Genomic DNA, 72,089 nt, shown 5'->3' with positions numbered 1-72,089 from the left:
TCCAGGATCATAGCGCCGGTGAAATACGGAATGAATACGGAACCGGAAATTTGCGACTTATCCACCAAGCTCGCCTTGACCCCCGTGAGAGAAAGAAATAGCGTGACGATGGAAAATACGGCTGCATTCAGCGTCGCCGCCGTAGAGTGTTTCAGGCAGATGAGCAGAGCTTGTAGAGCGTTGCATTCCGAGGGTGACACCAGTGCAGCGAGCACGTGCAGTACCTGCGCACAAGGGTGCCGTCATTGAACAGATAAAAAATATTATAGGCAAGTGAAACAATTTATTGACACCCACTACATAAACTGGCAGATCCCACACAATGTGGCAATCGATTTCGTACGAAGCGGTCAGTTCGTAACTGCTGGATTTCTTGCTTCCGGCCAAAGGTTACGAGGTTTATGAACGTAATTGTGTAAATTTTCTAGTTGTGCGCTTTTCGTGCGTGTACCAGGCACGTCAGCTACATTGGGGACTAATGGGTTGCTTAGGGTGCGACGTAACTTCGGCGCTGACCACACCGGAGACGTCAAACGTCAATTACGTGAGAATCATCGAAGGCATCAGACGTGCGATGATGCAGTTCTCAAGCAATGAATGTTGCTGAAACTAACGCTTTGACAATAGGACATCTACTTGACATGATGACAAGTATATACCCTCATCGAAACGCTGCTGCCAACGACATTCCTTCTTCGCCAGCGTCACTTTAAACCTCCATCTTGGCCTGAATGTTAGTCTTATTTATTCATGAAAGTCTGCTATTGAGGGGTATGGCAGGAGTGCCAAACACGCGGCCCGCGCATCTTTCGACAGCGGCCCGGCCCGCACTTCACTGTCTTCGTCCCACTTTTTTTTCGTAATAAGTTTGTTGATGACCTACACAGAGCTGACATATAGGCCCAAGCGTTTCTTTCGTGAGGCACCGCATGCGGTGACCATGTGTTAAAACATAACCATGGAGCGAAAACTATATTTCAGAATCAGCGTATAGATTTCCAGAGTTTAGTCGTTCTCGATATCCGTATCTATATGCTTCTCAAACCCTGACACCCAATCTCCTTCAGAAATGGCCCATTTATGAGATATGAAAGAGGCCTGCTGTCAAATGGCAACGTTAGATGACATAACTTTGTGCAAACTCCCCCTTCCCCTCCCCCGCTTTAAGCTTCTTCACCAAACCGGCACATTGGGCGACTAAATTTAGTGAATGCGGCCCGCTAGCTGAGCTGAGCTTGAGACCCCTGGTGTATGACGAGCATACATATCTTTCAGGCCCATAGCCAGGGGGGGGGGAGCTTTAGGGGCACGCCCCCCCCCCCCCCGCCCAGAACTTTTAGTGACGTAGGTGTTTTTACCAAAAATAAATAATAAAAATAGGTGTTTTTCTCGAATAGTCAAGGTTTTCCGCAAGTGTCCCCCCCCCCCTCCTCGAAAAAATTCCTGGCTACGGGCCTGCTATCTTACAGACGCTGCCGAGTCGAGTAATTGTCAAACTATAGTGTTTCGACTCACCATATACACGGCGAGGGCAGCGACGAAGACGTATACACGCTTGTCCTCCCAGAAGACGTTGCGTACAAAAGCGTCGTTCCACGCAGAGCGACACCACCATAAAATCTTTTGCGTGTCTTGGGCATTCTCCAGTCGCTCAGCCGCATTCCGAAGGATTTCCCTCACGCCACTAGCGTCGTACGAGCCAGAGCGACACCACCGTAACAACTTTTCCCGGTCATGAGCGCTCAGCTGTCGTCCTTCAGCTACATTCGAAGTGCTTTCCTTCTCGCCTCTCGCGTCGCCATCTTGCTCCTCGAGTAACTGTTCCTTCACTGCATCGCCGTCGTGTTGCACGAAGACCCATTGCACGTCGTCGACCTCACGCGGTGCGGTCTGTGTCTGTTGGAGGCCTGACGAGGCCATCACCTCCACTTCCCGTCTCTCTGGAGGACTGCGGGACTGGTTGCCTGTGCTGCTTTGTCCCTCCTGCAAGGGACCGGGGTTCTCTGGTGCGTCCGCTTCCCTTACAGAGCCACGCCCATGTTAGACGCTGTTCGGCCTGCGTGCACGCCGTATAATGATGATAAATGCTGATGATGGTTGTGGTGGCACCCACCATATGAAAGGGATTACCCTTGTATCGGGGAAATATAAGCGTGAATTTTGTAAATGTCTATTTATTTTAAGTAAGTGAAGTAAATTGGAACGCGCAACGGATTCTTACACAATTTTACTCTGATAAATATTCTCATCGCGTTGTTCAGTTACGATGACGATAATTTCATCTTTAAAGGGTATGGGAGGCTGATGGTCGGGTAATGATGGCGTCAGTAGGCTGCTTGCTTGCTTGCTTCTCAGTGTGGCCAATCCCCCTCGTGGGTATGGGCCAGTCTCCTTGGGGCAAACAAACAAACAAGCTTGCTTGCTTGCTTGACCCTTAATTATTGGCTCTTACCCACTATGGGGGATTGACCATGATACCGGCGGTTAATATAAGTGGGAAAATTTAGAATTTAGACGTAGGAAAAGGAACTAATCGGCTGGCTAGGGTATATGGAAAAATTGAAGAATTATTAGTTTATGTACCAACAAAAATAGGAATTGGCCAATCATAAATAAAATGAATTAGCGCGAAGAAACCCCATGTACAAAATCTTGATTGAGAATAATTAACAAGAAATATTTCTTGTGTCCCAATTCGCATACGGCTAAGCACACATTCCTGTTGCTGTGGCCCAGAGAAGATGCCCCAAGGGAAAGAATGTTTTCTGAGTTAACAGTAATTCTTAATTTTCTGAATAACATTTCAAAATGTTTTTTCCTGAGGCTAGTCAAACGACGGCAAGTAAGAAGTGAATGATGTTTTCAGGTTCTTGACAGTAAAAGCATAGATGAATGGCACCAGACCAGACCTGTATAAATAAATATTAAGAGGCGGTGAGCGGCATCGAAGTTTTGCAAAAGTTACTTCCAATATATGCGCGTGGGACGCCATTTATTACACCAAGCAAAAGAAAGATGACCATATTCTTGAACTGGTAATTTAGTGTTCATAGAATCTTGAAGTAAGGAATATTTGCGGAATCTGGATTTAGTAATAAAAGCCGTATCAGGCACAATGGTCATTACAGGACCACCTACAGACCACAGCGCGAGAGCATCAGCCGTTTAAAAATTGGCCGCGTATCTGCGTGCTTCGCTGCAAATGTCGTCTAAAGACGATAGAAGAGGCGCTGCGTGAGATATGGACGCCATCTGGCAATACGTCGGGAAACATGAGTGCTGTGTTGCGGGCTTGTAGTCCCGGCGCAGCGGCAGGCGAAGACCGGCGGTGACCAACGCGACCGGTGGGGACGCCGGCCAGCCCGAACACACTGTTTGGCGCTATGCGCCGAAGGAGAAGAAACGTCCGCACTCAACGAGTACTCTCCATAAACTCTCTTATTTACACGTCGCCTGGGTAAAACAGGAATGCCAGAGCGGCGCCCCCTGTCATTCGTACAATGCAATACTGAACCGAAACCGAAACACAACATGAGCTTGTGCAGAGGGCACGGAGGAAGACAAGTTTCAGCGCAGTCGCATTTTCAGCGCAGCTTAAGAAACTAGGGTCTTTAAAATTACGTATCTATGTATTTTCTATTAAAGGAACACACCACCTAATACTTACCTAATGATGTTGCGCCTCAGATATGCGTAATATTTACTTTTTGATCGACAACGTTCACAAGTATGAACAGCCGCACCAGTTCAAGATGGGTGGGCGGTAAGCAAGTGGTTCAACTTTGGCCGGGTGGCTGAATCGGGTGACGTGCCGACAAACAGAAAGACAGACCAAAATTTCTGCGTTTAAGTTCCCCAAGAAAGACTATCGTCTTTAAAAAGACTATCGTCTTTAAAATATGCCACGATGACCTGGTACCCATACCAACCGCACTGTACACAAGTTTTTAGTCTGCACCAGCTCACATCTTCTTTTTCTTCTTGTTCATACCGTTGGATTCACCCGTTCCCAGATGAAGCCCGCTGGGCGAGTGCTAGGTGAAATTGATTAAGACACACAACATGAACCAACTGAGTCAGGCTTGACCAACGGCCAGCTGGCGTCAAACGTGCCGCCACGTACGTCACATCGCTCAAGCGGTCGACACTGATGAATGCGCCTGCGTACTGGGGTAAAAGCTTTTCGCATAAGCTACGTTTAAGCAGAAGAACTGATGCCTGGGCAAGTTGGAATTGGTTATGCATGTTCGAAACGGGCGGCGCAAAAACAAGGGACAAAGGAAAGACCACAGAGCGCCTTCTCACAACTAACTTTATTAGAAAGAACATACACTGTTTAAACCTATGTAAGAGCACGTGGTACTTGGTGAAGGTTTAAATAGTGTATGTTCTTTCTAATAAAGTTAGTTGTGAGAACGCGCTCTGGGGTGTGTAGTCTTTCCTTTGTCCCTTGTTTTTGCGCCGCCCGTTTCGAACATGCATAACAGCTACGTTTAAGTGGCGGAGTCGACAAACACACAAAGTATCCTTTGCAGTGCGAGCATAGGCGTGCGCAGAGTTCCCCATTGGGGGGGGGGGGGGGGGGGCAAAGATTCGTCGCAGCGCCCCCCCACCCTACCAAGTCAATGAATGGGGCAGATTTTGCGCCCCCCCCCTCTTAGGTGGCTAGAAGGGTCAATGTACGGGGCAGATTTTGCGCCCCCCTTCTTAGGGGATTAGGGGGGGGGGCGTGCGAGACAGAGCGATGTCCATTGTCAAAACGTTATTTCGATCGATGCGGCGATGCCGCAGTACGAGGACGGGCAACACGCCGGGTTCCTTCGACAAGACACAGCGTCTTGGCGACAGAGTAACCGCTATGAAAATCAAACGGCAGTATTGTGTCGATGCAGCTTAGCGGTGGACGTGCGTAAAGGAGATGAAAAAAGAATGCGGCTTCTCCGCAAGAGCGAAGCAATAAATGCGATAGCAACAAATTGTAATGTTATTCGAAGTAAAGCTGGCAGCTAGCACTTTTAGATCCAGTCTCACGGAAGTTTACAAAGCGCTGGTGTAAGAAATTACGGCCGCTCCAGGGAAAGAAGCGGCTTTCGCACAGTGTCTTTGCGTTGAGAGCGCGCCACGTAGAAGGGTACACAAGCCGTTCGCTGATGCCTGCCGAGAAGGCGCGCGCGCCAGCCATAGCGACCGCGCCTTTATACCGTATATACAACATTCCCAGTCGCTGCTCGAGCGACGATCCCCGCGTCCCTGCATGCTCCTTCAAGACGGGTGGGGCGTTTCCTATCTTCCTGAGCAGCATTCGACGGCAGACCTCGCACGCGGATTGATGTTATCGCACGCGCCCTCCGAGCGACGGAGATGGGCCGTTTCCTTTGATCTTTGCTTCAGCCGTTCTCGTCGCCCCCGCGCGTTTAGCCGCGGATAGATCCTACGATCCACACTCTTCTCCGTAAGCTGCGCAACGTTTTCTACTTTAAAATTGGGGGACCCTTAAGCTTCGGCTTTAAGAGTTCAACGCGATAGCGAAATCCGGCCCCCAGCGCGCACTTCAACCACTAAGTGCATACTTAATAATGTGTGTTGTTACACACATACGCACACAGACACACACGCGCGCGCGCTATGTATCTATAGTAATGGTACAGGCACTGGTATAGGTTTTCGATCTAAGGCACTTCCCTGTGCTAGAGTCGAGACATATTTCTCACAATGGCCTCACAGATGGCCGCACATTATCTAACGTTTGCTGTTTGCTTGATCAACGCCTCCTCTGGAAAGGATCATGACCTCCGAGATGGCGGTGACGCCACGCGCTCGCCATCTCGGAGGCCATAAAATATGGCTTGATATGTTTTCCGCTAGATGGACATAGTTGTTCATTTTTTGAGCTGTTTGCAAGTTCGTGTGTGTTTTCAGCGGTGATAGGTGCACTATCCCGGCTTTTTTCGAAGCATGGCGTCGCGCAAGAAACGTAGTTTGATGGCCTTGCCAATGCGCATACAAATCGCCGAATGGGCTCATTTTCGTCGGGACACCTGCCGAACAAAATGCTTTAAAGAGACTCCTTCCACTACACGGCATTTATGTACTGTTCTTTCCCGAAACAGTTGCAAGTGACATCGTGGCCTTGTGGTAGGACACCTGCTTGCCACGCAAACGGCCCAGGTTCGATCCTCAATGAGACCGAAGATTTTTATTGTTCATTTTATTGGCATCTTTCTCAATTTTTCGGTCACGGACGATTTTTCGCTCACAAGCGACGTAGCGACGCCGACACCGACGGCGGCATTTCTGTGGAACGAGCTCTCTAACGCTATCGCGTTAATATAATATTAATTGGTGGAGTTTTAGGCCCCTAAACCACGATATGATTATGAGAGACGCCGCAGTGGAGGGCTCCGTAATTTTTCAAGCAGACATCACGCGCCAGTGACAACCTTGTAGGCTGAAACTTAGTGGAATATTTTACGCCATTCGCCAAAACATACGTTTGTGTTAAAACCGAGTTCACTATACCTCCAGCAATAGACGTGCGATAGGACAGCGCACAGATAGTTTTATGTTATCTCGGCTTGTCCAACCCATAAATGCGCTCTCGCTCTACTGCGCGGTAGAAAACAAGGACGACAAGCAGACGGGGACAAGCACAGTTGTATCAACAGAAGGTTTATTCTACACAAACGATATACACCCGACTTATAACAGGAAACGACAAAGAAGATAACTTGGCGGTTTAAAAAAAAACATAAAACTGGGACACCCAATGCACGGGGCAAATGGGATGGGGCGAAAGGGACACAAAAAAAAACGTGCATTGGGTGTCCAAGTATTATGGATTTTTTAAAACCGCTAACCTATCATGTACTGTGTCACTTCTTCTTATAAGTCTTGTATGTATGATTTGTGAAAAATAATAATTGTTGGGTTTTAACCGTCGCAAAATCACGATAATGAGAAACCCCATTGTGGAGGGCTCCGGAATGATCAACCATCTGGGGTTCCATAATGTCCACCTAAATCTAAGCAAACAGGCCTCAAGTATTTTCACCTCCATCGAAAATGCGGCCGCCGCGGCCGGTATTCAATCCCGCGACCTGCGGGTCATCAGTGGAGCACCATAATCACTAGACTACCGTCGCGGGTGGTTTTATGAAGAATAAACCTTCAGTTGATAGGCACGTGCATTGGGTGTCCAGCTTTTATGGCTTTTCCAACCGCTAACTTATCTTGTTGTGTGTCGCTTCCTGTTACGAGTCATGTATATATGGTTTGTGAAGAATAAACCTTCAATTGATAGAACTGCGTCTGTCCCCACCTGGTTGTCCTTTTTTTCTTCCTCCACGCAGTCTACCTAGACCATGAGCCACCAATTCGCCCAATTGTCCCCTTTAAACCCGCTCCTGATAAGTCGCACGAAGATCTAGCGTAGCCGCCACTGTCGCGCTAGTTCGAGGAGGACACGTGCGCTCAAGTGCCTGTCCTCAAACCTACCCGCCATACTTACCGTCTAACGCCAACGCCGCCTTTCCCTCGTTGCTCTTACAGTGGCTAGCGTGACGACGGTGCGTATCAAGCCACCATTTTCGGAAATCACAAAGGTTTACCTACTACTGGTAACAAAAACCCAATCTGTGACCAGCCTTTCCTATAGTACAATATACACGGGTTCTTAAGAAAAAGAACTATTTATTGTACAATTCATAATTACAATTTCTCGTGAAAGCGCTTCGTGCGAGATGTATTCGCGTGCGGAGCCAATGCGAAAGCGGTCGGCTCTACAGCCCCAATAATTTGGCAATTACTTTACAATCTTGAACAGGAAGTCCCCGCAGCCTAGTGCTTTTGGACCTCCTCCTGTATATTTATCCTGTACGATGTTCTGTTCTGTACTGATATCTGAAATAAAATCTGAAATAAATGCTTGCAATGTCGATCGCTGTGGATTCGCTCTTTACTAAAATTTCACATATCTGCAAGTCCAGGTGGAAAATCGAATTAATCGTGGGCAGCGCTGTAGCTACAAGTTTCACAATGTGTGTCGGTTCCAATTTTGGATATTGCAGATGGATGGGAGAACTTGGCATGTGCTGAGGAATTTGGGAAAGGCATGGCTGAGGATCACGACATTCTTGTCGAAGTCGGCACTGTCTCAGTCATCATTTCGAATATCCTTGTCTCCAATAGGCTCCGGATCTGAGTGCTAGGGCCATGTCCCCAGTCCTAGATGTCACCGGTCGCTGCAAGAGCGGCATGACCCGGGTGAGCTGCGCACACGAATAAACGAAACGTTAGGCCCCGTGCAAAATATAACAGCTTAAACACACTTATAGACGAGATCTATATCGATGTGTGGCAATGTTCATCGATTGTTCTGGGCCACCGCCACGGATGATTTGGGCCTCCCCCAAATCACCTGAAGGGGCGCCAATTCTGCACCATACGTTTTCTCAGTCGGACCTTTCACGCCATATTTTAATGCGCAGGGTTATATTTTCACGCCATATTTTAATGCGCAGGGTTTCCACAATAACGGCAAGCGAGGACCCCTGATGTCGCATTCAAATAACTGCTTACTTCTCACATTTAGCCCTTTAAAGCCACGGACAAATGTCACGCCGTTGTGAGGAGCGTGTCATCGCTAAAATTTCACGTTTGCATCCATGGCGGCGCTTCTTTTCATTCGGACTTGACCAATGGGTGCGTGTGTGAGTGGGGTGACAGGGGAGGGGGGGGGGGGGGCTTCGGTGAAACTTGGCTCTCCCCTAACGGAGAAACCCCCGTTGGTCGATTGGCACGCCGTCCTCAAAGACCAGCGCAAACGACTTAACCTGCTAATATACAGGACTGCGTAGAATGAGTGGCCAACTAGCAAAAAGCACTGTCTGGGTGGTCCATTTATGCTTTGCAGGCTATTCTGGCTCGGCGAGGTCACTCTACCAGCTGCGAACTTGCATAATAATAAGGGCGCGGTCAAGAACGCTTGCGCGTGCGCTATTACGGCGGCCGACATCAGCAAACGGCTCATATACCTTTCTACGTGCTGTGCTCTCACAGCTTCGCGTCGAGACGACAGACTGCACGAAGTCAACTTCTCTCCCTGGAGCAGCCGTACTTTTACCCCAGCGTTTTGTTGAGTTACGTGATATCGGACGCAAATGTGTTGTAGCTGCTATAGCCGTACTTGGCTCAACATTACAATTTAGTTCTACCGTGGTCATTGCTTCGCCATTGCGGCGAAACTGTTTTTTGTTTCAAGTTCCACTAACAGGTATCAGCACTTCACGCTTGAAAATCCCTGAAATACTAGAGACGCCATTCCAAAGTCACTCGCCGCTTCAAAAGCAACGTGGAGTCGTCGTTGGTCCATGTCCCACGATATGCCAGTAACTTGACGGCTGTTTTGTGCCGTTGGTCGTTTCCGCGCTTTGCGTTTTCTTTATACATTTGACAGGAAGTAGACGATGCAGTATATGCAATGCAAGTTTACTGAATTGGCGTACTTGATCTGACAGAGTACTGTTGTCGGAAGTCTACGCGATTTGGAACCAAATGTTCACGTTTGGCGCCATGTGTTCATACGTGTCGGTTATCCTGAGCCAGCCACCGTTTATGCTCAAAAATACTAAATCAACCTCAATCGGCAAATTATTACTGCGTGTTCTAAAGCATAACCGTCTACGTATGGTTCCTGCTGCACTCGAGCTCCGCCTCTCACAGTTCCTCGTGTTTCGTTCGCAATGACTTCCCATTTGCACTTCTCCGTTTCGTTCCGTGAAATGCGAAATATTTCACATTCATTTCGATAAAAGTTCAAGAACACAATCGCTAGACAACCGGTAACAAACGCGTCTCAGAAGGGGCCGAAAATGCTTAAGGCCCGTGTGCACGATAAAGGTGCACGATAAAGAACCACAGGTGGTCTATCTTTCCGCAGTACTCCACTATGGCGTCCCTCATTATCATATTGTGGTTTTAGCAAGTTGAACCCCAACAAATTTGCATTCGATTACCTTCGCACCGATTATACGGCGTGGGGGCATTGCAGTGTGTGGCTTATTTCACCATAGGAAACATACGAAAGTTGACGGTGCAGCAGCTTCTGATTGTTATAACCGATTTATTGTTAAAACCGGTGTCGTTACAAGGGGATAGAACTGTATTTCGGAAATGCGTACCAGACGATTGAGAGAAAACCAGGAACAGAATGTCCACGTAAATGGAAAGCATCATTCCAAGAGGGACGACGAAGATTGCGGCGATCAGATAGGGCGATGGTTTCCAGTCCGCCCGTCCCTTCACCCTCCCGCTAGCCACGAGTTTTCTGTACTCCATCATTATTCGGTAGTGGAGGGAGGTGGCCCGCAACGTGACCTTGACGTCGGTGCCCATTAGGAACACCAGTGCCGCAGACGGCACAACTGCTGCTGTGAGCACGTACACCCTCGCCATGTCCGCGAGCAGTTGAGGGAACCACCCGAAAGTATCCTCTCGCCACGACTCTTGGAAAACCTGCGAACGAGCAATCGAGCGCGTGGACTCTTAAACGTGAGGACGTTGGGATTTGTTTACTAGCGGTAATATGGCGAAGCTGTTAGCCTCTAATTCGTTGGTATTATTCGAGAAAAAAAAATGAGCGTGAGCTGCTTTCGGAAATGGTGCAATCGCGTAATACCGGAACGATGCGCGTAATAATAATAATAATAATAATAATAATAATAATAATAATAATAATAATAATAATAATAATAATAATAATAATAATAATAATAATCTTTACTGTGACCTTCAGTAATACATTGCAGATAACAGGCCTGACTAAGCCAAAAGGTGGCCTGCAGGATTTGGTCTCCATATCGGCAAACAAGAAATTATAAACGTCAGTGTATTTTGAAAAGACAATTACTTATCATAAGCAAACGAAAAAAAAATAAGACAATCATTTAACTTATTTGCACTCGGTCTAAACGCAATAACAAAGGAGAATCGGACCAACAAAAGCAAAACGATTATTCTAACGGCGGAATGCAAAACAAGGATACATTTGAACAGTTTGTACCTGCTATTGAACAAAATCTAAAGAAAATGGCAGAAGCGGTGCAGCATTACAGCTGCCTTAGCATATTCCGTAAAGTACGTGTTGTGGCTGCAGAAAACACACTGCCGGGGAGCTATGTAATATTAATGGGAACATAGGCTTTACCAATAGCTTTGCCATATCTCGTTTTGAAAAATGGTACCGCTAAGGGAGAAGTTTTTCATAATATGCGGGGGGCAATGCATTCTTCTTGTAACTGAGAGTTCCAGAAGTGCCGTAACACAACAGTTTATTTGAATAATGCCTTGAAAGGCGGCATGCCAAGTAGAGAAACTAAATTTGCGTTCTGAGTAGAAGGATGGTGTAGATTTCAGCACTCTTTTTTAGACATTCTCAACACGACAATTCCATCGAGAAGAACAGAAAGCAAATAATATGATGACATATCGCAGGATACTGTACGCAAGAGCGTGCATCATAGTGATTTTACTCTAAGTCGGTGCATTTGATCTAAAATTTAAAAGTAACAACGAGATCTTTCGCAGTCTGCCACAAATGTAGGCAAAATGATCATTCCAGGCGACATCGTCATTAAAAACACACCGAGTACTTTTAACGAATTAACATATTCAACGGGAGTACACTTATAGGAGGCGCAACCACGAGCATGCAGATGTAGGAGTGATTTGGTCGTCACCACTGATTTCAACAGATTTTTAAAGCAAATTAGTGCTGTCTTTTTCTGATTAATCAACAAGCAGAATTGGGTGATTCCACGTAAGATCGAACAAATGATGGCTGGTCGAACACCTAAATTTATTTCAAAATTTTATATATTATTGCCTGATGAGTGGAAAGAAGAGATCCGCAATTTGTTTTGCCGCCAAAAATTTTTCCGAAGCACAGGAAATCAATAATGACGAAGAGGTGGAGTGAAGCGCTCATCCGCTCTGTTGCTTTTTCCAAATTTCGCTATGAATTGCACAAAATAATAAAGTTGGGTAGCTGAAATTTCTTTAACTAAATATATGCATGTTTTTGCTTCTGCTCAGGTATTCTTAGTTTTTATGTGTAGTGTAGATGGTTTTATAAAAAAAACCTCGAAATTGGCCCAGGAAATATTTTCTTTACTTTGAAGGTCTTTATCTCAAAAAAGCCTTGTAACAGAGCGACAAAAATTCCGCATTCCTCGCCAATTATCTACCGAAGTGCCGAATCTTATATTTATATAACTCCTCAGTAAAGAGATACGGTCGGGCTAACTTCAAGAAAACACCGAACAATTGAAACTTCTGACGACAATTAAAAAAAAAAAACGGCATTTTTTATATTTTTTAAACTATGTCCACTTATTCTCCTCCAAATCAGCTTTCACACTCATTGAAAACATATTGCATAATTTCGTTGCACTAATAGTTGCGGCCTCTCCAATGAGACTTTAGGCAAGGATTGGCAATTCCGACTTCTTGCCCAGAAGGTGTATGAAATGCAGGCACGATTGAATTTCTTTTTTTAAAAGGCCAGCAGTAGCGAAAAAAGTGTCGGCGGCACTGAAGACGTTAACTTCGAAATTATTTGGTCACCGCAGCGGCCACGAGCGCGGGGCTATCAAGCAGGCGCGCGCGCACCCGAGATGCTCGCTGTAAGAGACGGCGCAGTGAGAGCTCGTTTTCGCGTCCTCAGACCGATTGAGTTCTAAACAGCAACACCTCTCGGGTGACTTGAACGCACGTGTACTGGAGCTTTGCTTTTCTATCCGCCCTCTGTTCGCATCACAGCTAGGCGCTGATAACACGGCGGAGGTGGAAGCAAGATGAAAACTCTAAAAGGGAGCTATGAGCGCTGGCTTCACGCACGCTGCTGCCAGGGAAACTGCGCTGCGCCAGTTGCGATCAGTGGAAAGCATGAACGTGGTGCTCCAGTAGCAAAGCAAAATATGGAATGTCAAAAGAAAGAAAAGCAAAACTATCGGTAACCGGATGCGCTTGCCTATCTTTGATGTCGGCAGCAGACGGCCTGAATTGGCCGCGCGTTCGGTCCGCTGTTCACACTTCATTCGACGCCAATAGTGCTTGCGCTTTGCTCTTACTCTACCCCTCCTGTGCGTCTCATGGCGAGAAAGTATAGCTCTGAATGAGTGTATTGTGGAGACTACCTTTCGAAGCACAATAAGCTTAATTATTGCAAAGAAGCCAAAATTTCGCAAAGTTACCGATCTAGACACCAATGCTTTGAAGGAACGTTTAGCACCCGAAAGATCAGTGACTATCAGTGAGACTGACTACTTGTGCTTGTGCTACCACTGCAATGAAAAATCTTCACGGAACGCGCAGTTGAAAGATTACTTTCTTATGCCCCCTGAAGAAGAAATCGACGTCATTAAACAGATCACTGCGACTACCGGCGTATCCTCTTTGAAACCCCCTGGCACAGTTAGAAGTCGGTTCAGGCCAGCCTACATCAAGAGAAAACAAACTGAGGTGCAGAAGGTGGCAGAAGGTGGTAGCCGAAAATATTCGCTGCAAGATACGGCGGGCGTAAAGTTAATGTGATTCATCGGAAAATTCAGCTGAAGGAAAGTGCTGGTTCTGAGCGCATTGGACCGAAAGCTTTCGGCAAGTTCCAGCAGCAACGACGGGACCCGGGAACGCTGTCAACTCCTCGCTCTCTTAAATATTGAATGTTTCTTTATTATATGGACATTCGAGTCAAATCTTTAGACATTTTTCTCAAAACATAATATTTTGCATCCTACACTTACGCGAACAGTGATAACTTTCCTTCTGATAAGCATTTTCACATAAAATTTTATTTATAGGTTGAGCTGTGCATTGAAGCAGAGTAATTGAAAACGAGTGGCAACTTCTTGTACTATGGCCAATTGTGTGCAAAACAAACCTGTCAAATATGAACATTTTCCATTTTTTTACGATAACGCACCTTAGCTTTGAGATGGGGTGATCGTGGAGGTCGTGGAGGTCAGGCGCACAGGATAGTGTCCTCACTACGTACTTGCGAAGTCGTGTTTCAATCGCACCAAACATTTTGTAGTTATGACTGTTGGTGCAACATGCATATTTTGGCACATTTTGATTTTTATAAATTTACTTTTTCTCATTTTTACCAGTTTCATCATTCTAAAGTTTAAATTTACCTAAGCCCTACAAGCCAAAACCATAATTAAAACTTTTAGACTGCAACTGTAAAATTTTTTCTCGACGGTGGTGACCTACCTTAACTTACGCGGAATTCGAAAATTAATACACTTGAGAAACACAGGGCTGTGTATCATACCGGGAAGTTGCTTGCAAAGAAATAATAGATCAGCGTGAATACAAGTTTCGTCGGCAGTGAAGTGATGGCAATGATAATAATCCAATCGTGTTATAACGAGATCCAAAGTAATTTCTAGCGAAATGATAGTTACATATGCTTAGCAATTTTTTCTGGTCTCGTTCAATGTTATTACTGTTGGAATTAAAAGTGCCATTCCAGATGACAGACGCATACACAAGTCGAAGAAGACATATTGTGATGTACAATTTGTGGAGGGCTATAGGAAAACTGATTTCCCTAAATATTCTGCAAACACAGCCGAGAGAAGGACGATTCCGCATAGCAGCACGCTTAGTATGAGTAGAAAAGTGTAATGTGCTATCAAAAAGAACACCGAGATCATTGATCTTGTAAACATTACATAACGACACAGAAATGACAGAGTATGAAAACGACACGGCAGATGTTGTGCGAGTGATACTCATGAATTTGGTCTTTGAGCTATTCAGAGAGAGGAATTCAGAAAAAAAGATGACTGATCCCTCTGTTATAGGAATCCTTATGACACAAAAGTGAAACGTGTCGTCAGAGAAGTGGTTGGTTGTTTAGAGTGCATTGGTATATGAGAGCGTGTATTGTTCTTTGGCAGATATAGCACCGCTTGATGTGCATGCACCCACGTTGACGCCTAGTGGCACATCTTCGTACCGACGACTAACGCCCATAATCATAATTTGACCCTTGCGCCAGCTGAAGCTGTGAAAATATACCTGGACCCCGCATATGGTGAATCCCGCGCAAAGATGGCATCAACAAGCACACAGTAAGCACTGATACTCGATATGCGCTCCTTCAAAGCGTCGCAGAACACGAAGAGAAACGCTACACCCGCCGTGTCTTCCCTCTAGCCTGGCCGTTAATTCTAACAGGGCCAGCGGGGAACGCGGTGCGACAGCCAGGCGAGCGTCGGAGGGCTATTTTTCGATATGGATGGATGCTATGAGCAAGGCTTGGGCTAACCCCACCACTTCGCGGTGTGTTAAAGCGTTGATGAAATTGCACTTCTATTGGAAACGCGCTCAATGGGACGGTCGTAGCAACGGCACGTTTCTTTTCTTCAAGCCTGGTGGCGCACATGCACAGCCGCGTTATAAATGGGGCGCTCACAGCATCCATTCATTCAAGAGCACTGCGACAGGAAACTGTGAAAAATAAAAGGCGCGTTCATGTAGCCTCCGTTATGTGTTTGGCGGTAGCTCAGTGGGCTAAACGCCCGCCAGCCATCGTCGCGGACCGAGAGGTCATGGTTCCGGTTCGTGCTAACGGAACTTTTTCTTAGTTTTTTTTTTCTTTGCCATGTGATGGCGTTCATTTTGCTGGCGTATTTCCGTGACAGAAATACGTCATGGAAATCTTGGTTGTCGCCGGCATAAACCACTTTCGTGTTAAAAGAAGATCTCACTGCACAAGCTACAGTCGTTAAATGAATGACTTACGTTGAATATTACAGCGAAAGCTGTTATAACATCATTTCAACAGGCGTTTTTGGCGCCGTAGTTGTCCGCCACCGCCGGTGTCCGTAACCGCTATCGCACGAAATAAAAAAAAAATCCAGAATGGAACGGGGTTCGAACCTGGGCCCTCTGCGTGGGAGCCCAGTATTCTACCTCAGAGCCATGCCGGTGCTTGAAACTGCGTTGGAAAAGGACCTTATAGGCACCGTCCACTGACTAGGGGGCGCTGCGTTGCTCGCACTGCCCCATCCCAAGTTCGCTTACATTGGCCGATAGAGGCACGCAGAAAACAGACGCGCGCACGTGTCCCCCGTGTAGTTCGGCCACAATCCGCCCCCTAATGCGGGGATGGAGACGCGGGCGTCGCGTTCCATTTTGACGACCCCGTCTCATTATTGCTTTTTTTATCCGCAAGGCTTTGCGTTCTGGCGCTGCAGTCGCACTCGAAAACTCGACTGTACGGTGCCTATACAGGCTTCATGTCGGGAAGAAACCACAATAACATATGTAATATAGCATAATAGAAGAGCAAAATAACTATCAGGCGTCACACAACGCGAATCCTGTAATCAGGTGTCACACAATGCGAATTGCGCAACGAGTGGTTTGTTGAATGCTTCCAACCCATTACAAAGCGCTCTGCCATAACTCATCGTCATCAGGCACAGCATCAACAAAGTGCAAATAATGCCTTAAGGTGGCGGTTCCACTACCACCATCTTGCCAATAGTTCGAAAAACGACAACAGACGACGCCACTCATCCACGTTTGCAGAAAGCGAGAAAATTGCGCGCGCAAGTATGGTCAGCGTCGCCTCGCGCGTGTTTTATATGTTATATGTCGTGCTAGGTGACGGAAATCGGCCGACAAAAAAATTGGCCGCGTATCTGCGTGCTTCGCTGCAAATGTCGTGTAAAGACGATAGAAGAGGCGCTGTGTGAGATATGGACGCCATCTGGCAATACGTCGGGAAACATGAGTGCTGTGTTGCGTGCTGGTAGTCCCGGCGCAGCAGCAGGCGAAGACCGGCGGTGACCAACGCGACCGGCGGGGACGCCAGCCAGCCCGAAAACGCGGTTTGGCACGAAGCGCTGAAGCAGAGAAACGTCCGCACTCAACGAGTACTCTCCACACACTCTTTTATTTACACGTCGCCTGGGTAAAACAGGAACGCCAGAGCGGCGCCCACAACCGGCAACCTGAAGGCCGACCACAACGCTGCTTTTTCATTTTTTAAATATTTTTTTCACCTTCTTGGCCTTCTCAAAACTAAAGTTTTTCAACACCAACCCATGGCATTCGTACAGTGCAATACAGAACCGAAACCGAAACACAACAATGAGCTCGTGCGAAGGGCACGGAGGAAGGCAAATTTCAGCGCAGTCGCATTTTCAGCTTTGTTGAAACAGCGCTCACTAGACGACGACGAAGTAAAAGAATGCACACGACAGGCAGCGCCTGTCCTGTGCCTTCTTTTACTTCGTCGTCGTCTAGTGAGCGCTGTTTCAACAAAGATGAACGCATACCAACTCGCTCAAGCTTCCATTCTTATGCATTTTCAGCGCAGCTTAAGAAACTAGGGTCCTTAAAATTACGTATGTATGCATTTTCTATTAAAGGAACACGCCACCTAATACTTACCTAGTGATGTTGCACCTCAGATATGCATGATATTTACTTTTTGATCGACAACGTTCACAAGTATGAACAGCCGTACCAGTTCAAGACGGCTGGCCCTTGGGCAAGTGGTTCAACTTTGGCCGAGTGGCTGAATCGAGGGACGTGCCGACAAACAGAAAGACAGAAAGACAGACCAAAATTTCTGCGTTTAAGTTCCCCAAGAAAGACTATCGTCTTTAAAAGCAAGGAGCACAAACGCGGACGGCGTCTTTCACCTACAATTGGGGCCAACTGTTGGCGTCGTTTCAACGACATGACGATAAGTGCCCCAGTTTGTAAGGACAAACGCTCGCTTCCTATTGCAGCCCTTGAGAAAGGACAGCGCAGCGTCTAAATACAATCGCTTGAGAACAAAAGAAAAAAAAACACGCACACACACGCACACTGGTGCGTACAACAGCGTGCACTCACACACGCTCTCACCCACACGCACGCGCTACGCTCTCACTAACGCACTCACTCCATAATATAATGTCCCTCAGTGAAATAGTATTGAACAAAACATCAATCAAACGCTTCGCAGCGTTTCAGTGGAATCTAAAACAATCAATTTGGTTCATTTTAGCGACCGTGCCAGTGACTTTTATAGCATCGCGCGAGCGCATGTCTTTTGTGTGTGTGTGTGTGGGGGGGGGGGGGGGGGGGGCTGCTTTTGCTTATTACAATGGAGGAGGAAAAAATGGACAGACAGATTTCAGCAAATTATAATTCGAGAGTTATCTGCGAAATTTCATCCTCTCAAGCTGCAATAAACGGTTACCAAAATAAAGTACATCTTCATGATCAGTTGAACACATGACTACCACTAATTACCGGAGTTAGAACCTCCTAGAACACATGCTTCTGCCAGCGAGACGTCTGACAATGAATGCGTTTGCGTGAGGAAGAAGACAATGATTTTTCCATGTGAGGCATGATTTTTTTTCTCTTGGGAACAGTAATAAACCAAGATGGTTTGTGCGTTGGAGGGCAAGACACCCCGTTATTTTCGTCTCTTTGTTCACATTTGTAACCTTTCGCGACGCTGTGCAGGCGCGTTCGTGGTCGTCTCGCACGGGCGTTTACAACGATGAAAGCCAGGCGCAAGACGCGCGTAGTCACACATACTGCTGACTGAACTTCTTGTATAGCTTCCACAGCGTTGCATATATTGTATGAAACTGAGTGTACATCGGCCAGCGTAGGCGTGCACACGAGGGGGCTGCCCCCCCCCCCCCCCTTGGGAGGGAGAGAATACAACATTTATTGGTAGAAATAAGTCGCTATTGGGGGTGGGCCTCCTAGTCCGGAAGACCATTGGCTCTTGCCGCCGCCCGGGCACGACGGTCGACCAGGGCTTGTTGCTGCACTGGGTCAGAGCTGGACAGGGTCGCCTTGGGGGCTTACATGACCGGTCATGTAGGCTTTTACAGAATCCAGTTTTTATTTATGCTTGTTCTATAAAAGCATGAATACACTTATTTGTTGTGGAAAGCTGTGGTTTTCCTTTATTTTGACTTACAGGCACCATCGACAAGTTTTCTATTTAGGTTGCCGCAAAAGTTTTTCAACAAAATGTTCGTCAGTAGCATATGTATCGGCACTATTTTGTTCATGTGGCCACTCTCACGTGCGTCTAAGTCAGGTTATTCTTCGTTGACCAGACATTGCACTGTCCGCCTTGTACTTTGCTACGAACTAGTTGTTATCCGATCATTAGTAGTAGTTCTGGCTACGCAGCAAGCCGCTTTACGACAAAGTAGCAGTGCGCAACAGCGTTATCCCCACTAGGTAGAGTAGTCCTCCTCAGTCGAACTGTTTCCTGACACCGTAGCGCTCATTAGTGGCAAAGACAGTGATCGTCTTATCCGAAGTGAGTGCGTCTTTTCACAAAGCACAATATAACTTTTCCAGGGTCCCGTACATTGAATATTCTGCCACGTTGACTAGAACGTTCTGCATCTTCAACAAAGTCTCGCTTCTGTCGCATCGTTGCAACTAGGATGTAATTACCTGATTGGGTACAACTTACCACTACTGGTCAGTGGAAGTTGTCGGCACAGTGCTCGACAGGCATACTTTGAAAATTCCGGCAATGACAAGCTTTCATACATTCACCATCGTGTCCCCTTTGAAGCGGCGCTACATACGTATCATTCACACGGCATGTCAGCGTCCTTCCTTTCACAATTTCGAACCTCACAGGCACGAAAACACTCAAAGGAACACGCAAAACACGAGCAGCTGAACCACAAAGAGATGCACATTACTAAAGACGTGCCGGGGAACACTGGTTCTAAGAACGCGTGACGAACGCGCAATCTTCCTGCATACCGAAACCATTTGCCGCTTGACGAGACCGCCCCACCTGCTGACGTGGGGCGAGTGGAAAGGGTTTATCACTAAGCCCTCCTCCTTTTACGGTTGGTGTTCGTTACGCGCGGCGACTAGACTTAGCTAGTGAAGCAAACTATGAGGCCTAATTCATGCCTGTTCTACCCGTTTTATTATGTTTAATTGCGCCACTTTTGGCGAACGTTTGAACTCGCATAAAGCAACTTGATGTTTCATTTCATAGATGGAGCTACCACCAAAAAAACGCCTGTGAGACTTATGATTCATTGAAAATATTTTGTTTGAAGCACTGAATGGTCAACTTAGTGAGCACAAGTAGATAAAAGACACAATATGCATCTACTAATGTGCAATACTCGTTGGCAACTAGCGTCTAAAAGAAAAAAAAAGCGAGTTTCTACGGGACTGGTCAGCAGGAAAATTACGTAAATTCACTGCTGTCTTGCAGGTTCCCTAATGAAGATAAATGAATTTTCTCTTCATAGAATCATAGAAAGGGCCTTGCTTCTTCATTATGTAGAAGTTCACAGTATCAGCTTGTATAGTTTTGTCGCTTCATCGGTAATGCGTGACCAAGTACAGCCATAAACTGCCGCATTGACACAATAATAATTCAAGTTTTCGTCAGAACACAAAGCAACTTCGCATGGAAAATAAGTGTAATGTAGTCTACGCAGCCACTAAATATTATTGTTCTGCTTTGAAAAGTAAAAAAGATATTCTCACAAAAACTTTTAATATTTTGCCCATTTTCATTGGAGCGTAAATAAATTACTAATTATTTTATGGCTAATATCTCTTCATAGAAACCTTAAATAGCACTTCTTCTAAAGACACGGTAAATTTGGTCATGTTATGTTGAACAGTTTCGCCGTACTGGCAGTACAACGGAGGCTTGTACAACGAAAATGCCTTTTGTTGCTCACACTATTTTCATTGCTATTAGGTAACGCTTCCGAACAGGCATTAACACCAGGTGTCATTAGAAAGCGGAGATCATAAGCTTTCTGAATTATTACAATTAATATTTATTTGTCAAGCGCAGCGAGCACAGTGCGTCCGCAAACAATGCGTAAAATGCGGAGGGGGGTTCGCCGGAGTGGGACCGCCACCTGTTTGGTGGATACCACAGTTCTTCGCAGAATGACGAATAATGTCATAGTTGCTGCTTCCCTACATCACAAAAATTTTGATGACTTATAGCGTAGTGGGTTCCTCCCAAGTACACTCGTATTGTTTGCCAAGGGAGCCGATAAGGCCCCCATGATCCATTTCCTCAGGGTCCCAATAAAGGTATTTCTCTATCTCGCTCTCTCTCTCTTTCCCACGTTAACGTATGTATACAGCGTGGTGGGAGAGAAATAGCGACCGGGCGTCACACAATGTGAACTGCGTAACGAGTTGATCGTTTAAAGCTTCCAACCCTTTACGCAGGGCTGAGCCGTAATTCTTCATCGTCATCAGTCGTCGCATCAACAAAGTGCACATATTAATGCCTTACAGATGTGAAGCGGGTACCTCGCTTCTCCGCAAAATGACGCACAGTCAGTGCTTCTCAACTTCAAAAATATTACGAATCATGGAGTAGTGGTTATCTTGCTAGTGTACTAGGTATTAGTAGCCCCAAGTGAGTTTACAACTGGCTTTAGAAATGCCGCTCTTCCAGCTTTCGCTGTGACTGTGCTGCGCTTTCCACGCAGACCTTGCGTTTTTATTGATGTCTTCGGCATACAAAAGGAAAAAATTCTGAATGGAAAAAAAAGCGTCATTGATATAAATTAAAAAGAGGAGTGCGCCAAATGCCAACCCTTCAAGGAACCCACTAATCGCTTTGTACAGAGAAGACGTTTGGCCATTTACGGCAACATAACGTGATCTATTAATTATATACCTGTGCAGGAGATTACAACTAAAAAATCTACGTCAAAGTGCATCAGATTCTCCATGAGCTGTGAATGGCTAACACTAATAATAATAATAATAATAATAATAATAATAATAATAATAATTATTATTATTATTATTATTATTATTATTATTATTATTATTATTATTATTATTATTATTATTATTATTATTATTATTATTATTATCGTACATGTTCTAAAACCACGCTCCGCGCTTAATCCTAGTAGTGCACGCAATTGAAACCACAATGTTGATGTGCTCCTGATTGCAATGCGAAGCACGTAGCGCTCCCCGTATGCCTTTCCAGATAAAGAATACTGCGGCGCAAGCCGCCGCAACGATGGAAGCCTGCGACATGGACAGTGACGTCACTAGCCTATCATATCTAAAAGAACAAGCCTAGCAACAAATTTCATTGTTGACTTAACACCGCTATGAGTAGGCAGCGCACAGTTAACACTCCAGGGGACCCTACATATACGTCTCGGAAGAAACTGCGTTGCTAGAAGTTCGGTGTACATATATATATATATATATATATATATATATATATATATATATATATATATATATATATATATATATATATATATATATATATATATATATATACAGAAAATTGCCAGATTGAGATAAACTCACTGTGATACAGGCGCCTAGTTCGTGAAAACAGGCGTAGCAAGCGGCCACCAGGATCATAGCGTTGGTTAATTGCAGGAACGATACAATTTCGGAATGCCGCCACTTATCCAGGGCGCTCGCCTTGACTGCCGTGAGAGAAATGAATAGCGTAGCGATGGACAATGCGGCAGCATTCAACGTCGCCGTCGTGAAGTGTTTCAGGCAGATGAGCAGAGCTTGTAGAGCGTTGAATTCCGTCAGTGACGCCAGAGCTGCGAGTACGTGCAGAACCTGCGCACAAGGGTGCCGTCATTGAGCAGAAAAAAAAATATAGGCAACTGAAAAAACTGATTCACGCTGAATAAAAAATTCAGGAGCCCTTTCCCATTTGGGAAAATGGGCGCAAGCGAAGATTGCCGTGGGTGTGCCTGACATACTGATTTTCGTTCTTTCTTTCTTTCTTCCTTCCTTTCTTTCCTTCTTTCTTTCTTTCTTTCTTTCTTTCTTTCTTTCTTTCTTTCTTTCTTTCTTTCTTTCTTTCTTTCTTTCCTTCTGTCTTTTTTTATCTGTAGCGATGTCCCCGGAACGCTGTTTTCGGGCGGAATCGGCGTGGCGTCTTTCATGTTCTTTCCAGCGTTCGTCAGCCTGTAGAACGGTCAAACGAAAGGACCATCACGCGATCATGGAAACGCGGTTTAGGAATTCAATCTTATCAAAGTCGGAATTTTTCTGACATGTGCAATTCGGGATCTCGACCATACGCATTTTCCAGCAGATCGTTTTTAGTCCGCCAAGAGGAAATATTTCAACGAAGCAGCCACAGCAAGTGTGCGGCTTTCCAATTGTTTTTTGCATCGTTGTTATAGTAGTGTTTATTGTCGTAATGATGCTTGATTCTGCAGCCCAATAGTGAGCATATATAGTGCAGCGTCAAGGGAAGGGAATGTGGGAAATAAAGAGGATGGGAGAAGATGGAGAGAGAGAAGGATAAACAGACGGGGTCTCGTCCATTCATAGGGGAGGCCGATGGTTAAGGGAGTATCCAAAAAAGTCACAGTTTCGCCGCAAGGGCGAAGCAATGAATGCGATAGCAACACATTGTAGTGTTACACGAAGTGGGGCTGGCAGCTAACTGTTTTGTATCCGATCTAGCGTAACTACAAAATGCTGGTGTAAGAGAATACGGCCGCTCCAGGGAGAGATTCTCTCCGCATAGTCAATTGCAGTTGAGAGCGCAGCACACAGAAGGGTATACGAGCCGCCCGCTGTGATGGCTTTCGAGAGAGAGAGAGTAAAACGTCTTTATTGATGTTTGCATGGCAAAGAAGCGCGTGGGAGGAACCCCTAGTCCGGGGTCCCTAAGATGACTCCAGCGACGAGTCGGGCCCGCTGTATTACAGCTCGGAGGACCTCGGGAGGTCCGTCGCGGAGAGTATCATCCCACAGCTCCTCGTTACGTAAGGGGTGAAGGAAGGCTGGTAAGGGAGGGAAGATGCTTGCAGTGCACTCAATTGTGACATGGAAGGTCGTCGGCGAGTTACCGCAGCCGGGGCAACGGTCTGCATAGCAGTGCGGGTAGAATTTACTTAGTAATACAAGATTTGGAAACGTGTTGGTCTGCAGCTGGCGCAAAGCTACTGCCTCCTCCCGTGAGAAAGATGGCGGTGGCTTTCGAGATAGCGCGCGCGCCAGCGATCGCGACCGCGCCCTTAGATTCAAAGTTCAATGTGGCTGCTCGCGCGGCAACCCCCCCCCCCCCCTCGTTCTTTTTTTCATGGTCGTTAAATACGGGCGGGGTGTTTCCTGTCCGCTTCGACGGCAGGCCTCCCTATCGGGGTGATGCTATCGCATGCAGCCTCCGAGCGACGGAAATAGGCCGGTTCGTTTGATGTCTGCTTCGGCCACGTTCATTGCCCCCGCTCGCGCGCTTTTACCCGCGGTATAATATGCGATGCGCGGGGGGAATCTTATCAATTTGGACTTCATACCGGAAGGACATGACGGCGATGGCATAAACCCGTCGAGACTATCCATATAATTGCTATCGCAATAAAAGTGGCGGGCGCTTATTGGTAGGCGGCGACTCCGGTCGCCTCCACAAACTCCAAGAGGCTGTGGAGAGCCCGGAGGTTGGGAGGTGAAGGGAACAGCAGGTCGTTTGTACTCGTATAGCAGGGAGGCCCTGTTGCCTGTATATAGGCAGCGGTGAGCCTTGAGCATTCCTGCGCCAACGCTGGGCAAGCACAGAGAAGGTGCTCAAATCTTTTGGGGTCGCCGCAACGCTCCCCCTCACCAGCCTGCGAACGTTGCGGTGGCCCCGAGAGCCTTGAGCGCCTTCTGTGAGCTTGCCCAGCGTTGTCGCAGGAATGCTCAAGGCTCGCCGCTGCCTATATACAGGCAACAGGGCCTCCCTGCTACACAACTACAAGCGACCTGCTGTTCCCTTCACCTCCCAACCTCCGGGCTCTCAACAGCCTCTTGGAGTTTGTGGAGGCGACCGGAGTCACCGCCTACCGTTGCGCCCGCCACTTGCTGGACACTCCCTTCACCATCGGCCTCCCCCTGAGTGGACGAGAACTCGGCTGTTTATCCTTCTCATTAACGCATTCGTATGCTTCTGTTCAGTTCACATTGGGCAAGCATGGGCACGTGGTCTAGTGTCCAAGGCACTCGCCATAGGACAGCGGGAACACGGGTTTAAACACCAGCCCCGGAAAGAAATTTATTTGTAATTTATTTTTGTGCGCGCGCACCACCTTTGGGCGAGGAGGGTTTCTTGCGGCACAGGTCAGTGAATACAAGCGTCGCTTAAAAACGAAACTGGCAGATTCCACGCGTTTTGGGAATCCGTTTCATGCGAAGCAGTTAGCGAGTAGCAGCCAATGCCACATTTGTGGCTTTTAGCAAGGGTTACAAGGTGTATAGACGTAGTTGTGTAAATTGAGTAGTTGTGCGCTTATTGTGGGCTTACCAGGCACGTCAACTACACTGGTGACTAATGAGTAGCTTGTGGTCCGAAGTAACGTCGGCGCTGACGTAGAGCGGATGCGTCAATTACGCTATGGGCATCATCGCACGGTAGCGAGCGATGCTGACATCGTCGAACAATGAATGTCGCTGAAACCAATGCTTTGAAGAGGGAACTTCTCCCTACCATGATGAAAACGAAATCTCCTCATTTCAACGTTGCCTCCAGCGACATTCCTTGTCCGATGACATTAAACCTCCATATTGGCCTGAATGTTAGCCTTATTTACACATAGTGTGTTATAAATGTGGATGGCAAGCAATGTCCATCTTCTCACAGGCGCTACTGGATCGAGCATGTATTACCTATAGTGTTTCAACTCACAGTAGACGCGGAGAGTCCGGCGATGAGGATGTATAGACGGTTGTCCTCCCAGAGAGTCTTGCGGACAAAAGCGTCGTTCCACGCCGAGCGCCACCACCAGAAAAACTTTTCCGTAACTTGGGCGCTCTCCAGTCGTTCAGCGGCATTCCGAATGTTTTCCTCCACGCCAGTCATGTCGTACGAGCCATAGCGACACCACCACAAGAACTTTTCGAGATCATAGGGGCTCAGCTGTGCTTCGACCGCGTTCGGACTGCTTTCCTTCCCCCTTCTCGCGTCGCCATCTTGTTCCTCGAGCAGCTGTTCGTTCACGGTGTCGCCATCACCTTGCAGGAGGACCCATTTTTCGTCGGCCGGAGACAGCACGACCTGCGTCTGTTGGAGGACGGACGCGGCCATGACCTGGACTTCCCGTCTCCCTAGGGGACTCCTGGACTCGTCGGCTGCGCTTCTACGTCCCTCCTGCAAGGGACAGGCGGTCTCTGGCGGGTCCGTTTCCCTCAGGCGCTGTTCCGCCCGCGTGCATGCCGGATGATGATAATAATGATGAACGTTGTGGTTCGAGTGGTGGCACCTAATCAAAAGTATAAGCTAAGAATTATAGGTGTCAGTTTTAGAGCTATTATTGTGAAGTAAATTGAAACGTACAGCTCATTTTTATGCGGCTTTGCTCTCAGAAATATTCTCATCATATTCTTCAGTTATGTTGATGGTCATTTCATCTTTGAAGAGTAGCCTTCGCCTGAAATTCGCAATTTAGTGGCAGCATGCGTGCGCCAACCTACACCGTTACCCCTGTAGTTCTTGTTATTGTTCACCTTCAACTCTGGCTCACACCCACTGTGGGGGATTGGCCAAGAATTGATCGGTTTTATAAAATGTTATATTACTTTAGAAGGGAGGTTACAGAATAGAAACATTACAAATTTGATAGGAAATTCGGCGCTCAATCAAATATGTAAAAAAAGAGCAACAATAAAATAAAATAAATTAATACCCTATTTTTTGTATATGCATTTGTCGACATAGATTAGCTGGTTAAACCGATTGGTTGCATTGAGATAATCCCTCACAGCCACGCAAACCTTCGCATTGGAGAACCCAGAAATAGAGGCTCCAAAAGACAAAATCACAGTCACGGATAAATTCATTCCAATAGCACGAAAAGGTGTTTCTGAAAGGGTTTTTCGTGCTGTAGTATATGCCTGCAGGTGAGAATGAAATGATCAATAGTTTTCTGCTCATCACTGAATGCGCACAGTGGAGATAGAATTGTAGCTTCAGTACACGACAGCGCAGCCTCGTAATTGACACTTGCAGTTTACGGGTTTGGCAAAATACCCTCCACCAGGTTTGGTCGGTTGGTTAATCCTCAGCTACCTGGCGCAACCCACCGTGGGGGGTATATAGTTTCTCCAGTTGTCTGTTTGTTGTCGTTTTCATTGAACGTTTGGCACCTACTCGATTGATACATATCCAGAGTCGCTCTTTTATACCAAAGCCAAAACAGTTCGAAGTAATATTCGACAAATTGCGCAACATAGTTTCTTCAACCATTGCTCTGGCAGCAAAGATCAGCTTATAATGAACTGGAAACCGTTACTTCGTATAACGTTCCAATTTGATTCTATCGCATTCATTGCTTCGCCCGTTTTTATGATAGCTCTACTTTTGGGCTGAATTCACTTTAACGTTACGAGCAAACAAAAAAAAATCATCTTTGTCACACATCAATTTTTCCCCCGCACCTAAAGCGTGTGAATTGTGGGACGCGGCAGGAAATTTTCGCGCTTTCTTAAAAACTTAGGAACTTACTACGTTTAACAACGCGAGCCCGAATGTTTGGTCATACCATTGTGTCGTAAAAAGTCGAAGCGTCCATTTTTAAATGAAAATTTCTTTTAAAATACAATATGATAATTTTTTCTAGAAGTGTTTCGCGCGTCTTCATTTCGCGGGCAGAGAAAATGCTAAAACGGTCGCCTCAACAACCATAGACTGGGAACGCAGCAAAAGATTAGAGGATCGATGTATTCAATCTTTATTTAGGTTCAACAGCTTTACGGGTCCAGGTGAATAATCCAATGAGTCAAGGGCAGCACTGCAGATCCAAGATGAACAGTGCATGTCGGTACCAGTTCTCGAGATTGCAGAAGGGTGGACCTCTGAGCTAATTACATATAACCACCTCCCGATCCCAGTCATCCTATCCATCAATTGAAATATCTTCAGCCAGCTCTGGATCTGAGTACTAATGCACGTACTGCGACATACATTCCACCAGTACACATGCGATCCTCATTTCCTCCACTTGTATAATCAATTACATTCCTTGTCATTGATGAGCCTTCAGTACGAAAGGGCGTCTACTTTCGCGCATATATGGGTCAGGCCTGTAGACAGGGGGGAGGGGGGAGGCTAGCCCCCCCCACCCCCCCTTTATTTACGTGAAGTAGGTGTTTTCACCAAAAATAAATAATTAAAATAGGCGTTTTTAACAAATACTCAAGGTTTTCAGGAAGTGCCCCCCCCCCCGCCCCTCTCCCTGAAAATAATTCCTCGCTACGGGCCCAGAAGAGATAAGTTATCGAACTAGCAGTGTCGCTGGAACCAACAATTATAAACAGAAACTTGTCTTCGCCATGATGAAGACAAGATTATATTGGTTGGCCTATTGGGTTTAACGTGCCAAAACGACTCGGGCTATGACACGCCGTACACCCGTAGTGGATGAATGAATGAAAAACTTGGTCCTTCAGGGCGTCGTAGTGGAGAGCCGCGAATAATTTCGACCACAACGGTTCGCTAACGTGCACTCACATCGCACAGTACGAATATCCTATTCTTGAATCGTTGTCGCAGCAAAATTCCTTATACGGTGTCTGCATTCTGGCCAGCGTGTACGCCTGCCAGAAGTTAAATCGATTCGTAACGGTCTTTGTGAACACAATGCCTGCACGGAGAGCGCGGCGACGAGGACGTATGGACGTCTGTCATTCGAGATTACGCAGCGGACGAGAACGTCTTTCTTTCCACGCTGAGCAAATACACCACGATAAATTTAAACAGTACAGCTGTTTAAGTTCGTAGTAAGGTCGGCGATGCAGAATACTCGGCCAGGTAGGCGGAACAAAGACTGCGCATGCGCCACTACCGAGCAGGGTTGCCACTGACTTTCGAGTAAATGTCGCCAAACGACGTGCAAAAAGTCGCCAAAAGTCGCCATTTTTTTTTTGCAAAGTTAGCCAAAAAGGTCGCCATTCTAGATATGTGCGGCATACCTAGTAATAAAAATTTCCATTCACGTATAGCCCCGTAGAATACAGTACCATCCAACACCCTTCAATTATATTGACGTTTCTCAATGCCAGTCGTATCACCCGCTTCACCATGGGAGTCCATGGTCCTGCTTCTCCGACTAGCCGCCAGATGTGCATGGCGGCGCAAGGGTGAATGAATGAAGTGCTCATGATATCCTTCCATCCCAGTCCGCTCGTTTCAAAGGGAAAAGTGTGGTAACCTTTGGGCGAAAACCGTGAAAGCGTTGTTTGTAGACAGCTTTACGTACCCTGATATGAAATAAAAGGATTAAAAGGTTTATTAAAGATAGCACGGCAGAATTCTTACAGGAAGTGATCATTAGTGAGCCTTACACCTTTCAATTGTGAACTAATATGATAAAGGACGCCACGGACCCTTTCCCATAGTCACTTATATCTACACGCGTCAGTCCGATGCGTTATTTAATGAACAGGTAGACAATGTAAAATGTTATATAGCAATTGTTTTCATTGCACATGCTCACCGAGAACAGTGCAAAATGCCTCAATAAATATTTTTTATTGCACAAATAGCCGCGCATCCGCCTGTCTTCGCTATTCCAACACTGTCTTTACACGCTGAATTGGGGGTACTGCAACAGTGAATAAGTCGCCATGCTATTCAGAACAGTTGGAGCTTTGGCGGAACAAATGGTCGGAACACGCAGCCAACCCGTCGTCTAGCCCCTTCAGAAGCGAAACTTTAGAGAAGCTTAAAGCGCCTAAAGCCATAAACGTATAGTCTAGCATTGCCTCCTCGCGGTTTGCAAGGCAGTCCGCCGACTTATATTTTGCTAGAATGTCGCTGGGGGACGTTCCAGTGCCTCCTACATCTAGATGAATTGAGGAGATGCACACGAGTTACAGGTCGGACATACCGAATGACGCGTAATGTGCGCATTCTACTCGTTGGCCTACATGCAAGAAAAAATACAGACAGAGAACATTGCCGCTCATTCGATGGGAAGACACTGAGCTTAGGATGCATAATTCTGTGGAGACCTAAGCCGAAAATCGCCAAAAAATCGCCATGTCGCCATTCATATTTTTAGGTCGCCACGGGCCTCTCAAATTCGCCAATTTGGCGAAAAGTAGCCACCATTGGCAACCCTGCTACCGAGTGCAGCAGGTGCGAGGGAAAGCGACTGTTTATAGTGTTCAGCTGTATAGGTGTGCACCACCTGTCTGAATCCAAATTACTCTTGTGGCCCCGAGCATAGACAAATGCGTTAAAACGTGTTCGATGCTCTCCTGCTGTTTTCGGACAATATCCACTCTCAACTACTGGCGTACTTGAATGACTTGTCCCTGCCAGACCCGGACATCCGGAAATTTGTAAAAAAAAAAATAGATAGTCTCAGTTCATAAATTCTATGACATTGATACTGTCACCGTGAGATGTAGAGTTTCCATCACACACTTCTCTTCCCAGTTTTCGTTGTCTTTACTTGTGTAGAAATTAAACTATACTTGCTCCACTAATGAACGCTCTCGGGCCATCCAGCAGTGTTTGTTGACTTCTACCGGCTTTTAATGTCTAGCATGTGCATGTCCGCGGTACCAATTAGTTTTAAAGTTGTGGAGGGCTGGAAAGCTGGACTAGTTTTGCAGATCTTGGGGAAGAGACCTTCTGAGATTCATGACATTCTTCTACAAATCTACATTACTTCAGCCATCATAACAAATATCGTCTCCAGCCAGTTCGGGAACCGAGTGCTGGAGCGGCCTCCCGCTTCCCAGATGCCACCGCTTGCTGCAGAATCGGCATGGCCCTGGTGAGCTGCGTACAAGGATAAACCGACCATTAGGCCTCTCTGAAAATATAATAGCTTAGCTATTTGCATAAATACGGAAAAGACGCGTACCATCAAGGAAGGATTCAAGACAGACTTCTCTGTTCTGTCTTGAATCCTTCTTTGACGGTACGCGTCTTTTTCTTATTTCAGTAAGCATGTAATAACTAACCCAAGAACAAGTTTTACTAACTAGCCATCTCTAGACTATCTCTATCGATGTCTTAAAATGATCTTTGACTCTATACAGGCCTTTAGTGCGAAGAATTTTGCATAAAGTAAACGGACGTATAAAAGGGACTTTGTGGGACATCAACCAAAAAGAATATATTTTCTGAGCTGGAATTGGGGCAATCGCTTGAAATTGGAATATACCGATAAAAACGGTCAAATGGGCTTTAGTTCGGTAAGAAGTACTTCGTGTTTAATACTCATTTTGGTACAAGTCGTGTCCATAACGTGCGCAGGGTTTTTTTTTTTTTTTTTTTGCCTACGAACCAAATAAAGCTATCGTCTTAATAAATATATGAAGAGTAATGTTTGTGTGTAGGCCACCGTGCTTACTCTCGTCATACAAGCACTGCCTGATGTTGTTAATTGTTGGCCATCCACTCTTAGAATGTCTGTGTACATTGTGTCCTTGCCCCAAACCGTAGGTACCTAACGCTGTGTATGTTTCCTCCGTAAAGCTTTACCCTTCATTTTCTTGTAGTTTTTGAACACGAAAGTGTTTTATGCCGGGGTTCACCACGGCTCCACTGAGGTATTTGCGTTACGGATATGACTTGGTAGAATGTACACGAACAGATGCCAAGAAAAAAACTAGAAAAAAAAAGTTTTGTTGCGGGAGTCGAACTTACGACCCCTCGCTCCGCAGCTCGCGCCGCGAAACTACTCGTCCACAGAGCGTGCGTTCTTCAGTTTACTAACGGCGAGTTATTTATATACACCATTTACCGTTGACGGTACTCAGATTTCGGTGGCTTCAGCGTGTTCTTGTTATCACTACCGAGATGGCGCGAAGAGCGCGGAGGGTGCGCTTTATTAAAGGTCGTCACCGCGCGCGTTGCGATGTGTGCGCGCCTCTCAGGGGGTGTTTCTCGTGCGCGCGGGCTTATCTCGTGAGGGGAGCGGTTTGTATGTCTTGTGCTGTCAACGCAAGTTTCCGTTGAGGTTACAGAGAGCACGAAGGTTACTTCGCTCGCTGTAGCGGCCGCGTTTACGAAAGGAGCGCGCGGCCCACACACAAAGAAGTAACAATTGTGACAGTTGTTAGTTCACACTCGTCCTGTGTATGTTCTTTTCGTGCGTCCTTTATGCTTCAGAGCGCGCTGCAAGTTTCGAGCTACTTGCCGTTCTTCGCGTGACATTACAATCTGTTGCTATAGCACTCATTCCTTCACCCTTGTGGCGAAATAATGCCCAATAAACATTCAACTACCCCTGTGAAGGCACGTTCCACTTTCGTGTTATACCTATTCCTATAAAAGGGGGATCAGCCATGTTTTTTCTTATGCGAGTGAGTCTTCAGAACTACTCGGTATGTATTTCGGAAATGCGTACCGGATGGTCCAGAGGAAATCAGGAACAGGAGGTCTACGAAACCCGCAAAAAGCACTCCATAGCCGACGACGAGGATTGCGTTCCTGAGATAGAGCGATGGTTTCTGCTTAGCCCGTCGCTCCAGGCTCCGCCTAGAGGCGAGTTTTCTGTACTCCGCCATCATTCGGGCGTGGGAAACTATAGCACGATGCGTGGCTACGACGTCGGTTCCCATTAGGAACACCAATGAAGCACCCAGCACAGTAGCTGCTGTAAGCACGTGCACCCTCGCCATGTCCGCGAGTAGCTGCAGGAACCACTCGAAATCCTACTCTCGCCGTGCCTTCTGGAAAATCTGCGAGTGAGAAATCGAGCGTGTGGCATCGTAAACGTCGGGACGTTGTGATGTGTGTACTAGCGGTATTACAGGCCATGTAAGATCATTAGCCTAATTGGGCTAATTAAGGCATAATTAAGACTATGTTTACTTCGAATGAAAGCTAATCGAAACAAAGCCTCAAATATGCAAATTAGGCGACTTAATCTAATTAAGATAATTATCTTAAATAACCTACTTGGTGCTGTGATTGACAGGCGATTCTCAATCGGACCCGATCGAGCCAATACTCGTGATTTACAATGTTATCACGTGAAGACTTCGTGCATGTGCATCGGCACGTGAATGCGCGTGTGCCTAGTTAAGCCAGGACCAGCCGAGTGCCGACCAGCTCTGCTGTGCCCCAGCCTTGCATCACTCAGTGAAAGCTGCGCAAATTTTTTTATTGTGTACTCTATAGCCACTTTTACTGATACATCGTCCAACAGGATATCCTCCCACGGTAGTACAAAGGACGGTCTTTTGTACTTATACATCCGTGCGCAATATATGCATCGCAATATTCGTGAATAATATATTTCAAATCATAGAGAGACCTTTTACGCCACTTTTCCCGTGGTGCTTAGATTCTTCTTTACGCGTAAATATGGGCAGAATGAAGGATGGGCACGTTACGGTTCAATCGCGTGCGGAGCTTAATTTGTATGCGTGTTACTTAGGCGTTATTCACAAGCGTTATGCGTGCCACCTTCTAACAGTGTCTACAGAAGATCTAGATATATGGTTATGTTGCTTGTTTAACATTAAATGCCCCATGTACTACGTTTTATTAAATGTCGATTTATTGATACGCAATCACCATTCCCAACTATGCAATGCCGAACCGGTCACGCTACTCTTTTTTCGATAGTTTTATGCCTAGAAGTACACTTAAGCGTGGTAAGCGCAATAAGCTCAAGCGTCGTGTTGAGCTTTTGATTCCTTGGGGTGACGTTTCAGCTGTGGATACATCTTAGAATCTTCGAGCGCTGAACTGCGACAGGGACAAGGGAGGAAGACAACTACACCAACGCCTTCCCTCGCTCTCTTGTCTCTGTCGCAGTTCGCGCTTGAAGCTTCTACGATGCATATGTACCAACTAGCTCGTCTTTCAGCCTTACTCCAGCTGTGGATAGTCTAGCCAGTCAATTTACACACTACATAACCTATAACTCATGAACCTTCGTTTTCTATTGTAAAATTGTACTCTTCTAGATGGTCACCAATGAATGTTAACTGGCCGTTCTAGATTTTCTTAAAGCGGCACTGGGGCCTTATACCCCTCTCGAAAGAGACGGTTTCGCTGAAAATTCGGTAATGATTGTTTCGTGAGGACATGGCCGGAGTGAGAGTAAAGCTCACCGTGAGGCCGGCGCCCATTTTATAAATACAGGCGAAGCAAGTGGCTGGTATGACGAGTGCGGTTGTAAAACCCACAGCAGAAAATGCAGCGGTTTCTTCACTGTGCTCGCCTTGACCACCAGGAAGTCAAATCGGGAGACGGCGGAAAGTACGGCAGCATTCAACGTCGCTGCCGGGAAGTGTTGAGATGAACAGAGCGTGCTCGCCTGTGCTGTGTGTTGCATTCGGCCAGTGACGCCATTGCCGCGAGCACGTGCAGGAGCTGCGTACAAGGCGGCACTCATTGAATAGGAGAAATTGTGCTATGCCAATGAAGCCTTTATCACTGATACAGAATAAATAACACTTATCACTTTGCGACACGGCGTCCTCGTTTGAGGACGCGACCTTCGGAGGCGCGTCCCATGCCGTGTGTTTCTTCAAATGGCCTGAAACTCAGTCTGCACATTCGTGGACGCTTCCTGATTGGACAACTAGCGGTCATTTAACTTCATTGCCCTGTGTATTGCTGCAGAGGATCACTTTGCTGGAGACACTACGAATTTAGACGATCGTTCGACGTGCCGCGTTCCAGGACCAACGTCAAGAGTATTTTTTTTCTCCGCTCGAAACGAATACAACCAAAAAAGATGGTGTACATGGTTTTCGGGACTAATAGTTGATTCTTTTTATGCAAGTATTGAAGCTGACTGATGGCAGTATAATTAGATAATTAGTTACACGCGAATAACGATTAATTACTGAAACTCACCCAAAACAACACAATCCTTCGTTTTCGTTCTTGATATGTAATACTGAGTGCTTTCGAATCATGCCATGCGTTTTTGACGCATTTGCAGAGAGTGCATCATAATGCGTGTCTGAAGGGGTTATGGTCCATCATGCATTCGCCTAAGACGATTCGAAGGCGAAAGCCATCTTCTTCTATTTCTTCTCAGTCGATGCATTGATCCTTCTCCGTCCTCCTCCGAAAGCTTTCGGCACCTAACGTGGTTTCCCACAACAACCAGTATCGGAGGCATTGCAAGCTATCTGCACCTCACCTGGTTTTGCCCTGCCTCCGTGATCGGCCCACCTTTGACGAAGCGACACTGTCATGTGATGACGTCCCCGTGCGACGTCATTACGATGTCATAATGACGTCACAAAATGTGGCAATCTGTGACGTCGTTATGACATCATGTGATCACATCATCGCGTGATGGTGATTTTTTGAGTCACTCGCATTGACGCCTATGCTGCGGAACGATGGCCGACGCAGGCGGCCAATTTTCGCGTGGGATTAGGGATCTTTTGCGTTCGCCTTAATAAGTAAGACTTTCTTAACTGCGCGAAATGACCAGGACACGAGCAAGAAAACACAGAGAACATCACGAGCGCAGATGCAGTCGTCGCGTTCTCTGTGTTTTCTTGCTTGGGTCCTGGTCATTTCGCGCAGTTTAAGAACGTCTAACAGCAATGAACCATCTAGCCTGCCATAACGTAATAGTGCAGTCTTAATAAGTGTTGCTGTTATTAAAGCTGATATCCAACCATAACGAAAATCAGTAATCATTTAGCCATTTTAGCCATACACATTCCCGCCGTGGTGGTCTAGTGGTTATTATGCTTGACTGCTGACCCGAAGGTCGCGGGATCGAATCCCGGCCGCGGCGGCCACGTTTCGATGGAGGTAAAATGCTAGAGGCCCGTGTGCTTAGATTTAAGTGCACGTTAAAAAACCCCAGGTGATCGAATTTACCGGAGCTCTCCTCTATGAGGTCTCTTATAATCATATCTTGGTTTTGGAATGTAAAACCTCAACAATTACTATTATACTTTTTAGTCATACGGAACATTAGCTGTCATGTAACCAACTATGTATTCACGCCTACAGCATTAGAAGCCGCCTAATCTAAAGTTTCGGCTTCGCATTGAAGCCATAATCAACGTAAAGCGAGCAGGTACCTATATTTGGGCGTGATGGTACGGCATCTACTGTATTGTAGCGCAGCGATAACGTCGGACTCACTGAAACGTAGATAACGCAACGTAAAGAACGCTACGTTTCACGCTACGTATGTAAAGGCTCATTCACACTTGTGACTAGCACCCGTTGTGCGACCGTTTGCGGCGGGTGGTCAAAAAGCGAACGATGTTAACACCTGCGTGCGACCTACATATGTCGCCACATAGAATTCACGTCTGCTCGTATACAGCTCGCGTTGCCATTGCCCGTAAATTAAGCTGACGTCCTGTTCCTGCGCACGTGATTGGCTCAGAGCTTTGCGACTGCAGTCGCGCGAATGAAAAATAGAGCAGCTAGCCACTGAGCCAAAGCAGTGTCTTTCAGACCAAAACGGACATTTCCGACCAGTTGCTTTGCGGCTAACTTAGTCGCGCGACGGCTGCGAGTCGCCGGTGTGAACGAGCCTTTATCGTGAATAAGTAGCTTTTTGCAAGGTACTTTGGTTCATGCAGATATATTTCAAGTGCACTGCTCAACTGAATCACCCCGAGGTGTGGAAATGAAACAGGAAGACATGGTAGGAAACAGTGCAGACTACCAAGTGTTTCATCCTTTTTTCAAATGTACTAGGAACCTTATAAATTGGCAAAGTACAAGTGCGCCGCCTAAAGTCAAAGAATATTAACATCAAGAGATACGTGCATATATCTGCATTTATCTCTCAGATATACGCATGTATCTCTCGATGGCAATATTCTTCGACTCTAGGTGGCTCTGTTATATCTAGCCTGTTTGTTAGCTTCGTAGCACCTTTGAAAAAATAAGCAGTTGCTAGTCCGCGTGCTGTTTCCTGTCATATCTTCATTTTTCGGTTCCACACCTTAGGGTGGTTCAGTTGCGCTGTGCATTTAAAATGTGTTATCGAATGTGCCTAATGTGCACGTCATTTTGTCTGCTCCACAGCGAAGCAGACAGCGCGAATGATTTGTTCACCTCTTCACGTTTGAGTGGTCACAGCCAGTGCTCGCAGTTATTCAGTGGGATCTGACCAAATTCGCCTGTGCGAGAGTGTGACGGCATACCTGTTAATTTAATTAGTTAGAGAAAGTATGTTGCGTCATATATACCTCAGCGAAATCTGCAGCCCTCATTTCATGTATTTATGTAACACATTACTTTCCTTTTGAAATGAATGCAAAATTTTTTGTGTTGTGCGTGTGTGCATGGACAGAAGTCGTCGAACAAGGAGTCTCTGGAATCAACGCTCAGACAAGGGAACCTGTCTGTCGCGTTGAAAACAATATTTTTCGAAACGCCGGCTGTGGATTCATTGGTTACTTTCAAACCTCCATCTTGTGAAGACAATTAAAACAACACTCTGACCACTATCAAAAGCAAATAAAAGCACGACGTTTCGGCCCCCGTTTCGGCCTTGTTCACAAGTGAAAAATGACTGTGTGAGCGGTCCGGTTATGTGTGTTATAAAATGTGACGTAAGCAACGTGTGTAGGCGTGTGGAAAGTTTCCGTCATTTCGATTGAGTGTGTGCGCCGTTGTCTGGATCGTGATAGATTCGAGATGAAGCCGAGATGACCAGTTCTTTTCTCTTTCTGTTATTCTTGCGCTATCCCAGTCTATTTTGTGTCCGGACGTTTCCACGTGCTCGGCCAGCGCATTTGATGAGACCTTCTTCTTTTTTACGTCATACATATGCTGTTTCAGCCTTTGTGGAAAATTACCAGTCTCGCCGATGTAACTTCCACTACAGTCTGCGCACAGGATGCTGTAGACAACGCCAGGAAATTTTTCTTTTGGCAGCTTGTCTTTTACCCTCACAAGGGAATGCCTCAACTTGTTTGTTGGCACGTGTGCTACCTGCACATCGTAAGGGCGTAGAACACGCGCAAGGTGTTCGCTGATGCCCGGAATATATGGCACAGAAGCACGCTTTCTTGGGCGAGAGTTTCCAGAACGTGGCTACCGTGCCAGCTGACGTTCCACGGAGTGCACGAACGAGTCAGGGTAGCCACTTTGCGAAAGATCCCGATGCACATGCTCCATGTCGGCAGTGAAGTCCTCTGATTTTACGCAAACTCTCTTTGCACGATTCATCAGCGAGGTGACCACGGACCTTTTGTGGGAAACCGGGTTCACGGAATTGAAATGCAAATAGCGACCCGTGTGGGTGCTTTTTCTGTAGACACTGAACGACATGCCTTCTCCTTCGCGCTTGACGAGGACGTCTAGGAAAGGAAGTTTACCGTGCTGCTCCTCCTCTACGGGGGCCGAAACGTCGTGCTTTTATTTGCTTTTAATCGTGGTCAGAGTGTTGTTTTAATTGTCTTCATGTCTGTTCCTGACCAGACGGGTTTTCGTCCAACTATCGATTTCAAACCTCCATCTTGCCCTGAAAATTACCCTTCTGTGTACATGCATAGCAGTATTATGCAGATGGATCACCAAGACATCTGCATTCCATAGTCGCAACCAGATCACGTATGTGTCAACTAGTGGGTCAACTCACCGTATACACGGAGAGGGCGGCGATGAGGACGTATGGGCGCATGTCATCCCAGAGGGCGTTGCGAGCGGAAACATCGTTCCACGCCGAGCGAAGCCACCACAAGTACTTTTCCGTATCTTAGGCGCTCCGCTGTTCTTCAATCGCATTCGGAGTGCTTTCTTTTTCGCCTCTCGCGTCGCCATCTTGTTGCTAGAGCAGCTGTTGCTTCGCTGCGTCGCCGCCGTCTTGCAGGAGGACCCATTTCTCTTCAGCGGGAGACTGGACGGCCTCTGTCCGTTGGTAGATGGACGCGGCCATGACCTGGGCTTCCCTTCTCCATGGCTGACAGCGGGACTTGTCGGCTTCATTGTCCCTCCTAGAGTCACTGTATATGCTACCTTTAGGTAGCAGAGTTGCGCATCTGTTTTCCAACGCCGCTAGCAACCATGCATTGCGGAGAAGCTGCCGCTTGGGCCAATTTTTTTATTTCTCGACGCCGCCGCTGCAGCGAACTGAATTGACACTAGCCATCGACAGCCAATGTTTATCGCCGGTCTTCGACACGCTAGACGGGTTAATCGGCGACACGGTAGGCATGTCGCCTGCAAAAACGAAGTACGACTTCACCGCATAGCTGTGGTTGCTAGCCGGACCTATGCGCAACTCTGCTACCTAAAGGTAGCATATACAGTGACTCTAGTCCCTCCTGCACGAGACCGGTGGTCTCCGGCGCCTCTGTTTACCCGACGGGGCTATGCCAAGGTCAGAGGCTGACGCGCGCTTGTTTGTTTCTTTGTTCGTTCGTTTGTTTGCCCTAAGGAGACTGGCTCTTGTGCTCGCCGCTTGACTGCGATCGCCATGATGAAGATGATGATGATAGTACTGCTGCTGCCTGTGGTGACAATATTGGTGGCACTTACCCTCACACTAGGATTAGCCGAGTATCGGAAATCATAATTTTCGACTTTAGCAGCTTCTGTTTATGAGAAATAGGTGACGTTGGTTTGAATCAGTAGCGCACTGTTACTGAGCTTCGTTCTCAAAATGACTGCCATCGGATTCCTCAGTGTTGATGCTGTTCTCCACTTCGAAGGTCATTAGTCGCATTCAAGTTCACATTTAGTTATAGAACAGGGGCGTAGCCAGAAATTTTTTTCGGGGGGGGTTCAACCATACTTTATGTATGTTCGTGCGTGCGTTTGTATGTGTGCGTGCCTCTATACGCAAGCAAAACTGAAAAATTTCGGGGGGGTTTGAACCCCCCCAACCCCCCCCTTGGCTACGCCCCTGTTATAGAATATACGTAAGAAACGCGGATACGCGAGTATGCATAAGGAGCTCCTGCTGTGGCTCGCTGTATGCCCCGAATATGTGAGTTCTTTTTTTTTAAGAGCAAAATCCAGAAACCGAAACTGGGCTAAATTTCACCGAAGCGCAAATTGCACCTAAGTATGTTTCACTTTTAAAACAATTATAATCAAAATGGGGTCATTCCTCATTGTAACGCCAACTCAAAATGCTTGTTTCGAATAAAAAATGAGCCAAATCCTGCATCTGTTTGAATCAAAGTGAGCCAGGTTCATTAAACTAGCGCTGCGTCAACAATCCTGACCAAATCAACCAACATGGCCGCATCCAATTTGTCACAATTGTATCCTCGTTGCTTTCTTACCGTTCTTTCTTTATTAGTTTTTCTTGGGCGAGTTAGTGCTTACTGAAGGACATGATGTTGCGGGGCAAGAAGCGAATATAAAGAATAAGATGGAGATCTTCCTGCTTCTTTATGCCTTTTATTGTTTCTTTTCGAGTTTTGTGCTACAGTATCATGTTTTCTTTTTCTTTCGCTCCAGGATGGTGTATTTAAAATGGAAGACAACTTAAATGCAGATATTGGGCACCGATCTATTACTTGACGAAGCAGAAGTGCTCCAAAACGGCGTGTCTTAAAACGAGCTAAGAAGCAGAAGAGCTGAAGCATAATCCAAAGGCCTTCAATAGATGCCAAGAACGACAAAACGCTGCCGACAGTCCAGAATGGTGCGCCTTTTCCATGGAAGGACCACTCGCTCTACAAGTCTAGTCGTCGCCATTACGCCCATGCAATAAAGGACGACACCGACGGAAGCACGAGGATGCATGGTGTTAATGTTGTCGCAAAATATTCTTATTTTGTTCATTTGCTGTGATTTACGCTTTTTTCTCCGAGCTAATTCCAGCCCAAAGGGATGTTCCACTCTATAAAAGCCAAATCCCAATTTTACTCGTCAATACCGACGAAGTTTTCAACTATCAAAGCCACACCTTCACGGCAAGCGGGTAAGCGCGTGCGACAGCTCAACGTTATACATACAGGACTAATTTCATTTTGGGCTCAGCGCGAGCAAGCATACAGACATCCATCCTTCTTGACACACCCTCTCTCTCCTTCTCTCGTACCCACAGCGTACAGATGAGCGGACACAATAGGAACTTGCCGTGTTTTAACGTGACAGCGTTAAAGAGCTCGTTTCGCAGAATTTCTGGTATCGCTGCCCGCGGCGGCCTTGTTGGTTGTGAACAAAAAATCAGCGCTGTCCGTGAGCGAAAATTCGAGGTGGATGCAAATGAGGAAATAATAAAAAACTGGCGAAGCTTGCACTAAGTTGCGCAAGGCTTGAAACAGCGAAAGTGGACGATTCTGTAGTCTAATCTGGTTGCTTCTAGGTTGTTGCTAGGCTTTAGCTAGGTTAGTCACGACGCGGATGTCCAAACTCCAGAACCGAGCGTTCGCAACTCGCATAGATCTACGGGAATGTCGTCGTTGGCGCAAGGCTTCCATCACTTAGGGCTCTTCTCGCAGCGGCCGTTGCCTTTACCGTTCCCTAGTATGGTAGCTTCGCATTAGTCGTGCCAAGCCCGAAAGAAGAGCGCAGCTAGGTGGCCTTCATTGTTTTTCATAATTTTTTTCTTTCTTTCTTCTCTTTCTTTCTCTTTGTTTCTATTGTCTCTATATTTTGTATCTGTTTCTTTCTATTTCTTCCTTTCTATTTGCTTCTCTTTCTCGTTCTTTTTACCTTCATTTCTCTTTCTTTCCATATATCTGCTTTTTTTCTCTTTCTTTCTCTTTATTTTCTCTCGATCTTTCTATTTGTTCTATCTCTTTTTCTCCCTGCTTCTTTCTCTCGCTTTCTGCATATTTCCCTGCCTTTCGATCTTTTTATGTCGTTATTCCCATTATTTTTCTCAATTTTTCTGTCTTTCTTTCTATAGCCTTCTCACTCTCTCTCTCTTTCTCTCTTGGTGAACCTGTGGTGAGTAGTGGGATGTGTCTTACTTGTGTGACATATACCCATGATGATAGGCATTTCTTTGAGAGAATTAATTGTTGCAGTGATGAGTGGTGTGATTAGCACAATTCCTGCGGCACATATCCGTTCACGATGATATTTTTGATAGGTCACACAAATTGCGCATAGCTCATTCGCTGTTAAAAATCTTCAGTTTGAGTTGGACCGGGGATTCGAACCTGCGACCCCTTGCTCCGTGGCGCGATGAGTTTAGCCACTCGGCCACCACGCATACATCATCTAGCGTACTAATGACGAGCTATTATAGACACCATTTAGCGTTGATGGTGCGCACATCTCGGAGGTTCTTCAGCAGCTTGGCTATCCCCTGTGAGATGGCGCAAAGGGCCCACAGGCGCGTTTTTAAACGGCATCGCCCCGTCGTGTGGCTGTGTTTCGTCGCACCGTATGCATGGATATAGGACCCGGAGGGCGTCCGCACTTTGGCTTGCCTTGCGGCACTGTTTAGGTGTCCACCGAGAGGCAAAGCCAGACTATCGATTGGGAAGGCGATGCTAGAACGGTTCAATTACGCTACCGCGTTCTACTTTTGAAAGCGCAGCTCAAGTGCCCTCCAAGTTATTCTTACAAAATTAGAATTTCGGGCCACACAACCCCAATCAGAGGTTATAGTGTTGTATCATAAAAAAGAAAGTGGTTGTTCTGCAAAGAACGATTTCTTGTAAAGTACAGTAAAAAAAATTTCGTGCAAGTCCGAGAAGTATTCGCGTGCTGAGGCAGCGCGAAAACGGAATCCTCTGCTGTCAGCAGTGGGAACCACAGCCAACGCAGGGTTTCGGTGAGTGAACTCCACTTTTTGGAGCTCAACACCCTTACGAGTCCAGATAGATGATCCAGATGGAGTCGAAGGCAGTGGCAGGTCCAAGATGAAGAATGTGTGACGGTACAAATTTCGAAGGTTGCGGGAAAAAAAGGACAGCTGGCCTAGCGTTGTAGAATTTGGAAGTGGGTCTTCAAATAACGTGGTCTCCAGTCAACTCTTCACCGGAATGCTGAAGCAGTGTCCTATTTCCTAGATGCCACGGCTTGCTGCCTGAGCATCGAGGTCGGGAATAACTGCGCAGAAGGATAAATCAAACAATAAATATTTTGCTCTTCTACATGACAATACCACGCTGTGATTATGACGCACGCCGTAGCGGCTGACTGCGGAGCAATGCTGACCAACGTGAAGTCAACTCACCAGGTAGCCTAGGACGTACAATATTCCAGTGCTAAGCTCCATTACTCCGACTCGATTGCTGGCCGCGCCGGCCGCAATTAGATTGCGGCGAAAGTCAGGTACATCGCGTACTTAAGATTTAGACGTATGTCAAAGAATCCGAAGTGGTCAGAATTTGTACGGAGTCCCCCACCACGGCGTGCTTCAGTCTTAACTATGTTTTGGCATGTCCAGTGAAACTAGCCTATTGTCCGCAATGTCCGGCCACACAGCAACAGCAACTGCTACCAGGGCTTATATAAACTTTCTGAAGAGTACTGGCACGGCCGCTACATAAAAAAAAACAGGTGCGGCCTGCTGCGTGGCGCCGAAACGGCGTCCGGGGCCTAGTTCTCCTTGCGCCCGCTCTGGCGCCACCACAACGGTCCAGCTGTTCACGGAGAAGCGCTTCGACAGCCGCGTTTGTACGCCCGACACTTACTCCAATCAGGCCGTAGATAAGGCGTTTTATAGTTGCATATTACAGGTTGACTATTGAAGTCGTTATTAGAACTGCCGATTACCCCACATATGTGAACAGTTTGCCCTGGAGTACCAATGTTTTGTAGAGTGGGCCTCAATACTCTCCATGAATGCTGCCCGTGTGACTCAACTGGAATGAAAAGTGTCACTCAGTCACTGATCCCGTTAATGGACAGGCAGTCGCCGGGAAAGTTCCAAGGGCCGACCTATCGGCCCACCGAAACGCACCACGAAAGCACACACAATTTAAACGTAGGTCCTTTTAGTGCGCCAACTATTGCCGGTAGTGGTCCGAAGCAAGAGTTAGAGCCAAGAGTTGACAACACAAACAAAAATTGGGGGACGCTTAAGCTTCGCCTTTAAGAGTTGAACGCGATAGCGATATTCTGTTCCTAGTGAGCAGTTCCAACACTACGAGTGTTTAACAGAATGCGCGCACTGAGGTGTGTGCCTTATGTAATGGGTAGCATGCTTTAAACCAGGAGCTATTATGCGCGAGAAACTTTTTCGAAGCTGCGATGCACCCACTACGTGGTCTTAAGGGAATACTCTCAGTAATATGTGCCTTTTGTAATGGGCGGCTGGCTTTAAACCAACAAGTCGTTATGATATTGACATGGTGTGACGCCCGATGGCAATGTACGCTTGTACAACGCAATATTACTCCGATATTACATCTCGTACTTTGACACCTGTATACAGGACGCGTATTTTTGGGAAGCATGAAAGTTACTTTCAGTGCAGCTCCAAGCAGTGGCGTGGCTGTGTGGTAGAACACCTGCTTGCCACGCAGACGGCCTGGGTTCGATTCTCACTCGGACCCAACATTTTTATTATTTATTTTATTTGCAGCTTTTTCGATTTTTCGGTCACGGACAAGATGATGATTTTTCGCTCACAACCAACGGCCCCGACGCCGACGGCGGAATTTCTGCGATACGAGCTCTCTACGCTATCGCGTTAAAATATATTCTGAGTTACGGCAGTACAAGCACCACGCAAAACATCCACACTCGGCAGGTATCAATTACAACTCACAACATCACTTAGATGGTGTTTAAAACAACAGGAAGAAACTTACCGTGCTACAAATGCACTCTCATCCATTATAAACTATCCAAGAACACTTATACCCATGTTACACAGGCAAAGCAAGCGCGGTTACGACCAACCACGGTTGACCGCGTTGAACCGCGGTTAGCGCCAACCAGGATTCGCCGATGTTACACAGCGCGAAAGCATCCATCCGGACTTGCTTTGACGTGAATTGGTCTGCGTCAGGCGGAACTACGGCGTTTAACTCAGCTGTAATTGCCGCGTACACCTTTGAATCGCGTGACGTGCTCCGCAGATCACGCAAATGATTTTCCCACAACCTTATCAGGCTTTCCGTGGTCCGTGTCGTCCAGTTCGTTCATTTTCACGCGCGCTCGCCGGCATGCACTCATCGGTGGTGGGCGCCGCCATTTTCTCGGTTATCTGCCTAACCAAGGTTGCCAAGCTCGGTTTCTTAAGGTGGGGGTTCCACTGCAGTGTAGTTTCATTCTGAGCCGCCAGAAGACGCCACCAAGTCACGTTTGGAAAAAAGAGAGGAAAATGCGCTCTCCGGCCGTCGCGACAGCGAAGAGCCTCTCCCTGCTGCAACTAATCCACTCTTTTCAGGGGCGCCGCTGCTCCTTTGAAAAGTTTCAGATGTGCTTCACGCCCCCCCCCCCCTTCCCGCCCGCTCCCCCCCCCCCCAAAGAAAAAAAAAAGCACGGCCCAGAGAGCCTTCGTACTCCCATGCCACTGTCTAGAAAAGAGGTGCCTCTTTCTCCTGGTAGTATAACTATTTACGCGCCGCTGCCGCAAGGGCTGCTTTTTTTTTCTCCCCTTCAACGACGCCTCTTTCTATCTCTCCTTCTGTGATGACCCTCGCTCACTTGTCCCTGTCCCCAGCGGTGCGGTTCTTTTCACGGGAGGAACAATTGCGCTGCAAACCGCTCACGTAGGCTGCCTGGCCAGCTGCTCTCCGTGACATACAGTGCCGAAATGCGGGTTTGGGTGACAAACTCTATCGCGGAGGTCACATCACAAGCGAACCATGAGACATTAGAGCTCTGCACGGGCCGATTTTTCCGGCCCGGGCCCGGCCCGGCCCGAAAACGCCATGTTCCGGCCCGCCCGAGCCCGGCCCGGTGTTCTTAAATGTGGCCCGTACCCGGCCCGGGCCCGGAAGGTTTGGGCCCGGCCCGGCCCGGCCCGTTTCAGCTACTTATGCCTTGAGCATAAAGGAGACACTGTCCAACCTTCGGTGATTGTGAAGATACCTGCCGCACACCAGATATTATCTAGAGATTGTTCAAGGAACTTTTTTCAGTGTCACGACTTTCACTGGTACTGTGTATACTTTCTGTTAATTACGCCTGTAACACTCTTGCGAAATAATTGCAGGGCAATATAAAATATAATTGGAGTCATAGCTGGCTGTTTCATGTACGCACGCAGTGCTAACCACGCAATGTTATTTTTGCATTTCAAAGAACGACTACAAAATACCTCCATGAAGTGGGAAAAATAAACATGGCAGACATTTTTAGGTTGAGTCTACATCAACAGCATACGAGCTAGGGCTGTTGAGTAATAGTAGCAAGTCTCCTGCAAACTTCATCTATTGCACAATGCGATGAAAAAAAAAAAAAAAAACGTGCTCTAGCTGCTTCTGGGAGGAATACACCAGGCTGGGCAGCGTTACATAAATTAAAGCTGTCGTGTTTACTCCTCGGCAGACAACTACGCCCAACGTGTTCAAAACAAGAACGTTCTTTGTCCCACCCTTCTTCCCCAAGTCACCGCTACCGCAGTGCCATAGATCTGTCAAAGCGAGGCACACCCGTTAGCGAGCGAGCCACCGTCCTCGCTGTTCCCTGAAGGTGGCCGTCTCGTCGTCTTCGTGTGACCGCCTTCGATCTTTGAAAATGTTACGCCTTAAAGCAAGACTGGACTAAGGGCTTCCAAAACAACTGTCTATTAGAGCGCCGAAGTGAACACATCTTATATACACTAATCTAGGCACTTTACCGTTTCCTTACACGGTACCCAGGAACGTATTTCGCTCACTATAATGGAGGAAATTTATATTAGGCGTTTCTTGAAATTATGTGTAGCATACCGATGGAGCAAAAGAGTAGACGTCTTGTACTGTGCAATTTCTGTGCACGCCAATGTACTCCAGGTGGTTTAAATTACCCGGAGACCTCAACGACGGCGTCTCATATAGCCTAGGTCACTTCGGAGAGTTAAACCCCACAAAACAACAAAAACAAAGCCAAACAACATACACACGCAATTATACAGATACGTATGAGACCCGGGCCTAATACGGGCCTGGCTCAGGCCCGAGCCCGACCCGAGCCCGAAGATCCCGGGCCCGAGCCCGGCCCGGGCCCGTTCCAACAATCCCTTACCCGGCCCGGCCCGGCCCGCGGGCCGGGTCGGGCCCGGGCTTTCGGGCCGGCCCGGGCCCGTGCAGTGCTCTATGAGACATCACATCCTTCCGTGTACAGTGTACTTATGTAAATAATCCCCTCTGTCGCTGTCGTTTACTCCTACCTCATTTACTGATTGTCACTACTCAGTCATCTGCTTGAGCTAGACAGCGGTCATCATAATAAACTCTCCTTTTTCTTTGTTCCATTTCTATGTACTTCCTCAAGTAAACAGCCACTTACGTCTACCACTCTATATGCCGTTACACACCCTGACACAATCGATCTATGTACTAAAGATTTTATTTCTCTCGAGAAAGAATTGACAGCAATATTTTGTAGAGAGAACGCTATAATTATGCAGTAATTATTCTCCAAATAATTGTGGTGACATGAGGGCTTCTATTCACAGTTTATGAATTATTTGCAAATGCTCAGGGAAGTTCTGTTCGCGTACACACACACACATATATATAGAAAAGTGAAAAAAAAACACGTGTGCGAAGCAATTTTATTTACGTTTCACTGGAGGTCTAAGCTTCATCAGATAAAGCTCGGACCCCGAGCGGAACGTAAATAAAATTGCTTCGCACGCGTGTCTGACTTTTCTGAGAATCTTTTACCGAACCTAGAAACCCTGCGTCGTTTCTGAGTGTGTTATATATATATATATATATATATATATATATATATATATATATATATATATATATATATATATATATATATATATATATATATATTTGCGCAGTAGAATTGACAGCAATCTTTCTGCGCCAAAAGTATGCAGAAGACATCGTTGTCACTGCAATTGTGCTGGAACGTGAGACATAGTGGTCTGACAGGAAGAAAAAGAAAGAATAAAGACGAGACTGCCTCCAGGATAGCATTCAACTCTGTCCCGTTGTCAAAACTCTGCCGCTTGTGATACCCTGTAGAGGGTCGTGACGCTATTTCTGCGGCCCTTGTTGGGAACACGGCAGAGTTTTACCCTGACCTGCAACACGGGGTGTAAGCAAACTCGCATGTACTCCTTCCTTCCCCCATGGAAGAAACGCGCCCAGTGGTTGTGTGTAACACCTCCACCCCCCCCTCCTCCCCTCATTATACCCGACACAACTTCTCGTTCGTCTGTAGGAGAAGACAAATTCTATTTGACTAGCTGTGCTCTTCCTTCACCGTGTAACATAAGCTTCCGAATGTAACCTAAGCTTCCGAATGTTCGAAAGACGGGTAGTTTGGCAATTGCGTGCTACAACGCTGCCGCTCTGACCCACGGTGTCAAACCCGTGCTAACTGCCTAAGCAGCACAGTTTTCCCTGCTATACGTACCGTCATTTATTTCATTTGAATTGAAGCTTCAGCAGAGTAGTATCAATTCATCTTTTGGTTGATGCAGCATTTATTTATCATGTTACCGTGTGCAAAGCATCAGATGAACCGCAAAACCATTTGTATGACAGAGCTGAAGCAATTACGTCTTCAGCGACATATATGCGTGGCATGAATGGTCCTGGTGCGTTATTCTCTTGTCGGGGGAACGACTTCTCTATTCGCGTACGCTATTTCAATAGGATTTTGATTTTCAATAAAGTTCGTTACAATAACATGATGAGTGGTCGTTTCACCCAAATTGACAGTAATTGACAGCAAGCTGGCGCTGATCGAAGTGTAGACGGCCTAACAGCCGGAGACGCACAGTGCGGTAGTCCGAGGTCCGTCTTCGGCGGAAACTCGGCGTCACGGCCTTTCCTGGGGCACAAAGGCGCCATGTGTCGCATTACCGCTTCGGCACCAGCGACAATGGTGTTGTTTCGAGCAATTGCAACCATGCACCTCCTGGTGCATGAGGAACAGCCGGCGTCTTCCTTATCGCCGCAAAGTGAGGTGGCTGCCTTTATTCCGTCCCGGCGCCCGAGGCAAAGGGTGGCTCGCCGATTGCGACAACTCTTGGAAAAAAAAGGTCGGCATATTCACTGACTAAATGCTAACCATTTACTTGTCACAAAATACACTAGCCTCTTAGTAAGTGAAGGTAGTAAAATGCAGGCTAGTGGAACTTGCTACCTAGTTAGTGAGTGAATATTGTACTAGCTCGAATGGCTAGTCCATTACTAAGTTGTTAGTAACCGCGCTAACAACTCAATTAGAGGCTTACGCCTATTTTGTTTATATGTGCGTGTGCATTGCCATATAAAGATGATTCTATTACAAAAGTACCTAAAGGACTAAAAAAACGAAGTGGCATTGTCCTCGTACATTAACGAATGGCCGCTAATTACTTCATGTAATTACCGTGGTAGGTACACAAAGCAACCAACATACATAGAGGCATGAATTGATCACGAATGAGAAAACACACGCAAGTGCACACACAGAATAGCAAGACTTTTACGTAGCTGATATCTACTCTAGCAGCGGCTTGAAGACTATGCTCCTATGCACCGTGTACTGGTTGGCAATCATAGAATTTAGAAGAATAATTGATGTTTTCTACACATTGTCGTGTGCCCTTATATTTGCTTATATGCGTGCCATCACGTAGCACGAAACTTTAATTCCAAGGTAATCAACAAAACAAAAATTGTTTAAATTTTGCTAAACACTGTCACGATTACGGCAAAGTATACTGCGCATCTACGAAAGATCTGGCAATGTGGGTGACTAGTAGTTACTTAGTTAAAAACACCAAGTAAACTTTCTGGTTAGTGAAGGCAGCACTTTACGACCTTTACTAACTGCTGGCTAGTAAACAGATTTCGCGATGGTAGTAAAATACGCTCGAAAGTAGTAAATGCAAGCATTTACTAACCATTTACTAACTTTTTTTCTAAGAGTGCACAGCGCACGCTCGAGAAGCTCAAATCTACGCGAGCAGTGGACACCAGTGGATGCGAATGAAATGCGTTCCGTTCTCTAGCGTCTCCCGTTACTAAGCACAGACTGTCGGCTTTCGTGCTGCAGCACACATTTTATTACCTGCTCTCATCCTCGCTCAATCGCCCCCCCCCCCCCCCTCCCATGCTGCCTCTCAGCTTCAGGCTAGCACAGTGGATGTTATGCCCCATCTCCTGTACTCGTGGGGTCTAGACTACACCAGTCTTGGTGGTGTTGCCTCGTGCATAGTGCACCCCTTCTTCCCAGGGAAGGATTGGTTAGCCTACAGACTTTTGGGAAACCCTTGTCTCCCCCACTAACTCAATTAGACTGCATTGCCGTGGGAAACAGTGCCGCGTTCCAGCTGCGTTTACACGAATGCGACAGAATGCAGCGGTAACACATCACCTTTCCTAGAGCAATGCGCCGCCGTTTACATGGAGTGCATGAACCCTCCCGAGAAGTCCTCGCTTTCTGCCCCGCAGCTGTCGTGTAGTATCGAAGAGGTGCACTCGAGGCCGACTCGAGGAGGGGCCGGCGTTCCCCTTCAATTGTGTAAGGTGGTCCATGAGTCGGCTTACCCCTCGAAATCCACACCTGCCTGGCGCATTTGTGCGATGCGCCTTTCCAGCGCTTACACCCGTTTACATGGATGCGATGCGCCAGTTGTCGCATTCGTGTGAACGAGGTGCGTGCCGTGCCGGTTTACGGCAAACTGTCAACGCAGGCACACTTCCCTACCGTGGGAAGATGAACTGGGCCACACTCAGACAACGTGGAGACCATTTTGTGGGGACGGCGTGTCGGCGTCTTGTTGAATGAATGGAGTCGCCCCAGCTGGCCGGTTATAATCCCGTTTACATGAATGCGACAGTAGCGCATCGGCTTTGCAAGCGCGTTTCGGAAAGGCGATGCGACGCCGTTTACAGAACCCCTCGTCTTCTCTTCGCCGCAGCGGCCATGTGGTTGCTGGCCGAGTTCATTGATGTCAGAGGGATACATGCGCTTAGCCGTGTCTGAAGCACGGGAGACAAAAATTACTACCTTTTTCTCCTTCATGAACCACTATACAAAGAGATACATATTAGCGCGAACAAAGAAACAAAGACTACAGAGAGAAGTGGGAGGAAGCAGAAAGGTTTCAGCGCCTGACCTGTCTGCTCCCTTCCAATTCCTTCTCGAGTGTTTGTTTTTTGCTTTGCGCTAATATGAATACCTTATAGCGAAAGAGGCACGCCCGGAGTTCGCACGACGGGAGGCCACCGTTACTCTCTTCGTGATTTACGGCCTGTGATTCGACCGGGACTCGCAATACCATCCCTGTCTGACGTATTACTGCAATGCGCCTTCCTAGCGAATTGCCATTGTTAACATGAACGCGATGCGCATCTGTCGCTTTCATGTAAACGTGTTTTATGCACAACGATACCAACTATACTTTTTATAAACTTATCGTTTTCAAAAACGCTTCTCTTCTTGTCTGGCTACTAGGCGCAAGTCCCAGTTCGGCTACGTTGGCTCGTCAGCCTTACGACTCACGCTACGAGTTTACGACCCGCTATCCTCAGACATCGCAAGTTCTCAGCACGGCAGACTTTCCAAAGACGTTGAGTTGTTAGCTCCTAACGTTTCTCCTTCAGGCGAAAGCGGCGGCTGATAAAGCACGAGCTGAGCAAAGAAAACAGAGAGGAGGTGTTCGATCGCGTGTCACGAGCACAACAGCATGCACTGCGCAGATATCGAGGAATAGCTGTTGATTTCAGCCGCCAGTGCAGCAACACAAGCCTACAGGCACGCGCCTAAGATTCCCGGCCGGAGGCTATCAATCGGATGTCACTGTCTTCCGACGGCAAAGCTGTGTTGCGTGGAACGATGTCATACTTCGGGTTTCCAGCTCACCACATCAGCATTGGACGCAAATTCCCGCTACCGCAAGAATTGCTGCGTAGTCACCGATATGGTCTGCGCACAAGGATATACAGCAGCGAACGAACCGGGACCCCAAGCGTATCACGCATGTATGCCACCTGCCGTTTGTAAAACCTTGCCTGAGGAGGTTTACTGAAGAAATAAAAAAACTTAGGAGGCCTACTATTTAGGGCCGAAACATACAAATCCAAGTGCCAGAAGAGATGTAGAGTAGACCATTCGGAAAATCCCAATGAATATGTGCCCGCACATGCCACAGGGTGACCGCAAATACGGCCGAAGCTTACCACTAAGGCTTTTTATATAAACTTTATTTGTGATTCGAGCAAACAGGTATACAAATTTAGGTGTGAAGTTTGCGATACTGGGCTGACAGAAACCGCGTTCCACACCCCAAAGTACAATCATTCAAAGCAAGAGCAATGAATCAGAGAAATACGCAAAGTGAGCTCGCAGTTCCTAGGCTGTAACCGCAGGCTGTCTAAAGGTGCGCGTGATAGAAGCGGGGGCGGAGGCAGGGTAACCACGCGAGCGCCTTGTTGCACGGTGTTCCGACTCAGAGTGAAGAGTTCGCAAACGCCCGCGTCCCCTTGGAGCTAGCCTTATGTAATTATGAGGAACGCCGCTATGGGGCACTCCTGAACACTTAGAGTGCACGGAAATATATACGCGGGTGTTCCTGGATTTCGTTGCCATGGAAATGCGCCTGTCGTAGGCGGAAATCGAACCCACGTCCTGAAGCGAAACAGTCCGATGCATAACTTGCCAAAGTATATGATAGAAGGCGAATCGGAGCGAGCGTATCCTGCCAAGTTTCCGTTTGTAGCCTAATCTAGCAAGTACAGAGCACAGCAAGCCCAGTTGAACGGGATGGGTTACTTTCGCGCTCACGCACTTTTGCCCGGGGAAAATGCTGCGACGCATAAAGGAAAGGAAGCCGGTACCAAAGAAATTCGAGTGGCCTACATTTTTTAGAAGCGGAGGTATACATCTTAATTGTGTTTAATTGTTAATTTAGTTAGTTTAACTCTGCGGTGTTTAGTTTGTTAGCAGTGGCAGAAAGGAACACGCAGCAAGTACAAAACAGTTGTCGTGTCATTCCTATATATGTGTGCCTTATCTCGTATTTATGATGTTTATTGCTGTGGATTCATATGAACAAGCCCAGCAAACCACATCTCTGGAAAACGACATTTTTTCTTAAAAAAAGGAAAGAAAAGGAAAGCTGAGGTGCTATTCAAAACATACTTCGCCCACGCAGATCTACTCAGTTCCCTCGCATCGCACGCGCACTGCCCGTTTTTCTGCTTTCTTTTGTCTGCCGTTGCACACCCCTCGGTTTTAGTGGTCGCCCGAGTGGGGCCACAAACATACGCACGCACACGAGGGGGACGTTCCGAGAGTACGGCTTTTTTTTTTTTTTTCACTTGACGACGCTCACCCCATACTCTCTGTGCAAAATCGGCATTTGCCCCCCTCCAGCCACACCGGCACTTGCCCCCACCCAAGCTATGCCAGATCTCTCTCTCCCCCCCTCCCCCAGCCGCGATGCAAGACGGCTTTGCACCCCCCAAGGCGCCCATGCTTCACACTTGCTTTCACGCTCTCCCGCGCAGCCGTCTGAAAGGCAGACAAAAAGAGAAGACATGCAGATGCTGGGGCATGGTCTGAAGTTGACATTCTCCCCTGAAGTAAAATGTTTTCGAACGCCACAGTCGGGGAGACGGGGAGCTTTCCAATGCAGCGCTTTCGTGTTGTCCGTCTAGGTGGCGCTAGAGGAAGATTTTCGTTGTAGTGATAGGAATAATGCAGATTTCTCAGTGTTCCTGCAGTATTTGTGTGTGATTAGTGTGTATAATTATATAAGGAGACCGTAACTATTATATTTTAAGCTATGCATGCGGAGATTTCAGCGCAGTTTGAAGATTACTCCACTTTTGTTGACGTTTTCAGCATGAAAAATTAAGACAGTTTACGAGCTTCGTATCGCATTTCTGCTTGCTTTATTGAAAAACGCTAGGTCCAGGAAATAGATCGGGGACTATAGTTTCTCTACGTGCAAATTCGGCATGGAACTTCAGTAGCTTTCCACGAAAATGGGCCACGGTAGGTCCCTATATTGAGAATATCGCCCACTTTAGATGAATATAATTTAAAAAGTAGCACGTGCACATCGATGAAATTGGGTATTCAGACGGAAAATCTTATCCTCTACATACGCCCCGAAAATGAACTTTCTCTAGCGAATAGTTACTGGACAATCTGCTGCGGAAGTTACTAAATTTGGCTGTTTTCAAAAGCTCAGCAACAAAAAAGTAGAAGTCCAACATCAATTTGCTACGTTGAGAAAATAGGTAAATATGTCTTGAATGTGCTGCGCAAAGAACAGTGCTGTAACTGTAGCAGATTTTTTAAAAAATGGTCACTGCTGAGGCACAGTCAGCCAAAACCGTGTAACTTGCGCTTATTCTTGGCTATCCATCCCCAAATACTAATGGTTGACTTGTTTTTAATAAATATATTTGAAAAGTACAAAGATCAAGCTTTTCAATGATATATAAGTCAACTATATAAAGCACGGAGAACAGCCGCCGCGTCGGTTGGAAAAGTGACAAAAACGACGTGTTCGTGCCGCCGGAGTGAGACCGCCGCCTTAACCCTTTGCGGTCCGTTGTCGGGCAGCGCCCGACAACGCAACACGGCCGTAGCGGTCCGCTGTCGGGCCCCGCCCGACAAGGGTGTTCGTGGTTTAAATTTTGCTGTTTTCTCACCGCGAGTCGCGCGCATTTTTTGTATACATGAAGGGCCATCTCTTGAGGAATAAGTGAGCTTTGTTTGTTGAGGTTTTACTTTTTTGACACTAGGGTGCAGCACTATGATCAGCACGGGGCCTAGAGCGTACCCACTCGCGCGCGCGGTTCGCTGAGAAGCATGGCCACGTTTTCACCGCGTGCGTTTTACGGCGGTGCTTTTAGCGAAAGCGAGGATGACTTTAGTGAGGAAGAGAATTACGTGCCTCCACCAGACAGTGATGACAGTGATTCGACAGAAGTGAGTGACGAAGACGACGACGGCGGCGGTGGAAACCTGCAGTAATAACCCTGGCCTGCACACAGGGGAATGCTTTGAGCGGTATCATACGTTGCCCAAATATCACTAAAAGAGTTGCCTGCAGAATGCAGGAGCAAAAATAAATATCCTGTGCGTTTCTCTTCCACAGCTTGTGTTTTTATTCGCGGCGCCAGAAACTGGCGAAATAGTTTCGGACCGCTAGAGCCGGAAAGTGGGTAAAGGTTTTGGACCGCAAAGGGTTAAAACCGCGGTTAGCGGCATAACCGCGGTTTCGTGTGCCGTGTAACATCAGCGAACCGCGGTTAACGTAACCGCGATTAGCGTAACCGCGGTTTAGGCTACCTGTGTAACAAGGGTATTAAAGGCCTTGAATATTCACCAAACGTGTGCAGCCCACAATTCTTCGAACGTTTCTCGTATATTTCTCCCGCTCTGGTCACCGTCATTCGGCGACACTCTTCTAAACAGTGCTCCCACGGTGTCATCACTCGATTATCCAAGGTCAACTGACGCACTACACGACTCAAACGAACAACATAATTTCTTCGCCGACTTCACCCTACCGTCCTACCCTCCGTCGTCTCTCGTTTGGATCCTTCCCGGTTTCGCGAATTGTTCGGCTCGTAGCACGTAGCGCAGCGACAGCTAGGGGAAAGGGATTCGTCTCGCCGGTTCGTCTGCGGAATCGGTCGGTTCCACTTTGATTTCTTGAATTCTCCCGATCTGCGTGGCTGTTAGGCTGTCGCGACCGCGACGGCGTTCTCGGTGGAGAGGGTAGGGGTTCGCCCCGGGCGCCTTTTGATGCTTGTCTTTTTTTTTTTTTTCGTTGCGCGCACCCGTTGGGAGTAGCAGTCACTGCCAGTCAGCGCAGTGGCTGGATGCTGTAGTCAGGATGCGGCGGCGCGCGGCTGTTTTAGCGCTCGTTTGTGACAGAAAGAAGTGCTCTGTTACGAATATTACGCTTCCCGACACTGTAGATCGCATGGGAATACGTGGTACTTAACAGTAGCGTCTTTTCACACGTTCGAGTTGCACAGCGGCACACAACAGGTTCGCGTCATCACACCGCTAAAAAAAACCGTCTGCCACATACGCGCACACCAAAAAACCGTACTCATGCGCAGGAAACATGAGGCAAGCTGCTCACACGCGCGGTCACACACAAGAAAGACACGAGAAAGCACACGGACAAGCATAAATCCTGAGGCGACCACATAGGAACACGAACCAGCGTCTGCCTTGCGGACCTATGCGGACCGTGCTTGTGGCGCCCTCACCCAAAACAGCTGCCGCTCAGCCGACCCGCGCTCGCCCATTGACGGCGATGCGACGCAACAGGCCGCACCTGTTTTTTATATGTAGCGGCCGTGGTACTGGACTAGACACTAGACGTTAAGAAAACCACCGTGTTACGTGGTTATTGTACATACGCATCACCTCTTCCGTTCCCCATCGTCACATTCATTCCTATTTTTCCACTATCCCTTTTCCCTTGTGGAGAGTGCCAGACCAGAGCGCACAAGCTCAGGCCGACCTCTCTGCCTTCTAATCAATTCGCTCTATCGTCCTCTCTCTCTTGGCATGTCCACCTAAACCTAAGAACAAAGGTGTTTTCAGATTTAGCCCCCATCCAGCTGTGGCCCATGTGGCCGCAAATGAAACCCTCGTTGTAGAGCTTAGCAGTGCAACGCCTTCTCCGTTAAGCTACCACTGCGGCTAACTCAAAGGTTATACCACCGTAATAATTACAGCTATAGAATCGTAGATTCTCTTCACCGATGCCTTAAAACGCTCTTCGACTTCTTGTAAGCTTTCACTGCAAAACAATTTGAGAAGTAAGCAGAACCTGTTTTTCGATCAACATGATGACAAAACGCTTTCTAAACTGAAGTTCAGAAGAAAGCTATAGTCTAGTGAGGCCAACAAGCAGTAAGGCCAGGGAAAGGGCTTTACTTGGCATCATCATTATTTGTCGGTGTCATTAGGTTGTGCAAGAAAGAAATGAACCGCTCGAACCTTTCCCTCATTTCGTTCACAAGGAACATGAGATGTAGTAGGTGATGTAGGCTAGTGTAAGACATCCTGTCTTATGAATTTTGAAAGTATCCTATAAAGCCCTGATCAAAACAAAATACACACCATAACATTAATCCTGAAAAAATTATATTATAGTTTGTGTCAAAGCTAACGCACTGTTTCGCATAATGCCACCATTAAATATTGTTGGCTCACTGTTGATCTTGTATTCAACAGTACCTTGAATGTATTGGTGACTGGTGCAAGGCCTGATTGACGACATTTAATGTTTCGAAGTGCAAGCTAGTCATCTTCACTCGTAAACAGCATTACTTCAGTGGCCTATACAAAATTCGCAACAGCACCGTAGAACGTACTGCGCTGTAGGAGTACCTAGACTTAAACCTAACCGAGGAAGCCGACATTAGTGTTGACGCGATGAATGGCAATCATACTAGTATCAGTACGGAGTGTGCAGTAAAACTCAGAGTCCCTTATGCATTCGCGTAAGACCACTCAAAGACGAAAGCCATCTTTTTCTTCTCAGTCGATGTACTGATCCTCACCCGCCCCATTACGAAAGATTTCTGCGCCTAACGTGGTTTAGCACTGCCTCCAGGATCGGAGGCAATGCAAGCTTTCTGCACCTCAACTGGTTTTGCACTGCCTCCGTGATCGGCCCACATTTGACCAAGCGACGGTGTCATCTCGACGGTGTCATCATTTGACGTCACAAATTTTGGCCATCTGTGACGTCAAGTTGGCGTCATATGTTGACGTCATCACGTGATGATTTTTTGCATCACTCGTGTCGACGCCGACGGTCAATTTTCGTGTTTGATGAGGCATTTAAGGCTTTCGCCTTAAAAGCCGGAGGTGCGGATTAACTGATTGGATTCCCAGAAAGGGCAAACGCCCCAAGGAGGGCGAAGAAAGTAAGGCGGGCAGATTGTATTAGGAAGTTTGTGGGGACAACGTCGCCACAGCAAGCAGAGGACTGGGTTAATTGAAGAACCATGGAGAGACATTTGCCCAGCAGTAGGCGTAGTCAGGTTTATGATGATGATGACGATGGATACTTTCTTGGTTCGCAAATATTACTTCCGTTTGTGCTAACGCATCAGTCATTCGGTTACCTTCACGGTAACCTGCACAATTATCTTTCCATTGTACGTAAACTAGCTTATCTTGCTTTAATCCGTCCTCAACTCGAGTTTGCTTCCGCAATTTTGCCTCTGTATCAACAAGAACCGGTCGAAATGTTAGAACTCATTCGCCACAAAGCCAGCCAGTTGACTGTGTGTAATTAGGTACTCATCCGTTGCATTTATTGGTGTTACATTTACAAAATAGAGACTCAGATTACTACATGTACAGGCTGTTTCACACTTAGGGGAAAACCGGAAGCACATTGCAATGCCCTCCGAGTTTTCCCCTATGTTTGAATCAGCGTGTAAATCCACGCTACTGTATTACTTATTTTTTTTATTTCCATATTTTTGCAAAGTGACTTCACTTATGTTAACATGTCACTTTGCAAAAATATGGAAATAAAAAATGTAGGCAATACAGTAGTGTGGATTTACAGGCTGTTTCAGGTTGAATTATGTTAACATGTCGCGAAAGTCGCGGGATCCAATCCCGGCCGCGGCGGCTCCATTTTCGATGGAGGCGGGAATGTTTGAGGCCAGTGTGCTTAGAGTTATGTGCACGTTAAAGAACCCCAGGTGGTAGAAATTTCGGGAGCACTCCACTACGGCGTATTTCATTATATCGCGGTTTTGGAACGTTAACCAATATATTATTATTATATTATTATTATTATTATTATTATTATTATTATTATTATTATTATTATTATTATTATTATTATTATTATTATTGTAGGTGGCATTCGTACACCTTAATCTACACCTTGATTTCAATGCACCTGGAATTGACTGGAGCACGCTTACCTTTTCTCATTACAATCATTTCATAGAGAAAAAGTGCAGCCTGCTCTTGGACTTTCTGGCGTTTAATTCCCTACTGCAACATAACTCAGTCGTCAATTCCAGTGGCAACGTCTTAGACCTGTGTGTGTCAAATGATCAACCCCTTGAAGTTTCCCGCTCCGACATCTCTCTTGTACGTCCTGACAAATTCCACCCACCACTTAACGTAAGATTATCCGCATCAGCCGAAACAACGAGCTTTAGCAGTTACGTAAACAAATCTCCGAGATTTGCCTTCAAGCGAGGTGATTACACGGGCCTCTATCATCACTTGTCCGCCGTTGAGTGGTCACAGGTTACTGACAAACCAAATGTTGATGACCAGGTTGATCGGTTTACGGAGCTTGTACTGAGCAGCATGCGTAATTTTATTCCCCAATATACACCTAAACAACGTAAATATCCCCACTGGTTCTCATCTGAACTTATCAGTGCACTGAAGCATAAAGATCACGCACACAGGAAATCTAAATGTTCTCCATCCAGCGAGTGGAAGGAAGAGTTCAACTTCTTTCGAACTCTCTCTAAACGCCTATATAAACGGGATCATAGTTCGTATATTGAATTCTTAGAAAAAAGCGCCTCTGACAGGCCGGCTGAGTTTTGGAAGTATGTACGTAAACGGTCTAGCAAATGCGGAGAGTCCTTCAGACTACTGGACTCAAATGGGGTAGAAGTGCATGCCGTCGCTGACTGTTTTGCCACGCATTTCTCATCCGTTTATAAGGCCTCAGACTCTAGCACTGATATCAGACAACAGCCCAAGGCGGTTAGCTCATCCAGTGCTTTGTCGCTGGATGAAAATCTTATCAGCGAATGCATTAAGCGCTTAAAACCATCCTTATCATGTGGCCCAGATGGCATCCCCTCCGCCATACTAAAAGCATATGATAGTATATTTGTCCCAGTACTGACTACGATGTTTATTAACTGCCTGGACACTTCCACATTTCCTAGCATGTGGAAAACTGCTCGTGTTTTCCCAGTATTTAAGTCGGGCTCTAAAACATATGTTTCTAATTATCGCCCAATTTCTCTACTATGTGCCACACCAAAGATCTTCGAACTGGCTCTTCACAAAATATTGTCTTTTAGTGTGAAAAACTCATTGATTCCAAATCAACATAGTTTTCTTGCTGGCCGCTCAACTACCAGAAATCTTGCTAGTTTCATGACGCAGATCTCCACACCTATTTCTCAGAGAGGACAGGTTGACGTAATCTACTGTGACCTGAGCAATGCTTTTGACGTAGTCAGCCACACACTGATTATGGTTAAACTTGCGAACTTTGACATTGACTTATCGATTGTGAATCTCTTGCACAGCTATCTGGTCAATAGATCTTGTTATGTTGCCGTAAATGGCCAAACCTCTTCTCTGTATAAAGTGACTAGTGGGGTCCCTCAAGGGTCGGTATTAGGCCCACTCCTATTCTTAATTTACGTTAATGATGTTTCTTTTGCCATTCGTAATTCTTCTTTCCTCTTGTATGCCGATGACATCAAGATATTTAAAGAAATTCATTCAGTTAACGACTGTCGCTTGCTGCAGTCAGATTTGTGTTCTTTTTCCGAATGGTGCAACGGCAATAACCTTTCTCTGAATACCTCAAAGACAAAATTCATGTCTATCACTCGCAAAACATCTAGCGTGTCATTCCAATACTCTGTCAATTCTGTGTCGTTATGCAAGGTTTATGAAATCAGTGATCTTGGTGTTGTTGTTGACAGCGCGTTAAACTTTTCTTCCCACGTTAAGCGTGCTGTTATGCGGGGCCTTCGTTCTCTCGGATGTGTTTGTAGAATATCTCGAGAATTCAGGTCTCCCATGGCCCTACACAAAATGTACACGGCAATATGTCTTCCACAACTTGAGTATGCGTCCGTGATATGGAATGGCATTGCTCAGTCCAGCGGTAACACCATTGAACGAGTCCAGAAAAAATTCCTCAGCATATATAACCATCGCTTTGCTAAAAATGACTCTGGATCTCGTTCAAATACTGCTGAATCATTATCACTGCCATCACGTCACTGCCGACGAAATCGTTCTGATCTCTTATTTCTTTACAAGCTAGTCCACGGTATCATATCCTGCCCTGTACTTCTCAACTGTGTTAATTTTCGAATTCCGCGTAAGTTAACCAGAGAGAACAGACCGTTCCATGTACCCGCCTGCTTCTTCCAACACTCTACCGTTCACAGAGTACAAAGTCTTTATAATATTCATTTTCTTGATCTTGACGTTTTTCATAGTCCACAATCACTGTTTTTATCCGAGCTTTGCACTGTTTTGACATAGTATGGCACAATGAGTCTTCCCTTCTCCGTCTTTCCGCATAGTTGTATATATGCAATCTAATTTTTTATTCCCCTTCAATATTTCTCATGTTGTCTTATTTTACTCCTCCCCTTTGCGTTCATTTCTCTTTGTCTACGTGTTATTGCTCTTTTTATTTCTGAAGACTGTCTGTATTTTATCGTTTTTTTTTTTGCGTGCGCCTGCACAAAGACCTCACGGTTGTTCCTGGGCACGTTAAATAAATGATTGATTGATTATTATTATTATTATTATTATTATTATTATTATTATTATTATTATTATTATTATTATTATTATTATTATTATTATTATTATTGTTATTATGTTTATAATATAATAATAATAATAAGTGCTGCACACTGTCCAACTGTAACACAGGGGACCGGGCTTAGTCAAGCTGCAGTAATGCAGCTTTTTCCTGCCACCACCCTCCTCTTCGCTGAGGTGAAACAGTTTGATTCGATTTGATCCAGTATAACAGAGATTAATGTAGACCTTTCACTTGAGTCACTAAATGCACGTCGGGACATTGCTCGTCCATCACTATTCCACAAACTCATTCACAGCAATGTGGCATTCGTACACCTTGATCTAGCTCATCAAAATTCACGCGGACTGCTTGAAAACTTCACCTTATCGCGCATGTGCGATGAAACTAACGTGTTTAACTTATCGGCTCTTCAACGAACCATTCGTTTGGGGAATGACCTGCAGGGTGATGATCTTACACCAGAGCGAAATCAGGCAGTTCTCTTAAAAACAATATCTATGGACAAAATCCTGATGAATCTGGCTCCCTCATCATTGTCCTTGCCTATAGTACTGTTACCGATGTCTGTTCTTTTGTTTTCGCCTGTTTTCTTTTCTTTTTTTTCTTTGTATATGTTTCTTTTCTTTCCGGGAAGACAATCTTCTGTCAGTTGTTTATGATATTCCGTCACTCTTCAGTTGCTTTTATAGTATATGTTGTCATGCTCGTTAGTTCGATCCCGCCTTCTACACTAATCAGTGTCTTATTTTGTTAGTGTTATTGTGTACTTATCGTTATATAAGTATTCGCTGTACATCTCCCCTTTCACAATGCCCAACGAGGGATCTATATGGAACTGATAAACGAATACCTGCTTATGTTCTAGCGTATGAACTCCCGCGGTGGTCCCTTATGCGTTCGCCTAAGACGACTCGAAGGCGAAAGCGAATGCCTTCTTTTTTTGTCTCAGTTGATGTCTTGACACCCCACCCCCCACTACGAAAGCTTTCTGCACCTGATGTGCTTTTGCGCTGCCTTCGTGATTGGCCCGCCTTTGGCCAATCGACGATGTCATGCGATGATGTCATCATGTGACGTCGCAGTGGCATCATTATGACGTCACAAATTTGACGATATGGGACGTCTTCACGTGATCACTATTTTTCGCCGGACGCCGACAGTCAATTTTCGCGTTTGATGAGGCACCTAAGGCTGTCGCCTTAACGACGTTATGCATGTGTAATACTATGCCGCTGGCTCGCCTCATTAACTGCTTCGCAGACTACAACGCTTGTCCTTCAAAAAATTTCGCTGCAGAATTCTTTCTTTGTCTTTCCTTCGTAAATAGCGGTCGGCTTACCTCCAAACACGACAAGGATCAGGACGATCCCGATAATCATGAAGAAGCAGACGACAGCGATGAGCGCTCCCAGCAGTGCGGGTTTCAGTGGATGCAGCCATCGCTTAGTGAAGACTTTCCTGGCCTCCTCCGTCTCTCGCCAGTGGAGCTCAAAAGTGTGAAACGTGGCGACGACATCGGTCTTCATTAGGGCCACCAGTGCAGGGAAAGACACTATTGCCCCAAAAAATGCGGCCAATCGGAACACGGACACAGGCAGCCGCAGGTACCACACCTGCCGCCATGCCTTCGCGGAAACCTGCGAGCAAGCAGCGTTGTGTAAAGTATATCCTATAGCGGGTTATAGCCTAAAGAAAAAAAAATTTCCACAGAAACACGCTGGCTACGCCGGCCATTCAAGTCTGTCAGATAGCCGTGCCAGCTGGCGTTCGTTCATACCCCAAGTATTCTGTCTATAGCAATGGCATGTTGTAAAGTAAATGTTCCTCATTTCCTTCTACCATACTATGATTCGCACCACCACGGTGGTATAGTGGTTATGGCGTTCGATTGCTGACCCGCAGGCCATGGGATCGAATGCCGACCGCGGCAGCCGCATTTGCGGTTGAGGCGAAAATGCTCAAGGCCACTGTACTTAGATTTAGGTGCACGTAAAAGAAACCCAGGTGCTCCAAATTCCCACAGTCCTCCCCATGGCTACTCATGGCTCGATATCCAAATTTATCTGCCACGACGTCCAAGTGTGCGACCTAACCCAGTGACAAAATCTCTGTGGTAAAATCAACTTTTAAACCCGCAAAATAATTGACGTTCCCGAAATAAAGGAACATAACTGGACGCTCATTTTGCATAAACATACTTTCTGAGCGGCCATCATAGAGAAGGTAAAAGAAAGCTAGTGACCCAAACTTCCACCCGTCCCGTAGTTATAGCGATGCGAAGTTTTAGTAAAATCCATGTTTCCCGTCGCAGCGCACGATGACTTATTGCAGTTTCCATAACATATAGTGCTTGCATTAGTCCTACCGACGCTAGTTATATAATTAGTGCATAGGCACCAGTAGGGCTTACGTGTAATGGTTGAATATACGTTCCTTTGTCGATTTCAGGGCAGACATGGCTATACCAGTGGAATGTGATTACGTTGACAAGCAAAGTGAAGTGTACCCTAATCTATTGGATAAGCGTGCCCAAGCTTCTGGAATAGCAGGCATGCTTGAGCTGTGCAGAGCTCACTTCAGGAATCTGACCTTTGCACTGAGGGCATGAACACGACGAAAGCAATCGCAGCGGACTTTAAAGGGACCGACAATCGATTTTTCTCGACCCAGTTTTTTACGGCGAAAGAGAAAGCTCACCCTTCGTAGTGTTTGCAGCTGCAGTGTTTGCACTCAAGGGCGTGTGGTTATTTTATTAGCAGTATTTTTCGATCTGAAAAACCCCTCAACTGTACGTAGGTGTCCTCCAGCAACGTGTGAGGCGATAGCAATGCCGATAGCCCTCCTCGCATTATGTTTAAGGTTTTGCTTTCGCAGGAGTGAGGGAACCTGTGGTTAACCACCTTCATATTGAGATTTTCGACTGTTTTGGAATATATAAAGCAGGTAGAATAAGTTTTCCGAACGATCGTCTTCACGTGAGATTTCATTACGCCTCCGCCATTAGTTCCAGCAACGCATCGCCGGAGATAATCTCGGAGGCCGCGAAGAGCTCTTCGAACTTTTCCAACACGTCGCAAGCTGCCGCTAGGCCCTCAGCTAACAACGTTCATGCTGCCGCTCATGAGCATCGGGTCATACGTCAAGCGAAGGCGCCGGGGCCACTGTTCTGCTCAGTGCAAACGAATGCATATATGCACGTTTTACGTTAGAAGAGATTACAATAATAAGTGTGCTGTATTTCAACGCTCATATAGAGAATTAATAGCGTCCACCAGTATAAGGTCACGTGATAGGTACATGTGCACGTTCACTTTAGAACCCATTAGAACAAAAGTTATGGTATGTTGAACGTTAGCGAGTGCGTCAGTTTCAAGCTGGAATTTCCTTCGCGAATGTTCAGCATACCATAACTTTTTGAAAATCAGTTCTGCGGAATCCCACAAGGTGTCGGAAGGGTTAAGAAAGGGAAAATAGGTGGATTTCCTTGTGGCTTCGTGCTACAAATGGGTGGTTGTCTATTTTCCATACCATAACTTTTGTTCAAATGGATTTACAGCGTCCATTTTTGTTCCACTGATTCCATATTATGGTGGTATGCTGATTTACTTTGTAACTCTGTTTAGAAAAAATCGTCCTCCCCAAAAGGCACATGAAATATTTTGTATTTTTAAAAGTACTCATTATACTAACAAAATAACTGTATTTTGAAATCAGCACACAAATATACATAAATGAGGAAAATATTTTAAGGGGAATGTCTCCCCTTAATTGCACGAAAAGAGGACAGTACAATAACGTGCAAACCAGGAGAAACACAGAAAACATATATGGGCATTGTATTGCTCGGCAACTATTCCGTGTTCCTCACTAGCTCTCCGTGATTGGACGAAAGTTTCTCTGCCATACCCTCGGCGCTTTTGTGTGAAATTATGCAACAAAACCTACGAAAACGCCACATCGCCTTCAGAACTGCATATGCAAAGTTAGGTAGACCACCTGAGGATAAGAGTATGTGATACTGCATGTTCCTGTGAATAAGAATAGCGATGTGGGTGAGGATACATATGTACAAATGGGCGATCGCCTGTGTGTGTGCATGTGTGTGCCTGTCTTAGACCTTGTTTTCTGTGCGATTTTAGCTCTCTTCAATATGGAAAAGCGTTTTATTAAAGCAGTACTGGCTCGAATTTTAAATATTTTTGGATTGTCGCTCTAAATAAAAACGCTGGTGTCGAGAACCCTAAAAAGAGCATTGTGGTGCCTGGAAATGCATCGCATAAATTTTTAATGCCGCTGCCTTAAAACATTACTTTCGATTTCGATATCGAGGGGACGGCTTCTCAGCGACGTGTCATGGCAATGTGGCGTCACGGCGAGACAGCAACTCGCGACGTACTTGCGGCAGATGTGTCATCTGCTCGTGTTGGACGTAAACAACGACGACTGAATTATCGTCCAGTGACCCCTACAGGAATTTCTGCGACTTAGGCTGCATGCAGGACGCAGAGTTCGCAAATTCGGTGGAGCTGTGTTGAGTCGTGCTATATGTTCATTGCGGTGGCGCTGGCTTGCTGATGCTCAGCGACGAAAATTTTAAAATAAAGTTAAAATAAAGTTAAAAAAAAACATTTTATATGTGTTCTCTGACTACGTTGTGTGGACAGCGTTAACACTGGATACCAAGGAAACGAAAAACGCCCTTTACGATTTCTCACAATCGTGTCAGTACTCCTTTAAGCTCTTCAGAAACTTTTGCTGGTGCCGACACCTGCTTCTGTTGTTGGTGACGTAAGTTTTAAGCCAGACAGAATAGAACAAAAGAAGGACCAATAGATGTGCGTTATTCCTCCCCGCTTAGACGACTGTGATTCCGAGCCCATATTTCGGTCATTCTGCCAAGGAGTTCCAAAGTGAAAGCACGAAGATACGAAGAGATAACAGATGGGCTAGTCCTGTTGTTGAAGGAGGGCACGGATCACTTAAACACTGCGTCGTGGAGACCGATCGCTCTCCTCAACACGGACTATCCTTCTTGACTTAGTGTGAACACTTCAGTGATCGAAACTTCGTTCTTTTTTATGAAGATGTGTCCTATACCGGCAACAAATAATTCCAACGAGCCGTTCTAATTTTGCTGGACGTGAAACTGGGGCTTTACAGTGTTAATGCCACTGTTCGCAATAAACGGCTTAGCTGAAAGTTCGGCTATGATTTCTATTGTGAGAACAGGGCGGAGATCAAAAGTAAAACTCACCGCCAGGCCCATGCACACCTCGTAAATCCAAGCAAAGCAACCGGCCACTAGGATCACAGCGTTGGTCCCCAGAAGGCAGAACAGCAGAACGTTCACCTCCACTTTTTTCACCACACTCGCCTTGCCCGCCAACAGACAGAGAAATCGTGTGGCGTAGGAATATACGGCAGGGCACAGTACCGCCATGGTGAAGTTCCCGAGAAAGGTCAGTATTGCGTGTATAATCTCACATTCGGCCGATGATGCGAATGCTGCAAGCAGTTGTAAGACCTGCGTGCAAGGCAGCAGCCATTCAGCGGCAAAAATATGACAGGCAAATGAAACTTTGGATCGATACCGAATAAAGACAGTGTTCCTGTGACTAAAGCGGACACCTAGCATTACCTAACATTAACCCTCATTTATTCATAGCTTACATTAACTAGTGCTAAACAGGGCTGGTAGTACGTAAATAAATAACTTCACTCGCGTTAATTAGTAAAACGATCTGCTACACACTGTGCCGACTTCGGGGTCGGCCAACATTTTTGGTCAGAAAACATACGTCCAACCCCGTTGAAGTATGCGAGTCTCAGGTCCCAGTGAAGAGACTGTCTTCCAAAAGTCGCAGACAACTTAATCACTGAATTCAGATTGAATAATGAAAAGGTTGTTACTGTAACATCGGATACATAGCCAACATTAGCCAATCGTTAGTCGGCCTTTTCCAGCACTCCTCCCGGATCTCTGGACCATCCCTGTGGATCAGCCCGCGGATGTAAGTCGTCGAAGAAGAAATGCCTCTAAAACCAACGTTTCTACGAGTTAAATCTCTCATTGCAATCACCTTGTCAAAAAGAGGCCTCCAGTGAGATTCGTGGCTCGACAACCTCTCTTCAAACCTCCATCTTGCCCTGAACACTCGTCTTGTTTTTAAAAAACATGGAGCGTGCTATAAAGGTGGATGGCCAGCACACCCACCATCTACAGCTGCAACCATACCGCATTCACGTGAACTGGTGTATCAACTCACAGTATTCACAGAGACGGTGATGCCGAGGATATATGGACGCACGTCATCCCAAATGTCGTTACGGACGGGAACGTCGTTCCACGCCGAGCGACACCACCGTAAGAACTCCTTTGCGCCTCTCGCATCGCCATCTTGCTCCTCTAGCAGAAGTTCCTTGGCTCCATATCCGCCGTCTTGCAGGAAGACCCATTTTTCATCGGCCGGAGACTGGACGGCCTCTGTCTGTCGGTCATCAGACGCGGCCATGGCCGGAGCTTCCCGTCTCCCTAGTGTACTCCGGGGCCTGGCGTCGAGTCTTTGTCCCTCCTGCAAGGGACTGGCGTTCTACGGCGGCTCCGTTTCCAGACGGGGCTTCGCCAAGCTCAACGGCTGGGCCGTCCGCGTGCTGCTGCTGCTGCTGATTATGATGATGATGATGACCTTTATGAATGGTTCACACCCACTCTGGGGAATTGGCCAAGAATCGAATAATATAGGTAAAAGCGGTCACATATGAAAATGAATTATAGAATAGTTAGAATATATTAATGATGCTAATTTAAAAATTAAGAATCAAAACCGCCCTGATTTAATTAAGAATTTTTGTACAGCGGAACAGACATCCCAGTGATAATGACCGAATGCTCTTCTAATTCTTCTTCTTCTTCACCTCCGTAATGGTGGTTCATACGATGATTCATTGGTTGGTTGGTTCCTAGAGGAATGGCTCAACCCACCATGGGGGATCTGCCATGAATCGTGCGGCGGTCGGATTTGTGAAGGAAAAAAACTATAACCCTAAAAAGATAAATTGTAGCAATCAAAAATATCAGTTGTGTTTACGGTTTCTGTATTGAATGCAAAAGAAAAAGAGAGAGAGGGAATTCATACCCAATGCAAGGACAAGTACGATGGCGCTTTCAAGGCTTTCAATGTATACGGAAATGATTTAAACTTCTCTGGACGAAAATAAACTTTACTCATAATCATCAACTATGTTGGATGGCGTGATAAACGTGATAGAGATGTGTAACAAATTAAATGCTGTAATATCTGCCTGGCAACCGGAAGACAGCATTGATGAGCTTACAATATGTAATCAAGTATACTAATTAACCACATTGGCTGACAAATTTGATGACAATTTTACTACTCTTGTGAATAGTACATATGATGTTGAAATTCTGAACTTCCTGCCCCCTTCTACACAGAATTCCGTATTTACCCCACCAACAGATGAGCCTGAAGTAATTAGTATATTTAGACGTTTTAAAGTAAGAGTCAACACAGTGATGGCTTAAGGTGGGGGGAGACTTCGTTAAAGAATTTATCTTTCAGAAAATTTGACACTTGGGTACACGCGTTTTCAAAAATAACTTTGGTTCTTTTTCTTCGACACGAAGACAGGAAATGTGGTTGTACCCCTACGTAATCTCTGCGTTTTCTCGAAACAACATTTTCGGAGTCCATGTATCTTTTTCTCGGGCATAAGCAAATAAAAATTCTGACACCTGTTAATGAGTGGTGTTCGCATAACTGGAATTAAAATTAGTAGCCTAGGTAGAGCCTAGGTGCATTCGTATTTTTTTAGTATTAAAAAAAGACGCTTTCATAAGTGGCAATTGTCGTACATTGACAAACGGGAAAAAACATAACAAATCCACTTTTTATTTCACGCTCACAGTTTCAGTTCCACTTCTGTAAAGCATTCGTAGCTGCCCTTTAAAAATTGTAGTGTTCAGCAGATAGTGAGTCCTAAAAAAAGTGCATATTTAGACAAACTAATAAAACAAAAATAAAAAAAAAACACTAAGTACAATTTAAAACTAATACTGAGCTCCGTTGCAACCAGCGTCTATCTTTAAAAATTAGCGGACGCTTAATCTTCGCCTCTAAGAATTGAATGCCATAGCGATATCCGGCCCCATCCTCATCGTGCTCTGTTTCACCCGGTCTCACACACACGCACATACTCTCGACATACCTGTAGTAAAGGTAAAGGTTTCCGCCCTCTTCAACAGCACTTTTATGACAACAATGTACCCCCTACATGTGTGTAAGAGAATGCGCGCACTAATGTCCATGCCCTTTGTAATGGGTGGCATGCTTTAAACCAGCAGCAATTACGCGCGTGATACTTAATCGAAGTTGCGATGCACCCACTACGTGTTCGTAAGAGAAAACGCGCAGTAATGTGCGTGTCTTTTGTAATGGATGGCCGGATTTAAACCACCAACTCGTTATGCAGTTCACATGGTGCGACGACCGATGGCAATATCCGCTTGTACCCCGTTTTACTGCGATATTACATATCGTAGTGTGACACCTGTACACAGTACGCGTATGTTTGCGAAGCATTAAAGTTAATTTCAGGCAGTTCTAAACAATGGAGTGGTTCTGTGGTAGAACACCTGCTCGCCACGCAGACGGCCTGGGTTCGATTCTGACTCGAGCCTAAGATTTTTTTTATTCATTTGTACAATATCATGATTTTTCGCTCACAACTAACGACGCCGACACCGACGCCCACACCGGAGTTTCTGCGGAGCGAGCTCTTTAACGCTATCGTGTTAAAATTCCCTGCAAATTTTTTAGCCATAGCTTGTATTACCACTGCTGTACGGACAAATTTTGAAACAACTTTCAGTCTCACCCCACCTTAAAACTACAACCTGTTAGCTTTGTTATTGATCTTCTTATTCAGTGTTTACCACGCATATATAATCTTGTTTTGAGCACTGGTAAACTTCATCAGCGCTTGAAAACCGCCATAGTGACTGTAATATATAAGGCGGAGAGAAAAGTAATCTGGGTAATTACACGCCAATCTGAATTTTGCGAGTGTTCTCAAAGGGTCTAGAAAAGATTATGTTTACTAGTATGTCGAGATTTTTTGACGAACGTCAGATCATCATCACAGTTCGGTTTCCGACCTAGCCTCTGAACCTTATGTGAGCTGCTTTATCAAAAGGAATTTATAGTAAAAAATGTAGAAGCGGAAATATTAACGTTAGGTGTATTCATAGATTTCTCCAAGGCCTTTGATACCATAAACCATGTAATACATTACTGCAAAAAATAAAATGCTGTGCCGTTCGCGGCTTCGTGTTAAATTTAATTGAAATTTACTAGACTCATCGACACCAGTGTGTGTCAATAGTGAAACAACTATCCGCACTAGCAGAAATAAGAGATGGCGTAGCGCGGGGTAGTATTTTAAATGCGAAGCATTTCTTAGCGAACTTCTGCGACTTTGAGCATATCTATCTATCTATCTATCTATCTATCTATCTATCTATCTATCTATCTATCTATCTATCTATCTATCTATCTATCTATCTATCTATCTATCTATCTATCTATCTATCTATCTATCTATCTATCTATCTATCTATCTATCTGTCTGTCTGTCTGTCTGTCTGTCTGTCTGTCTGTCTGTCTGTCTGTCTGTCTGTCTGTCTGTCTGTCTGTCTGTCTGTCTGTCTGTCTGTCTGTCCGTCCGTCCGTCCGTCCGTCCGCCTGCCTACGACTTTGTGCCTGCCTACGACTTGTTCAAAGTTCTAAATGTGTCGCTTGTGGTAAAATAAACGAAATCTCAGATCTCAAGTAGGTCTATTTTTCTATTAGGTCTTATATTTTAACATAGTTGCGCTGCTATAGCTAAATATTGTATAAGTTTGAATTTCGGTACTTATCCTGAAAAGAAATTGTGAAACCATTTCTTACCATTGACCTGCATGTTCAATTTCATGATCCAACTTGGGAGGGAAACGCATAAATTCGTATAAATATCAGCCAAGGAAATATTTAAGCTATCCTAAAACGTTGGTGCCATTGAATGGCTATGATTGGACCAATTAATGTGATACAATCGCAGAGGAGGTATTAGGACGGGGTTAACAATAATATAACTAAACCCATATATTAGATTGTTTCTCAATTTAAGACGCCTTTGTACATGTTGTGCTTTCATCGCAAAGTTTGCGTTGAAACCATAAACAGAACACTGATCGCTTCGCTCGCTGCAGCGGCCGCATTTTCTTACGTCGGCGTTTCGTTGAGTTACGCCAGGTCGGATGCTAAAGAAGTGAGTTGCTCTCCTTACTTCGGATAGCATTCTAATCTGCTGCTATCGCATTCGCCCTTAGAGCGAAGCTGGCTTTTTATAGCGCCGCTCTTAGGCGCCCATCCCTGCTTTGAGTGGCGTCGGTCGCGTAACCGACAGACACGAAAAAATAAAATGAGAAAGAAATACCCCCGATCGAATGGGATTCGAACCCAGGTGCTCTGCGTGGCA

At 46.1% G+C, this 72,089-nt stretch overlaps 1 protein-coding gene across 1 annotated transcript; it reads right to left on the bottom strand.

Annotated features, from left to right (window-relative positions):
- Window positions 1–42,117: 42,117 nt before the first annotated feature.
- On the bottom strand, window positions 42,118–68,105 carry LOC125760358 (uncharacterized). The gene is made up of 4 exons (XM_049420320.1): window positions 67,814–68,105; window positions 66,802–67,071; window positions 62,887–63,184; window positions 42,118–42,970 (listed from the first exon to the last, which is right to left on the bottom strand). The coding sequence occupies exons 1-4, from the start codon at window positions 68,057–68,059 to the stop codon at window positions 42,927–42,929; spliced, it is 858 nt and encodes a 285-aa protein (XP_049276277.1). The 5' UTR covers window positions 68,060–68,105; the 3' UTR covers window positions 42,118–42,926.
- Window positions 68,106–72,089: the final 3,984 nt, after the last annotated feature.

Source organism: Rhipicephalus sanguineus, chromosome 11 (genome assembly GCF_013339695.2).
Source record: "Rhipicephalus sanguineus isolate Rsan-2018 chromosome 11, BIME_Rsan_1.4, whole genome shotgun sequence".
NCBI lineage: Eukaryota > Metazoa > Arthropoda > Arachnida > Ixodida > Ixodidae > Rhipicephalus > Rhipicephalus sanguineus.
The sequence above is the reverse complement of the archived record's forward strand: the minus strand, read 5'-3'. Positions and strand labels throughout refer to the sequence as shown.

What these genes read in the sequence shown, in the direction of transcription:
- LOC125760358 (XM_049420320.1), bottom strand. Translation starts at nt 68,059, where the DNA reads ATGGCCGCGTCTGATGACCGACAGACAGAGGCCGTCCAGTCTCCGGCC. An exon ending in TCACCGTCTCTGTGAATACT is followed by an intron (nt 67,072 to 67,813) that starts GTGAGTTGATAC and finishes CCTTGCACGCAG; the next exon opens with GTCTTACAACTGCTTGCAGC. An exon ending in GATCCTTGTCGTGTTTGGAG is followed by an intron (nt 42,971 to 62,886) that starts GTAAGCCGACCG and finishes CCTTCTGCGCAG; the next exon opens with TTATTCCCGACCTCGATGCT.